The sequence below is a fragment of the Equus asinus genome, chromosome 17, assembly GCF_041296235.1.
Source record: "Equus asinus isolate D_3611 breed Donkey chromosome 17, EquAss-T2T_v2, whole genome shotgun sequence".
NCBI classification, from domain to species: Eukaryota; Metazoa; Chordata; class Mammalia; order Perissodactyla; family Equidae; genus Equus; species Equus asinus.
Genome location: NC_091806.1, coordinates 21,571,747 through 21,643,835, shown reverse-complemented (window position 1 = coordinate 21,643,835; position 72,089 = coordinate 21,571,747). Strand labels below are relative to the sequence as shown.

The 72,089-nt window shown below is 34.6% G+C and overlaps 2 protein-coding genes and 2 pseudogenes across 2 annotated transcripts; 2 read left to right on the top strand and 2 right to left on the bottom strand.

Annotated features, from left to right (window-relative positions):
• Nucleotides 1-14,706: 14,706 nt before the first annotated feature.
• LOC106835855 (olfactory receptor 5T1-like) lies at nt 14,707-15,474 on the bottom strand. The gene has a single exon (XM_014848456.3). It carries the CDS (start codon nt 15,472-15,474, stop codon nt 14,707-14,709), a length of 768 nt encoding a protein of 255 aa, XP_014703942.1.
• Nucleotides 15,475-43,518: 28,044 nt separating this feature from the next.
• Nucleotides 43,519-44,463, top strand: LOC106835863 (olfactory receptor-like protein OLF1). Its single transcript, XM_014848459.2, has one exon. The coding sequence runs from the start codon at nt 43,519-43,521 to the stop codon at nt 44,461-44,463; it is 945 nt and encodes a 314-aa protein (XP_014703945.2).
• A 9,401-nt stretch (nt 44,464-53,864) lies between these two features.
• LOC106835862 (olfactory receptor 5W2-like) lies at nt 53,865-54,797 on the top strand (annotated as a pseudogene).
• A 7,234-nt stretch (nt 54,798-62,031) lies between these two features.
• LOC106835854 (olfactory receptor 8U9-like) lies at nt 62,032-65,111 on the bottom strand (annotated as a pseudogene).
• Between the last annotated feature and the right edge of the window lie 6,978 nt (nt 65,112-72,089).

Genomic DNA, 72,089 nt, shown 5'->3' with positions numbered 1-72,089 from the left:
GGTGGCCCAGGGTTTGCCAGTTCGGATCCTGGGTGTGGACCTACACACTGCTTGTCAAGACACACTAAGGCAGCATCCCACACAGAAGAACTAGGACTTACAACTAGTATATGCAACTACATACTTGGGCTTTGGGGAGGAAACAAAAAAAAGAGGAGAATTGGCAACAGATATTAGCTCAAGGCCAATCTTTAAAAAAAAAAAAAAAGATTACTTATCCACAGAGATTGACAAGGCTTTCCTCCAAAATCGTAGGGACTGTGTTGTCATTCACCTATAGTAGCCTCCCAAAGGCTCCAAACAGCATCCCTATCCACCACTGACACTTCAAGCACCACTGCATCTACTGGAACAAATGGTCCAAGTTGCATAACAGCGTACATAGGAGCCTAGAGCTGCTGTAGAGCCTTCTCTTTTTCTGGTCCCTACTTAATATTAGCAGCTCTATGGATCACTTGGTAAATGGGCCTGAGTAACACACCTAAATGAGGAATGTATTGCCTCCAAAATCCAAAGAGGCTCACTGGGTGTTGTGCTGACTTCTTTGCTATAGGAGGTACTAGATGCAGCAGCTAAAAATAAGTTCACCTTTGAAAAGATATCTTCATGTGCTCCACATCACTGGATCTCTAGAAAATTTCACTGAGACAGAAGGTCCTTGAAATTTAGTCAGATTTATTCCCCACCCTATGATAGGAAACTATCTTAGAATAAAGTTGAGTAGTTTCTACTTCTTGCTCACTAGGTTCAATCAGCATAATGTCATCTATGTAATGGACCAGTGTTAATCTTTTTTGGAAAGGAAAGGTGATCAAGATTCCTGAAAACTTTTATTATGACATAAATTTGGAGAGTTTATTCACCTCTGAGGTGAGACAGTGAAAGTGAACTGCTGGCCTTGCCAGCTGAAATGAAACTGCTTCTGATGGGCCTTATGGACAAATACAGAATAAAATATCAATAGCTACTAACCAGGTACCAGGGAATGTGTTAGTTTGCTCAAGCAATGAAACCACATCTGGTACACCTGCTGCAATTGAAGTCACCACTTACTTACATTTATAATAATCCACTATCAATCTTCAGCTTAGATCTTCTGAACAAGTCAGACAGAGGAATTGAATGTTAATGTGATGGGAATCACCACCCATGCATCTTTTGAGTCCATGTAGGTGGCACTAATATCTGTAACCCCTCCAGGAATGCAGTACTGCTTTTGACTTACCATTTTCTTAGGTAAAGTAAGTTCTAATGTCTTCCAACTAGACTTTTCTATCATAATACTCCCATCTCCAAAGTCAGGGAACCAATGTGGGGATTATGCCAACTGCTAAGTATATATATTCCAATTATGTATTCTGGAAGTGTGGAAATAACTACAGGATGAGTTTGGGGATGCACTGGGCTCACTGTGAGATGAACCTCAGCTAAAACTCTATTGATCACTTGACCTCCACAAGGTTGGGGGGCCACAGTGACATTTTGGGTCTCCTGGAATCAATGTCAGTTCACAGTCAGTGTCCAGTAATATGAAAAAGTTATAATTATTTCCTTTTCCCCAGTGTGGTTCCCTGTTATAAGTCCATAGGTCCATTTACGGAAGGCTGGGAGAAAGGTTAACAGTATCAATTTTCAGTAGTGGACTGGGCCCTTCCTTAAGGGGAACCATCTTCCTTTATTTTTTTATTTTATATTTTTTATTGAGTTAATGATAGGTTACAATCTTGTGAAATTTCAGTTGTATGTTAATGTTTGTCATTTGTGTTGTAGGTGCACCATTTCACCCTTTGTGCCCACCCCCCACCCCACCTTTCCCCTGGTAGCCACTAATCTGTTCTCTTTGTCCACATTTTTAAATTCCTCATATGAGTGGAGTCATACAGAGATTATCCTTCTCTAACTGGCTTATTTCACTTAACATAATTCCCTCAAGGTCCATCCACGTTGTTGCAAATGGGATGATTTTGTTCTGTTTTGCAGCTGAGTAGTATTCCATAGTATATATATACCACAACTTCTTTATCCATTCATCTGTTGATGGGCACTTAGGTTGCTTCCATGTCTTGGCTATTGTAAATAATGCTGCAATGAACATTGGGGTACATAGGACTTTTGTTATTGCTGACTTCAAGCTCTTTGGATAGATACCCAGTAGTGGAATGGCTGGGTCGTATATTAGTTATATTTTCAATTTTTTGAGGAATCTCCATACTATTTTCCGTAGTGGCTGCACTAGTTTGCATTCCCACCAGCAGTGTATGAGGGTTCCATTCTCTCCAAAGCCTCTCCAACATTTGTTACTATTAGTTTTAGATATTTTTGTCATTCTAATGGGTGTAAGGTGATATCTTAGTGTAGTTTTGATTTGCCTTTCCCTGATGATCAGCGATGATGAGCATCTTTTCATGTGCCTATTGGCCATCAGTATATCTTCTTTGGAGAAATGTCTGTTCATGTCTCCAGCCCATTTTTTGATTGGGTTGTTTGATTTTTTGTTGTTGAGTTGTGAGAGTTCTTTATATATTATGGATATTAAGCCTTTGTCAGATATATGACTTGCAAATATTTTTTTCCCATTTAGTGGGTTGTTTTTTTGTTTCAATCCTGTTTTCATTTGCCTTGAAGAAGCTCTTTAGTCTGATGAGGTCCCATTTGTTTATTCTTTCTATTGTGTCCCTTCTCTGAGAAGACACGGTGTCCGAAAAGGTCCTTTTAATACTGATGTCAAAGAGTGTACTGCCTGCGTTTTCTTATAGAAGCCTTATGGTTTCAGGTCTCACCTTTAGGTCTTTGATCCATTTTGAGTTTATTTTGGTGAATGGTGAAAAAGAATGGTCAATTTTCATTCTTTTACATGTGGCTCTCCAGTTTTCCCAGCACCATTTGTTGAAAAGACTTCTTTTCTCCAGTGTATTCACTCAGCTCCTTTGTCGAAGATAAGCTGTCCATAGATGTGTGGTTTTATTTCTGGGGTTTCAATTCTGTTCCATTGATCTGTGCACCTCTTTTTGTACCAGTACCATGCTGTTTTGATTACTGTAGCTTTGTAGTAAGTTTTGAAGTCAGGGATTGTGATGCCTCCCGTTTTGTTCTTTTTTCTCAGGATTGCTTTAGCAATTCGGGGTCTTTTGTTGCCCCATATAAAGTTTAGGATTCTTTGTTCTAATTCTGTAAAGAATGTCATTGGGATTCTGATTGAGATAGCGTTGAATGTGTAGATTGCTTTAGGTAGAATGGACATTTTAACTATGTTTATTCTTCCAATCCATGTACATGGAATGTCTTTCCATCTCCTTATGTCGTCATCCAATTCTTCAGAAAGGCCTTGTAATTTTCATTATATAGGTCCTTCGCTTCCTTAGTTAAATTTACCCCGATGTATTTTATTCTTTTTGTTGCTATTGTGAATGGTATTGTGTTCTTGAGTTCTTTTTCTGTTAGTTCGTTATTAGAATATAGAAATGCTACTGATTTATGCAAATTGATTTTATACCCTGCAACTTTGCTGTAGTTGTTGATTACTTCTAGGAGTTTTCCAATGGATTTTTTGGGGTTTTCTATATATAAGATCATGTCATCTGCAAACAGCGAGAGTTTCATTTCTTCCCTCCCTATTTGGATTCCTTTTATTCCTTTTTCTTGCCTGATTGCTCTGGCCAGGACCTCCAGTACTATGTTAAATAAGAGTGGTGATAGAGGGCATCCTTGTCTCATTCCTGTTTTCAGGGAGATGGCACTCAGTTTTTGCCCATTGAGTGTGATGTTGGCTGTGGGTTTGTCATATATGGCCTTTATTATGTTGAGGTAGTTCCCTTCTATGCCCATTTTGTTCAGAGTTTTTATCATAAATGGCTGTTGGATTTGTCAAATGCTTTCTCTGCATCTATTGAGATGATCATGTGGTTTTTATTCCTCAGTTTGTTGATGTGGTGTATCACGTTGATTGATTTGCGGATGTTGAACCATCTCTGTGTCCCTGGTATGAATCCAACTTGATCATGATGTATGATCCTTTTGATGCATTGCTGAATTCTGGTGGCCAAAATTTTGTTTAGAGTTTTGGCATCTATGTTCATCAGTGATATTGGCCTGCAGTTCTCTTTTTTCGTGGCATCCTTGTCTGGCTTTGGTATCAGCGTGATGTTGGCCTCATAGAATGTGTTAGGAAGTGTTCCATCCTCCCTAAGTTTTTGGAATAGCATGAAAAGGATAGGTATTAAATCCTCTCTAAAAGTTTGGTAGAATTCCCCAGGAAAGCCATCTGGTCCTGGGGTTTTATTCTTTGGGATGTTTTTGATTGCTGTTTCAATCTCTTTCCTTGTGATTGGTGTGTTCAAATTGTCTGCTTCTTCTTGAGTGAGCTTTGGCAGATTGTAGGAGTCCAAGAATTTATCCATTTCCTCTAGGTTATCCATTCTGTTAGCATAGAGTTTTTCATAGTATTCCCTTGTAATCTGTTACGTATCTGCAGAGTCTGCTGTTATTTCTCCTCTTTCATTTCTGATTTTGTTTATTTGAGCTTTCTCCCTTTTTTTCTCTGTAAGTCTGGCTAGGGGTTTGTCAATTTTATTTATCTTCTCAAAGAACCAGCTCTTTATTTCCTTGATCCTTTCTACTGCCTTTTTCGTTTCAATAGTATTTATTTCTGCTCTGATTTTTATTATTTCTCTCCTTCTGCTGACTTTGGGCTTTATTTGCTCTTCTTTCTCTAGTTCCGTTAGGTGTACTTTAAGATTGCTTATTTGGGATTTTTCTTGTTTGTTAAGGTGTGCCTGTATTGTGATTAATTTTCCTCTTAATAGAGCTTTTGCTGTATCCCATATGAGTTGGTATGGCATGTTATCATTTTCATTTGTTTGCAGGTATTTTTTGATTTCTTCTTTAATTTCTTCAATGATCCATTGCTTGTTCAGTAGTGTATTGTCTAGACTCCACATCGTTGTGCATTCCTCAGCTTTTTTCTTGTAATTAATTTCTAGCCTTATAGCATTATGATCAGAGAAGATACTTGTAATTATTTCAATTTTTTTAAATTTGTAGAGGGTTGCCTTGTTTCCAACATATGGCCTAATCCTTGAGAATGTTCCATGTGCACTTGAGAAGAATGTGTATTCTGCTTTTTTAGGATGAAGTGATCTATATATGTCTATTAAATCCAATTGTTTTAGTTTTTCATTTAGCTCCACTATTTCTTTGTTGATTTTCTGTCTCGATGATCTGTCCATTGATGTGAGTGGGGTGCTGAGGTCCCCTACTATTATGGTGTTGTTTTTAACATCTTCCTTTAGGTCTGTTAATAGTTGCTTTATGAACCTTGGTGCTCCTATGTTGGGTGCATAGATATTTATAAGCCTTATTTCTTCTTGATGAAGTGTCCCTTTGATCATTATATATTGTCCCTGTGTGTCTTTTTACCTGTCTTATTTTGAAATCCACTTTGTCTGATATAAGAATTGCAACACCTGCTTTATTTTCCTTGCTATTAGCTTGAAGTATTTTCCTCCACTCCTTCACCCTGAGCCTGTGTTTGTCATTGAGGCTGAGGTGTGTTTTCTGGAGGAAACAAATTGTTGGATCTTGTTCTTTAATCCATTTTGCCACTCTGTGTCTTTTTATTGGAGAGTTCATTCCGTTTACATTGAGAGTGATTATTGATGCATGTGGACTTAAAGCTGTCAATCTGTTGCTCATTATTTGGCTTTCCTGCTTTTCTCTTCCTGTGTGCTTTATCCTACCCATTTGATGCTGCAATTTCTTACGCTGGGTTTCTTAGACTTTTGCTTATTTATGTTTTGTGTCTCTGTTCTGTTGTTTAGTTTAGTGTCTACCCTGATGTTTGTATTTAGAATCTCGTGTATAATATAGTCTATTCTCTAGTGGTCTCTTACTTACTTGGACTAGACTAATTTAGTCCCTTTGCTCTTCCCCTCCTAAATTATTATTTTCACTTCTTGTTACAACTTGTGCTATGAGTTTGTAGTTAGAGTGATAAGATCATCTTTGCTTTGGTAGTTTCCTTAACTTTATCCTAATGCTATAGTTGAATATTTTCTATCCTATTCTGGTTCTATTTATCTGTCCCCCTACTTTGTGGTTTGTGACCCCTTTCTCCCTTTTTTCTTTTTTCAGGTATGAGAGACTTCTTGAGGATTTCTTGTAGTGGAGGACTTTTGGTTACAAATTCCCTTAACTTTTGTTTGTCTAGAAAAGATGAATTTCTCCCTTATATCTGAAGGATATTTTTGCTGGATAGAGTATTCTTTGCTGAAGATTTTTATCTTTTAAAGCTTTGAATATGTCACTTCATTCTCTCCTAGCTTGTAAGGTTTCTGCAGAGAAATCTGCTGAAAGTCTGATAGGGGCTCCTTTGTAGGTAATTCTCTTTTGTCTTGCAGCCCTGAGTATTGTTTCTTTGTCATTCCTATTTGCCATTTGTACTACTATATGCCTTGCAGTAGGTCTATTTACATTGACAAATCTAGGAGATCTGAAAGCTTCCTCTATGCACATTTCTCCCTCAATCCCTAGATTTGGGAAGTTCTCTTCTATAATTTCATTGAGCACACTTTCTGCTCCATTTTCCTTTTCTACGTTCTCGGGAATTCCTATCGTCCTTAAATTCTTTCTCCTCATTCAATCTGCTGTCTCTCTAATACTTCCCTCATTCCTTTTAATCCTTAGTTCTCTTTCTTCCTCTGTCTGGAGCCATTCAGTCTGTCTATCTTCGATTATGCTAATTTGCTCTTCTTTGGAGTCTACCTAGGCATTCAGGGAATCCGTATTCTGTTTTATCTGGTCCATTGCGTTTCTTATCTCTAGTACTTCTGTTTGATTCTTCTTTGTAATTTCAATCTCTTTTGTGAAGTAACTCCAGAATTCAGCTTGTTTCTCTATCTTTCTACCACATTGAGTTTTTTGATTATAGCTGTTCTGAACTCATTTTCATTTAGTTTACCTAATTCCAAGTCCTCAGGACTTGATTCTATATTTTTATGGTTTTCCTTCTGGTCTGGGGCTTTTATAAATTGCTGGATGGTAGAGGAGCAGTTCTTTTGCATGGTGGTAGAATTCGGTTGCAGTTACAGCGTGTCACCACTAGATGGGGGTCGAGTGCTGCATGTTCTGAGCTCTCCACCTTCGGGCAAGATGGCAGCACCCAGTGCGCTTTGCCGGGGCAGGGACGGGGGCTGTTTCTCTCGCATACCGATCTGAATCTGACAAGTTCTGTTCTCTGGTCTCCCGGGGCCCTGCTTTTATGGGGTCCCTGCACATGGAAGCTTTCCCCCATCAGCGGCTTTCCACTGTACTGGCGGCGGGAGTCCTAGATGATCCCCTGGTCACATGGCCCCTCCCCCGCTCCTTCCCAGACCCGCACGGCGATCCCGGTTTCTAGGGGATGGAGCAATGTTCTCACTTACCCAGTTCCAGCTCCTCCAAAGTGGGCAGCAGGGGCTCCATCTTCTGTCTTTTGATACTGTAGGTCTCTGAGTCCTGGCATTAGGTTCATTAGCTGAAATTCTGGGTTTTTTTTCAGTCCCTTGTTGTACTTTGGAGGGGAGAGAGTCCCGGGTCAGCTCACCCCACCATTTTGCTCCCAGAATTTCCAGAACCATCTTCCTTTTCATTCAAGGAGTTCTGGGTCTGTAAACTGTCTCAAGCTTGTGAATTGAATGAGGGGCTCTGACTACCTATTTTAATTAGACTTTGATTCACTTGATATAAATCTTTGCTGCTTATACAGATCAAGTAATAATGTTAAAGACTACCTATTTCACTTCTAGGAAAACCACGATTAACCAGACAACACCAGAGGTCTCTGTGAGATAGATTCTTTTGATTTCTGCTTTGATTCCACTGGAAATTACCCTAACGATGTCCACCTTGCCTTTCGTGATTGAATGCTGCCTGTTGGCCTCTGACACCCTAGGATCCAATTATTCCCATTGAATTTAGATTTCCTGATTCAATGGCTACAATTCCCATTGTAAAGGTTTAGCCTATTAGGAAGCATAATCGGGGAGTTCTTCAAGAATGCTGGATCTCCTCTGTCAAATTTATTTCTCACAGTGCTGGTGAAAGGTATGTCTACTGAATCCTCCCAGTGAGGGTGAGTATGTAAAAAATGACAGATCTATTCTAACATTCAAATCCCCTAAACATTGAATCCTTTCCCTACATTAAACCAAGTCAGACTGGACATTACCAATTGCTCACTATGGGCCACCTTTTGCTCAATGTTTCAGCCTACTATTCGAACACACTGTTAGAGTCCTTTCTAACTCCCTGATCTGCAAGATGAAATGCAAAATCTCTGCTCAGTAGACCCATATCAATAAGTTTGGCCTAGTCCTGTTACGTTTCTTCCAACATTACCCCACATCCTTTATCCATGCATGTTGCCTGATTTACTATCTGTATAAATTGGAAAACTCAAGTAGGTCTTTTGGAGGGTAGTGTACTCCCTCATGGGTTACACTTCATACTTCACCTTTAGGGACCTCTTGGGACTTTTGTATACTTATAGGCCTAGAAGCAAAGAGGGATGGTGGAGGTGGGTACATATGAGAATCAGCATTGTATTGCATGACAACTGCCTCAGGAGAGGCCATAGCATTTTCTTCAGACAATGCAAGATTAACCTCCTCAGATGAGAATGGTAAGCCTATTTCTATTGGCCAAGTAGACATCAAAATTTAGGGGATAAATCTCCTCAGCTTCATCAGGGTTCTCACATTTCCATTCCAATTTTCAGAATCCCATTTGTTTTCTCAATTAATGCCCTCACTTTAACAGTAGACACTCTGCAAGGCTGGGTGATTCTGGATTGTGTTTCCAGCAATCTCAGCTCTGTACTTACAGGAGACAGGGGTAGACACAGAAACTTTGAAGTCATTTATGTGGCTCTCAAGTTGAAAATTTGAATTCATGAACCTATCCCTTTCTTTCCTCTCTTTGTCCAATTATATTAGAAGCAACAAGCCAATCTTATTATGCTTGTTAGTTTTATTAAAATGTTTGGAAGCATCATATACATGGTCATTCATACACTTACTTCTTATGAGCATTTCATTAGGAATATCCAATGGCAATATTTTGCATATCTCTACTATCAGACTGTCAGTGTTCATTTTACTACTGGAAATAGAGTCATTAATGTCTTTAAATGACACTAATGCTAAATCATCTTAGATATCCAATTTCAGAAACTCCAGAACAAATTCAGAAAATTCATCTTTAAAATTCTGATTCTCTAGAACCATTCTCAGTAACAACATTTACATTAGTCAGTGTTCTCCAGAGAAACAAAACCAATAGGATATATATTTACAGAGAGAAAGATAATTAGAGGGAGTGAGAATTATTATAAAAGATTTCCTTATAGAATTGTGAAGGCTGGTAAATCCAAAATTTTGGGGATTAGCCAGAAGTCTAGAGACCCAGGAGAACCAATATTTCAGTTGGAGTCTAAGCACTCTTCTGTAGAACTAGGAAGAGTTAATGTTGCAGATGATGTCTGAAGGCAATGCCCCAGAAAATACTCTCTTGCACAGGGAAGGGTGGTCCTTTTGTTCTATTCAGGCCTTGAACTTATTGGATAAGGCTCATTCACAGTGTGGAGGGCAATTTGTTTCACACAATGTTTACCAATTTAAATTTTAATCTTAACAAAAACATCATTACGGAAATGTCCAGAATAATGATTGGCCAAATATCTGGGTACTCCATAGCCCAACCAATTTAAATGAAAAATTAACCATTACAGATAAACACAAAAACCAAACCAATCAACAAAGAAAATAGACTACACTCAAAGAATCATTGATTAAAAAAAGATAACTATAGACACATTAAGGAATTCAGGAAGAAATATATATATATATAAAATATACTGAAGAAAAAAACATAAATATTATAGCACTCTACAGAAGAAATGAGACGCACCTGGAAATCATGAAGAGATATATTTAACGTAGTGAAAGATAATTATCAATTCAGAATTTTGTACACAGTGAGTGAAATATTTGAAATATCTTTCCAATATATAGGCAAATGAAAACTTTGTCAGGAAAATATAAATGCATGAATTCACACATGAACACAGGCATGCAAGTGAACACTCACATGCGCACAAACTGAAATAACTTGCAGCAAGCAAGCTTGTGCTTCACCAACTTCCCAGGCAGGAGTATAACAGAAGGAAACATGGGTTGAGACAAAGAAATTTAAAAAGGACATTAAAAATGTGAAAATAAAGGTAAATAAAAAAGTATAGAGTTTTTAATTTTAATTGCTTCAAAAATAAATGAGCAAAGCAAAACTTTTTGCTGGTGGATTGTAATTTTAAATAAGACATAAAAGTAAATTTTATGAGAAAATATCACAATTCATGGCCAAATTTGATTTGCCAGTGTTTTGCTGAAAAATCTTTACATCTGTATTCATAATAATTAAAGCACATTTACCATTTGTTTTCTCTACTTGTGATGTCTTTGTCTGCTTTTGGCATCAGGGTGAGTTGATAAGTGTTGATGTCACAGAATGAGTTGATAAGTGCTTCCTCTTCTTCTATTTCCTGTAAGAAGTTATGAAAGATCAATAGTTATTCTAATTTAAATGGTGGAATTCATCTGTAAAACCATATGGGCCTGGGCCTACTCCTTGGTGCATACCCAAGATAAGTGAAAGCATACGTTCAGTTGTACAAAAAAGTTTATAAGCATTATTAATAATAGTCAAAGTGTGGAAATGACCCAAATGCCCATTAACTGATGAATGGTTGAATAAAAAATGGCATACCCACACAAAGGAATATTGTTGGGCAAAAAAATGAATAAATTACTGATAGATACTCCAACGTGGATGAACTTCAAAAACATATTTCTAAGTTTAATAAGTTAGATGGAAAAGACCGCGTATTGTATGATATTATTTATATTAAACGTGCAGAATAGCCAAATCTATAAAAACATAAAAGTACCTTAGTGGTTCCTAGGTTTGGGGGTCAGAGAATGGGAAATGACTGCTAGCCAGTACAAGCTCTCATTTAGGAGTGATAAAAATACACAACTCTTTAAATATACTAAAAATTATGTCTTAAGTCTTAAATATCTCTAAAATCATTTGCATTTGACAAGAAAAAATCATGTGAAACAAACAAAAAGTGAATTAATCCTGTAAAAATATAGCAGTAAGAGAAATAGAAGAAAGGAAGAATATATAGACAAAGAAAGTAGAACATGCATATGAATTGATCCGTCAAAGAAGAAAACTAAGCCAGAGCAACAGCATAAATATCACAAGCTGTGATCAATAATTCTTTTCTGAATTGAAAGAAGATTGAAACTTCCTATTGAAAGAGTACATTATATTCTATGTCAGTAAAGAATGATCAGTATTAAGTTATATGTATTAGTCAGTATTTTCTATACAGAAGCCAGATCCAGAAACTTTGTTACTTTTAAGGATTAGGAAAATAAACTGACAACACATTTTTCAAAAGCAGTACTTCATGCCAAGAAAAATGGAATCAAGGAAACCGAAAACAAGACAAATGTGAATATAGGATTAAAGGTAACAAAACTGAAATGTAACTGTTAATTACTAAATGAATATTGTCATAGTACAAAACCAAGAAGTTGCATCTAAAAAAAGGACAATGGGGATAATGTTAAGGTGATTTTAAAATGTGTTTGTATGACTGTATATACATGCTTGTATATGCCTCTGTTTGTGTATGACATATTTGTAATACGGACATTATGAGAAACCAAAGACTAAATATACGTTTAACAATAATTAAAATTACACCTAACATACCTTAAAAAAATACATTCAGTATAGTTTCGTAAGTCTAAATATATTATCAAGTGTTTCAGAAGGGTAAAAATAAATGCTTAGGAAAAGATATATTTAGGCAATATGCATGGAAAAAGTATTGGTTCTAATATTAATATCAAGAAATATAGAATGCAGGAAATAACATCAAAATAAATTAAAACTACTTTGCAATGATTACGTAATGCACAATGAAGACTTAGCAGTGAGTGTTATCTATGCAAAAAGTATCGTAGCAACAAATATCTTAAATCAGGAAATTTCTCATATGGGAGATGCAAAGACAGACATAGCATCATTTTAACATTAGGAAAACCTAATACATCTCTGTTATATATTTTTAGTCAACAAACATTAATGAGGACATAACAGAATTACTAAACAAGCAATAAGATTGTTTTTAAAGATAAGTATGTATCAAACATTGACCAGAATAAGAGAAGATTCTTTTTCTTTTCAAGACTATGTGCAGCATTCGTGCAAAATGTCAATATTAGAAAAAAAAGGGGTCTGAATACAGAAAATGATACAAACTGCAATCTGTTTTGAAATAAAATACAATTAAATAAAAAGACTGTCAAACTATTCCATTTAGCCATTGAAAAATAATTAAAGTACTCCTAATTCAAAGAGAAATAAGGAAAAAGTGAGAAATATTGATAATGAAAGGGTGAGAGAGTAAGATATGTGGAATGCTACTGACATGGTGACAGTGGAAAATCCACATCCAAAGTAGAAGGTTCGAAAAGAATAACAAAATAGATCAGTGGAAGGATGATGAAAATTATAAAAGTGAAAAACTAACCAGAAATTCTACAAAGAATAACAAATATTTAAATGAAAAATTTTATCTCTGTTTCATGTATATCTCTAAAGTGAATTAAATAAGCTGTTTTGACAGAATGCTGGCTAAAATATTTTCTCTTTAAGAGAATATATTTCGAGCAACAATATGTGTCAGACATGGTTCCAGACTCTGGAAAATAGATTACACAATAAATTAAATATAAATGAAAATGCATATTATGTAAAATACTGATAAGCACCATGGGAAAATTTAAGGAAGGTAGACTATGAGGAGATACTACGGGGATAAATTGCAATTATAATGTAGTCAATAAGAGTCTCACTAAGAAGAGATCTTTGAAGGAAAGAATCATGTGAATACCAGTGTGCAGAGCCTTCCAAACATGAGAAAGGAAATGCAGAAAAACCATGGGAAAAATTTATTGTGGTAAGAGGAGCTCTACATGAGTAATGCTGAGGTGTTATTTAAACTTAATAATCCCACTTTAGGGAAATATCCTAAAGTTGCACTCTATTTTCTAGGAGATTGTTCTGTTGTTACTACATAGATTTTTATGAAATAATAATAACAGTGATAATGATTAGAGTAAGTAAGGAAGAATAAAACACTACTACTTATAATCAACTTTGAAGAAGACACGTCTAGTAATGCAAATAAAGTGGTTGGAAACAGAGCTGAACATGTGCATAGGAAAGACTCTATTCTATATCTTAACTCTTGGTCCCAGACACTGAGGAGATGTGATTCTTCAAGGGCATCACAAGAGGGTAAAGAGTCAAGGAAAAAAATAGAGTCCAAACTGAGTCAGGATCACCCCTGCAGGGAGACTCATAAAGATGGCTAGGGCTTACTTGTGGGAAGAGCCCAATATGCCTGCCAGTTGTACCTTATTCTCTGATGTGCTTAATCTCCTGTCATTCTTGAGTTTAAGTATAATCTTGATAAATGCTAATGACTAATCTCTGTATTTTGAGAGGAAATAAAGAATGGGTTTAGTGCTCATGTTCTGGATGAAATAATAAAATAATAAAAGAGGAGAAGTGCTCCCTCACAAACAGCATGATGATGGACAGCAGGAATTTTAACACATTTTCTGTGGTCCTTGAACCATAGGCTGGGATTAGATTGCTGCAAATGCATAGATCTAAGCATGTAGCAGAGTACTTTGAACTGGATTCTGATACCAATGACTCCGTACAGAGTGGATTGGGATTATATGAACTGTGAGTTTATTTTCATTGAGGTGGTATTTGCTCAAGCTAGGCAGTTATAATTATAAAGTTACTTGTGATTGCCACTATGGGAGCCTATCCAATTTGAGTGATATGGAGATGAAAGATAATACTTACAATTTAATGTAAAGGTTACATACATATATGCCTGTGTGTATGTGTAAATAAACTAATATTTGTATTTTTAAATCTTAATCCCCAGTACCTCAGAATGTAACTGTACTTGGAGATAGAGTCTTTGAGGAGGTAACTACCTTAAAATTAGGCATTTAGAGTGGGCCTTAATCCAATATGACTGCTGGCCTTGTGAGAGGAGGATATCAGGAACAAACATTCAGAGAGAAAATATCATGTGACGACATAAGGAGAAGTTGGTCATCTGCAAGCTAGGGAGAGAGAAGTTTCAGAAGAAATCAAATTAGTCAACACCTTGATCTAAAAGTCTAGCATCCAGAAGAGTGAGAAAATAAATTTCTGTTGTTTTATCAATCCAGTCTTTGGTACTCTGTTTTGGCAGCCCCAGCAAAATAGTACAACCAGTATCAGCATACATATGTGTATATGTTTGTGTGTATTTGGGGGACATATCTATATCTATATCTCTCTACATATAAACTTAGAAGCAGTTGGATAACAGTTTTCTGCATGTGTAAACACTGCATAGATAGCTGGTTGACTATGACCTTTATTTAACAATTTCTGAGAACAGAAAGGGACTATGAAACTAAAAACAATACTTTAACCATAACTTTTTGATATAGAGACAATGAACACGGATTTTAATTGGCTTCAATTTAATATTTACTGTGAAGAGTATATATTATTGATAAATCAATTTTTCCCAAACACTCTTTTTACTGCCTCTTTTGCGTCTTTGTTCCTTAAACTGTAGATGATGGGATTCAGCATGGGAATGACCAGGACAATCAGGATAGTGACAATTTCAATAATGCCTGTAAAGTAGAAGACTAGAAGATGGTTTTTGCTCGTGTCAGAACAAGAAATGGCGAGGACAGGAGGGATGTCACAAAAGAAATGTCTAATTTCATTGGATGCACAGAAAGATAGGGTAAATGTTGCCCCTGTGTGCACTGAAGCATTAAAAATGCCACAAAGATAGGAAATGATGATGAGTGGCACGTAGACCCTGGGTGACATGTTAACTGAATACAGCAGAGGGTTGTAGATTGCTACATAGCGATCATATGCCATTGCAGCCAGGAGAAAGCATTCTGTGGTTGCAAAAGTAACATAGAAAAACATCTGTGCTGCACATCCAAGGAATGAAATAGTTTTATTCTCTGACAGGAAATTGATTAACATTTTTGGGGTGACAACCGAAGAAAGGCAGGCATCCAAGAATGATAACACACTCAGAAAATAGTACATAGGGTTGTGGAGCCGGGAATCCCCAATAACCAACACAATCAGTCCCAAATTTCCTACCAGCGTGAAAAGATAGATTGTTAGAAATAGCAAAAATAGGAAGAGTTGCACCTCAAAATCACCCAAGAAGCCCACCAATATAAACATGGTAACTTCACTCGTATTCTTCACCTGGATTGTGTATAAATCTACATCTGATGGCAACTCTGGCATTTCAGTTTTTATTTTTATGTTCTAAATGCAATATTTTTGGAAATAGAATGCACTCAGTTACATCCTCACGTTTGCTTCTGAGAAGAGCATATTGGAATCCTTGGCAGTGAAGGAATAGGCAGTGATGAAGAAGTTGAGTTCAAGTGGATGTATTGCCCTGTATCGATAAAGTAATTATTTCATTTGGTTGCTTGATAAATTTATCATGTGAAGAACAGCCAATCTACTTGGTTTAATTGTTAGTGTATTTTATCTTACACTTACTCCCTCCTCTCTTCATATTACATCACCTTAAAACTCACAAAGACAAATAAATATACAAATTTTTAAACGCAAAAGTATTATAATAGATAGTACTACACATCTGAGTTTTAATCCCAGGTTTTCCACAGTGTACATGACAAGCCTTTCCTTAAAGTTCATAATTAGTAAAATTGAAGCAAATACACTTAAATCACAAGATTGGGTTGAAATAAACTATAAAATCAATGTGAAAATTATTTAAATTTTAAAATATTCCCAGGTGGCTAGAAAATGCAGTGTTAGACTTACTTTTCAGCTTGTTGTACGAAGCACCCTTTTCCAATCAAACAATTTGATATCTTTTCTGGCTATTTTCCCATTTCATTAGGACTTCTATAACAGTAGTGAATAGAACAATAGATGTTATCCTGGAGGTAGATTCAATTTGTTAGGAAACAAAGATAGAGCATTGTGTTTTGTTTTGTCTTTCCATTTTCTTTCTTTGAAACACATAATACTAAAGTATCCATTTTGTTCTCCACAATTTATAATACTGCTAATGTTTTTCGAATTTTAACCAAATACCAATGTAAAATTTTTCTCTATTCATATACTTATTATCCCTGCAAAGACCTTGGGTGTATTTTTGAGACATATTTCTGTCAAAATAAATCATGGCCATTTTTTATACCTCCTTAGAAAGTTTCTAAAATTTCTATAAAATAAATATCTTCTAACAAGAGATAATACACTGTTTATAGAAGCTATTGCCAACAGAATTAATTCCTTATTTAAACCACAATATCCTATTTTATATCTGGTATATTTTTATATGCCATCAGATTGTTTCTCTTCTGGGGGAGTATAATGAAAGGAAAGTGTATATTAAACAAAAAGTTAAAGAGTCACCTGTATCTGGATTGTAAGTCTCCATCATTGAAGCATTATTAAACACTGCATCTATTATATTTAGGAGTAAAATTTCAGCAGGGAGACTGGTGTGTATCCTTTGGCTTTTCACAGAACAAAATGTATTTAAAGGGGTGAAAAATCTATCATGTTCAGGGTTTGGCTGAATTCAATGACCTACAGATGATTTATGTTCCTAACATGAAACACACCACATTTTTTGTCATATTGAGATGACCATGCAGCAAGAAGAGACTGAGCAAAGTGTCATTAGAAGGTAAAGAAAGTCACGTCTTTATTTTTGCAGGAGGTCCTCCTAGTTTTATGTCACAGATTTTCCTAATATATGGAATAAATAGCTTTTTAAGGGTGGGATTATGAACAAAAATGCTCATTTAATCCTTACAGAATTCTACAGTAAAAAAATACTAAGGTACATACTGACCTTTGTGTTAATTAAAAAAACTCACATATTATTCACAATAACTCACAAACCCAACTGAATTATAATAAATTTTAGTTTTGTTTGAATGGTTATACTAATAAAATAACATAAACCTCAATTGATAACAACATATTAATGTATATTTTAGGCATCACAAAAATACATTTATGTTTATAAATTTCCTCATTTTCTATCTTTCTTCATAGCTCTCTCTCTCTCTCTGTCCCTCTTTCTCTCTTTCAAGAATACATGGATTCTTGTTATCTATTGAGTCAGGGATCAAACAGGAATTGAGCAAACAGGAAGAAGCACAGTGAAAAAACTAACATGATGCAAGCAAATTTTGAAAATTTGCCAATAGGTGGTCTACTAAAGGAATCCATTACAAAATGCATGTTAACTGACATACACAGAGGAAATCTCAGCTACATTACAATTCTAACCTTTACTTAACTGATGTGTTCAAGACCAGATAATTGTGAAAGAATAAGAATATTTTATTTGGACCCTAAAACCCTGTATTAAAATCTCAGATTTAATACCTATTCACAGAGTGAACTTGGGAAAGTAACTATTCTTCCAAATCTAATAATAGCTAAAATTGTCCAAATATTCAGGCATATCTTTGATACTACATGAACATTATGTGACTTCAAAGTGCTTGTTAATGAGATTCATTAAAAGGTCTTACTAAAGTGTCAATTTTATGTGAAGGCTACACATAAATGAAATGGCTTTCAAATTTTATTTAACTACAACAAAATACATAGGGAGCTGTAAAATCAATTTTTCATCTAAGCATTGAGCAATGAACCAGCTCCAAACCAGAAGCTAAGTATTTCTTTTTTTCTCTGCTTTTTCTCCCCAAATTCCCCCAGTACATAGCTGTACATTTTAGTTGTGAGTCCTGCTAGTTGTGGTATGCGGGACGCCACCTCATCATGACCTAATGAGCAGTGCCATGTCCACATCCAGGATCCGAACTGGCAAAACCCTGGGCCACCAAAGCAGAGTGTACAAAATTAACCACTCAGCCACGGGGCCAGCCCCTAAGTACATAGCTGTACATATGTTTGTTATTTGACATTTAATATATATTAAAATATCAGTCTCATGAGATTAAGCCCAGTGAATCCCAATATTAATTATCAGGCATCTTAAAAATGCATCTCTGTCCTTACATTCTGACTTTGGACATGTCAGTAAAATACGAATCAGTTTTTGTAACCCCTCTGATAATTTGGCCCATAATAAATTTTTCATAACTCTTAATATCTCTGATCTTATCTGTAGGGCAAGCATGTGGTTTATGAATGGGGACATGTTTTATTCCCAGTCATGTCCCATTAGAGCAATTATCCACTTCACTGTAGGAAACTGAGGGGAGAATAGACAAAAGCCTGAGGTTTATTTACTTTCTCCAAGGTGTTCTTCAAACAGACATCTCTGTCAACTAATATTTAGGAAGATTATAACTGATTGTGTTTACATTTAGCTAATCTCACGTTAAGAGAGAGGCTAGAAAGACAAAAATATACATCCCAAATTTTTAACAGAACGTTATGATTCTGGAAAATTACAATCAGTTCCTCAACCCTCATGAGAAGAGCTACAAGAACTAAGCTTGAGAAGTAAAACTAAAGTAGCTACCACGCATTGTTAAGTCATTACTAGAATGTAAATTTTTTGTGTACATTATCTTATGTAATCTACACAGCAACTTGCAAACTAAGCCATTCAGTGTCCATTTGTAGATAAGAAAACTGAAGACTAGCTAGACCTGTAAGTTGACCAGGCTCACATAATAAATTCGTAGTAGAGTCAATCCAGTTTTCCCTGTTGCCACACATTAAGCTATTTTCATTTGACCATACTGAAGACTCATGGTGACATGCCATAATTCTAGAACTGTGATCCCCTAGAAATAATGCAAAATAATATCCTCAAGTATTTGAATTTTTTTATAAAGCTGTCAAGCTTAAGTACCATGATATTAAAACAAAACAAAATAAAAACTTGAAGTACTTCCTAGATGAATTACCTAAATAATAAAATATATTTAAAATTCATTTGTATCCTTCCATGAAAAAAAATTATGATTCCTCAATGGCATAAATGTAATGGGAGTCTTTCCTATTTGCCTTCTCTCGTTTTTTTTTTTTTTAGGAAAATCAGCCTTAAGCTAACATCTGCCATCAATCCTCCTCTTTTTGCCAAAGAAGATTGGCCCAGAGCTAACATTCATGCCCATCTTCCTCTACTTTATATGTGGGTGCCTGCCACAGCATGGCTTGCCAAGTGGTGCCATGTCTGCACCCGAGATCCAAACCAGCTAACCCTGGGCCGCCAAAGCAGAATGTGCGAACTTAACCGCTGTGCCCCCAGGCCAGCTCCAACCTATTTGCCTTCTTATGTTCCCTGGAGTTATTTCATTTTTAATTTGATTCTGAGCTAACTAGAAATTTCTATGTCAGATTCAAATATTAAAACCTAGAACATAGTTTTACATTCAAGGTTATAGCTTTTAAAATATTTTGTAACTAAAATATTTTGTAAAATCTTTCTTCTTACCTGTGGAAATGAACTGCTCACTCCAGGTGTGCTGTGAACCTTCAGCATTTAGACCCCTTTACCAGGTTCCTGAGCTCTTCTTCAAGTCCACCGGGATGTTCAAAATAGAAAACACAGTTCTTGTCTTCTGAGACAGACAAGTAATGAGATGATTTTGTTTTTTCTGTAGTAAACAAATGAATGGTTCTGGAGCAATGAACTAGATGATAAGAAATGATTACATGAATGCAGTTTGGCCTCTGGAATATAATGATTGCTCAGTGGAAAAGAGAATTTGCATAGGACTGGAAAAGAAATCTAATGATACAGGACATAGTCCCAGGTCTGATACTAAACATACAAACTAAATATGTGGCATTGTGTTGATGACAAATTTTCTGAAGTGCAGTGTCCTCTTCCTGGGAAAATAACCTGTTTACTTCTTTCAAAATCCTGTAAACATGTACATAATGAAATAGTATGAAAGCACAAACTATGATAGAATTCCTAATCATTTAATAAAGATTACTATAACTTTTAAAGTGCTACACTTCTGCATATTATAAAGGTACATTTAAGCTCTTTGAGAGTATAATAAAATAGATAAGATGAATATATGAGCAGAAAGCATTGACAAGGGGAATGGGACAATATATGGTTAAGGGGTTAATATCTAAAATATACAAAGAACTCATACAATTCAACAACAACAAAACTAACAACCCAATTGAAAAACAGTCAAAAGATCTGAAAAAATTCTCCAAAGGAGATATACAGATGGCCAACAGGCACAGGAAAAGATGCTCAACACCATTAACTATCAGGGAACTGAAAATCAAAACCACAATGAGATATCACCCTACTCCCATCACAAAGGCTATAATTAACAAGACAAGAAACAATAAGTGATGGAGAGGATCTGGAGAGAAGGGAACCCCTCATAAACTGCTGGTGGGAGTGCAAACTGGTGCAGTCACTATGGAAAACAGTGTGGAGATTCCTCAAAAAGTCAAGAATAGATCTACCATATATCCAGCTATTCCACTGCTGGGTGTTTTTCCAAAGAACATGACAACACGAATGCATAAAGATACATGAACACTGATGTTCATGGCAGCATTATTCACAATAGCCAAGACTTGGAAGCAACCTAGGTGCCCATCAAGGGATGAATAGATAAAGAAGATGTGATATCTATACACAATAAAATACTACTCAGCCCATAAGAAATGATGAAATCTGGCCATTTGTGACAACATGGATGCACCTTGAGGGTATTATGCTAAGTGAAATAAGTCAGAGAGAGAAAATCAAATACTATATGATCTCACTTATAAGTAGTAGATAAAAACAGCAATGAACAAATGTACAGAAACACAGATTGGACTGGTGGTTACTATAGCAGAACCAGGGAGGGAGGAGGGTGAAAGGGGTGATTAGGTACATATGTGTGGTGTACAATGGTAATTTGTCTTTGATGGGTGAGCATGATGTAATCTACACAGAAATTGAAATATATAACGATGTATGTCTGAATTTATATAATGTTATAAACCAAAATGTTATGGTAATAAAAAAGGAAAAAATGAAAACATTGCTTTATAATAAAAAATATATATATATAGTTTTCCTAGAGATTTCAGAAGGGATGGGAAAATTAGTTATTTAATAGCTCTAAAATCTATAAATAAATAATGCATTGTGTAATTTTAAATTAATAGATGTAACTATATATTATATGAATGTACACATTATTTGTATTTATTTATTTATATGTCTAATAGTTATTTGAAAACAATATTTTTAAAAATAGATATCTGGTATGAAAATAGGAGATTTCACACACAAATCTGTACTCCACTTACCTGCATACATACATAGAAAACGAATAGAAATATGATCACCTATGTTATTTTGGATAACTCACAGTAAATTCTTCCATTATCTTTTCTTTGTTTGACTGAAAGTTTGCTACTGATTACTAGGAATGTGTGTTTTCATGTAATCAATAAAAGAGCAAATCATAAATTGATTGATTATAAATAAGGAAAATGATGATAGTTGCTTTTGCTGTTTTCCTGTTCATAGTGAATAAATAACTCATTCATTTTCAGTATCTCATGATTACCTAGTGAATTTTTCCTATATGCAAGGAACCTATCTCTTAGAAACTATGATCTGTCACCAGGACTTATGGTTAAAAGAGAATGTGGTGAAGCACACACCTGTTCTTAAAGCATTTTCCCAGAAATAAGGAGAGATAGTTCTACTCATATTTATATGCTCTTACCTGGTTCTAAGAGAGCAAGGAAGTGCATGGCAACTATTTACCTGGAAAAAGGCAGCAAGATTGTGTATTAACATCCCTGATGACAAAACTATGTAGAGAGTGCACGAGCAAAGCAAAGAATGATTGAATCAGCAATAGTTTCAGAAAATATGCCCATTATACACTTTAACAATCTAATGGAAATGATTGGAGACAGGGGAAGAATAGAAGAAAGAGAAACATACCAACAACAATAGTTGCAGGAAAATTTTCTAAAAATGTATTGAACACAGAACAGCCAACTGTGTGGAATGCAGAGGAAATTGCTGAGGGACAGTCATGAACAAATAAATTGTGATTAGTTTAATCTGTTTATTTTGAGGATGGTTCTTAAATGCAGCCATAGACAAATGATAGAGATGTTCGTTCCTAAAAATGGGAGGCTTCCAAAATCAAAACTAAAAACTGCGGCCTTGTGATTCAGCTGTGGGCAGAGACTGGAAAGGTTGCAAGTAAATGGTTACAGAAGGCTGAATAAATCATGATCGAGCTGTTAGTTGATGGTGGAAAAGTGGTGACAAACTTTTAACGGAAGCTGTATAAAGTGCAATTCATTGTTATATAGCAACCAAAAACAAAGAAAGAAAAACTGGCAAACTAGTGCCTGCAGTAACTTGGAAGACATTAAATGTACCTAATGAACTTGTGAATCTGGCTAAGAAAATTACCAGGAGAAATTTTCAAGTGTCATGTTAATTATTTTATATGCCTATGATCAGAAATGAAAAAGTATACAAGCTCAATACAGAACTATTCAGTTTGCCAACAGATTGAGACAAAGTATAGAAGAACCAGGACCCACTGAATTATAAACAAAACTTCTTTGTATCTCCATCTTCTGGGATAGAGATTAAACCAAGTGTGTGGTTGTATGACTCTGTGATAACACCTCTGAAATCCTTAAGGCAGTGCTATCTCAAACAGACAAAAAATGGTATCTAACAATTTTAAATGTTTTGTCCTATAGTAGCCTGACATGTGCAAAGTAGGGGAGATTATATTTTGAAATGATGTATGGAAGTGGCTATTAGAAGTTGTACTAAACCCAGATAAGAATCAGAGGGACCCATAGATTCTAAGGAAGTGTTACTTGTGGAAGTACCACCAGCATGAACTAAAAGGGACTGAGACCACTCAAAACAAAAAGATATCTTGGGGTCCAAAGATATCTATGGACAGAAAGGAGACTGGGAAAATAGCTCTTGTTCAAACAGGAGACTTTTGTTACAGGAAAAAAAAAAAGTAAAACTTCAGAGGGCAGAATGAAAAGGCCAGGCATTGAGGCCAAAAAAAGGGATTGAGGAGCCAATCACAGAGAGCAGACTTGGCACTACTCTAGACCATTGTCTGCCCCTGGATTTAGGAGCCTTGTAAAATGTGCCTAATTTAAGAATTATTATGGAATTGTAACTCTTTTATGTCCCTGTTCCTCCCATTTTTGAATGCAAGAATCTATTGTAGTTGTCCTGCCTCATCTCATCATCGTATGTTGAATGTGCATGTATGTGGAATAGGAGAGAGTGTGTGATACTTTTTAATTCAACTCACAGATCTATGAATCAAATAGAACTTGAAAAACTACACATAAGGAGCCTAACCCACATTTGGACCTGATGCAGATCATGAGATCATGGACCTCAGCCTATTGTCATGGTTAGGTGGGTCTTGGAACATGGAAATATACTTGCATGTTGGAGGGCAGTGAATACCAGGGAGCAGACTCTGATAGATTGATATAGTAATGACATCTAATAAATCATGACAGCTTTTATCCACAGCTTTGTATAGTCCCCTTATGTGTTGACTCTGGGAAGAGCTATGTGACTTACTTTGGCCAATGGAACATTAGCTAATTCATCACAGGCAAAGGCTTGCAAAGCCTGTGTACTCTGTGACTGCTACTCTCTTATTGCTGGGAATTCTTCAACCACTTGTGTGAAAAAGCCCATACCAGTTTTCTGGAGGATGAAAGAACAATGGAGAGTGTCCCCAGCCATACAAGTTGAGGTCAAAACACTTGTGAAAGCCTAGATAATATCACATAGAGAACAAAAGAGCCTTCCAAGCTTAACTCAGCCAAATTGCGGAATTACAGAATTGTGAACAATTAAATGATTATTATTTTAAACCAGGGCTTAACCAATGTTTTTCTATGAAGGACTGGATAATTAAGAATTTTGGCTTTGTGGGCCAAATATTATTGTCTCTGTTACCTATTTTTGTTTTCCCCAACATTAAAATTATGTCTCACCACCCAGTAATTTAGAGACCAAGCAAACCATGCTCATGTGATGAAACATGTGATACATTTTTCTAAATGTGTGGATGATCTATATCTGGAAAATTACGGACATAAAAGTAAAAGTGAGGAAGGCAAAAATCCACAGCAATTGTTAAAGGTCTGAAATATAATAGAAAGATTTTTAACTGTTTTCTGAAAGTAATATTAAATAATGAAATGGTATTTCTCCACTTAGAAACTCCTGCTGTAGTAGGAGAACTTTATACCACAAAGGAACTGAAGAGAAGGACAGGTCATCTACAGAGAAAGTAGTTTTAAAAATTAAACTTGAATGATTGCCAAAAAAAGCAGTCTTCTCGAAATTAAATTGATACACGAGAGAACATGTCCACAAGGGTGAGCATGACTGCTTCCTACTTAAGAGCAGAGCAGTAATGTTTGAAGCTAGCAAGAATATTGTAAAATTACAGTCACTTCCTGATGAAAGAACTTATGTTTATAGGTTAAAAAGCTCTACACTCACATAGTTTCATGCAAACCTGTAAAGGTAAGCTATATTTGTGTTGGTAGACTGTTTTGTTTAAGGACAGTTCTAAATTTGAGGATCAAGTTGCAATGAATGAAACAGAAAAGCATGGAATCCTGAGATCTTTATCTGAAAATGAGTTAACTACTTAAGATAACTCATGCAGTTCTTAACTTTCTTAATTATAAACTAAAATAAAATTAGACATGTCAGATAATGATATTTACAATAAAACATATTCACTTAAGGTAATTTTGAAATGAGTACTAATGGAAATAGGGACATATGACACATTATTTGTCTGCTCAGCTTTATTTATCAAAGTATTAAGGCAAAACTATTTCAGCTGATGGCGCTAGAAGGTGGAGATGGGTGTAGTAGATGTGATGAAATAGGAAAACATAATATTTGCTTGGAAAGTTAGAGAACAAATATTAATAAGGTATAATGGGCACTGTCAAGCAGTGTTGACTGCCTGATATTGTATGGCATTAATATGAAATGAAGCAAGATGGTGTGTATATGTGTGTGTATATTTGTTTACTTTTTTTCAGTCCCATTCATATGTTCTGGCCATTTGCACTCCCAAAGTAAATAATAATTGAGTTTAATCAAAGTTACACTTTATTAGGCAAAATTATGAAGGAGACGTAGAAGAAGGAGATTGTAGTCCATTGCAAGGGAATAGAAGACAATGGATCATAAAATGTTACATAGGCATGAGGGGAAATATGAAAACAATATTTTGATGAATGGGTCACATCTCTTGATTGAGTTAAATATTAATTGATATTTATGATAAACTGTATAGTGGATAATATGGAAGTTTATTGAATAGCATGATGGGATTAGTGCTTTCCATATTTAGCATAAGTGATGAGAGAGGTATACAAAGTGGAATGATAATATTACATATTTATTCCCTCAGTATCAAAGCATCAGTTTAAGAAAATCGATTCTCATTGAAACATAAGTGAGAGGACCTAACACTCATTTTGAATAAGAATTAAAATCTTTAAGGGAAAAAGTTTGAACTGAAAGAGGATGGAATGAGTCAACCAATATAGAAAAAAATTGATGAACTCAGACAAAAACAATAGAAAAATTCTGTTTCATAATTCCCCTCAATAATAGAGTGAGTAGATATTATTAGATATAATAAATTGATATTATTCCTCCATAATAAGCTCTAAACAACAATGCACACTTCTCACTATCTCTCGTATCTTTACATCTGAGTATAAAAATATGTACTAAGATTTTATTTCTTGGATTGATTTTAACTGCACACATCACTTCATTTCTGAAGTCTCAAATCTCTTTTCATATAAACAGAGCAAAGCAGTGGTGGAAATAATCTAAGAGATTATATAAATACATTCATGCATCTATCCAGTTAATAGAAGAGGAAGATGTGGTTCTGAAATATTAATGAATCAATCATCTTTAATTTACTATATCTAAAGATGGAGAACAAATTAAAAACAAAAAATCAAATAACACTACAATGATGGAATTTGTTGTCTTGGGGTTTTCTGATATTCCTAATCTTCAATGGATTATTTTTGGGGTATTTATAGTAATCTATCTGACTGTCCCATTGTGCAATAGCATGATAATACTGATAACAAGAAATGACTCAGCTCCTAGAAGCCAAGGGCATTCTCTGTCTCCTGCCTTCTTCCATTTCCCTCACCTTGAATCTCTGATATTCTTTCTGTCTCTGACTGCTATACCTAGATTTATAGGACTTATGTCATTAGGTCAGGCCTACCTGGATAACCTCTCTAATTTAAGATCAACTGATATTGGATCTTAATTACATCTGTAAAATTCCCTTATAATAATGCCTACATTAGAATGTGATTGAAGAGCAAGGAGGAGATATATGTATAGCAGGGAGCAGAAATCTTTGGCCATCTTAGAATTGTACCTACCACAGTTATAAAATAAACAAATGCAAAAATCAGAAGAAATTATAAACATATAAAAGCAAAAACTAAACAAAATATTAAAAAATGGAATTAGCAGCTGGCTTCATGGGTGAGTGGTTAAGTTTACTTGCTCCACTGCGGCGGCCCAGTGTTCAGATCCAGGGCGCGGACATGGCACCGCTCGTCAGGCCACATTGAGGCAGCGTCCCACATCCCACAACTAGCAGGACCTGCAACTAAGATATACAACTATGTACAGGGGGTGTTTGGGGAGATAAAGCAGAAGAAAAAAAAGATTGGCAACAGTTGTTAGCCCAGGTGCCAATCTTTAAAAAAAAAAAATGGAATTAGCTAAATTTGATGGAGCAGTTCTTTGAAAAACAGAGCTAAGTAACCCAGGACAAGTTTTATTGAGGGAAGACAAAGTAAACACGGGCATTACCAGGAATACAAGAGAAAATAATGATCCCGGGAACTGATGTCATTTGTTTAAAGTGTAAGCGAGTATATAGCATTTGTTTAAAGTATATTTTGTATATAGCATTGCCGAAACTACAAATAACAGAAAGAAATGCATGGTATTCTGAGAAAATATGAATTCTGTAAGTATGTAAATATATCATACATACATATAGACATTCATAATTCCAGTAAAAACTACAATTGCAACCATGACCAAAGTTTTGCATTGCTTAATCTCTAAAATCATTTAATTCAGTTGATTTCAGGAATATTGCACTCAATGCTCCTCAGAAGCTACATGTCATTTTAGGGGCTTGATACAATTTATCACAATAATAATTAAAAGAAAAAGGTAAAAGATTTTCTTGAAAACTCTGAAAGTAACTTGGAAATTTATCTTACTTTCATTTAAAAATTCAGAAATTGAGGCAAGCTTGGGGAATTTGGTCTTAGAATGAAGTAGAGAGAAAGAAAAAAGAACACAGATCAAACCTTTCATTGTAAATGAAAATGTGATATGGGAGTAAGTATACACATCTGAGTTACAGTGAACAAACAATCTCATTGGATTAAGGAAGTGTATTGGAAATAACAGCAGGCCCTGTAGTTTTTTTTCTCTGATATATTTCAGACAAACTATTTATATTTAACACAAACTGGCGATATACCTTGAAATAGAACCCATGTTGTTGATGACAAAAAATAATAATAATTTTCCAGCCAGGATTGTGTTAGTTAAAAAAAGAAAGAAATAGATCACAGTAAATAAAGCATGCACATGTAATGGTGGGAGAAGTCTAGTGTTACTATATTCCAAGCCTCAGGTAGAAGAATCAAGGGAGAAACATCAAAAAAAAAAGTGGAGTTAAGGGGCCATCCTGGTGGTGTAGTGGCTAAATTCATGCAATCTTCTTCTGTGGCCCATTCTTTGCGATTCCATCCCAGACAAAGATCTATACACTGCTAATCAACCCATAGTGTAGTTGCATCCCACATAAGAAAAACAATAGATGAATATTAGCACAGATGTTAGCTCAGGGCCAATCTTCCTCACAAAAAAAAAAAAAATGAAGGGAGAGGTAAAAAAGAGTTTGACATGCAAAATTATAAGTTTGAATATTCTCCAGTGAATATTAGTAGACATTTAAATGGTGCTGTTTTTTCAAGGGCATGCTTGTTCTCTGCCAAGCTCTGGTATGGGACGTAGGGTGGATGGCCAGGGGACCTGGCTTCCATAGAGAGTCTTTTCCGAAGGACCACATTTTCCATAATGTCTGGGAAAACTAATTAGAATGAGTGGTAAACAGAAGTATAAAGTTAAATGTTAAGGTGATACATGTGAAATAAATAGAACCAGTAGAATAAGAGGAATGTTATTATTTAAAGAGAAGTTGGTATTTTTAAAGCACATATAGTCTAAAATACATTTTCAGATGTGAGTAAAGAATATCAATTTCTTATGAAAACAAAAGTTTCTTTTTTTTTTTTTTTGAGGAAGATTGGCCCTGAGTTAACTGCTGCCAATCCTCTTCTTTTTGCTGAGGAAGAGCAGCCCTGAACTAACATCCAAGCCCATCTTCCTCTACTTTACATGTGGGACGCCTACCACAGCATGGAGTGCCAAGCAGTGCCATGTCTGTACCCAGGATCCAAACTGGCAAACCCCGAGCCGCCGAAGCAGAACGTGGCCACTTAACCTCTGCATCACTGGGCCTGCCCCATAAAACAAAAGAGGGATAGATAGATACAAGCATATGTACTTAAACTATTCTCCTGAGAGGATAAACCAGCTATAAGTAAATCTAGAAGAAGAAGTATAACATTTTATGCTAATAACATTTTTGTATTGATATTCTACATTTATTTTAGAAAACTGTAAGACTCTGAGAATCAAGATTCAATTGATAATCAACATGTAAAACTTTTTGTTCAAAATTTGCACTGAAATCAAAGCTGAAAATTTGGATTTCTCACTTTAGTTATAACAGGGGAAATAGAAAGTAAAATTGATACTAAAACACTTTGGTGACTATAGAACCCTATATAAGTACAGCATGTTTGTGTTAATCAGTCAGGTAAACGACTTGTGGGGAACTGACATTTGCTACCCCAAGATATGCCTCTTTGGCATGAGATTTATTGGGCTGGTTACTTTTAATAAACTAGGACAGGGAAGGAGGCTCTGAGGAGTGGAACTTGCTTGCCCTTTGTTAGGAGACATTTACATTGTAAAGGAAATCTCCATCTGTAAAGGTGTCTTCCTCTCTGCACAGGAAGAAGGGGGGATGACTTTATCTCTAGAAACTCTTAATCAATGGGGAAGGAAAGGACTTAAATCTGCATTTGTTATTGTGCTTGTCTGGTAACCTCTTGTAATTGACTCCCCCCACCCCCAACATCCTCCTTTGCCTTTAGCTGAATATGATATTTAAGGTGGGGGCGTCAGCCATTTTGGCGAGTTGCTCAGCTTGCCTGAGCCTCTCCCATGTATACATGTTATAAAGCTTTGTTTAATTTTCTCCTGCTATTCTGTCTCATGTGAATTTAATTCATTCTCTGGCCAGATAAACCCAGAGAGGGTAGAGGAAATGTCTTCCTCCCCTACAGACTGAAACTTATTTGGTCAAAATACTGTTTTATCTTTATTTATATATGATCACTACAGAAAAAGATGTATATATACTATGTTAAGGGAGATTAAATCTATAATTTTGTTCCTAAAACATATAACTTTCTAGAAGTGATTTTCTCATTAAGAAGAGTAGAATTAAAATAACAATTAACAAATATGGGACTTCTTATTTCTCACTCATCTTTTGATTTTTTTCCCTCATAGGGTGCTTTCTTGTATCCTAAGAGGAGAACTAACAAGTTTAAGTTGACACATCCCTATTTTATCTTTTGGGCAACTGTCTAATAATTATATTTTTAATAGTTAATGCTGTTCAAGTTGGATTTCCATATGCTTCATCTCAGATATATTATTAAAATAAATTTTTAATGAGAACAACTAAGTAATGGCAGATAGTGAGACACTGCAGGTTACATGGACTAGGCAGAGTTCCTGAAATCATATCATCTATGCAGTTTATTCCATTATTAATTAACCTACCAATAGGTCAAAAAAGTTTTATCAAATGCTGCATGATGGGATATGGTAAATGAAAGATCTTAAAATATAACTCTTTACCATGTTAAAGCCATGCTTCTATTTTTTTCCTGAAACTAATTCAGAAAAATAAATTATCTTTTACTTGAAAAGATAATAATCAACAACAAAAATGTGATTCAACATGGTAATATTACTGAATTATATCAACAAATGAATCCAAACATGTATAAATGGACATACTTAAAAACAGCCACATAAAATCCATGACATTTAAAACAAATAAAGAAATAACTTCCATTTCTGGTTAAGATGCACTGGGTCACAGCAAGCCAGTCTTGTTGCAAGCACTAGAAATATTTCTATAAAGTATAAAATTCATATTTTGGAGTCATCATATGGCTGTGGGAGAAAAAAGAATAGATTACAATATCAAAATTAAGGCTCATTAAGTCAGAGAAATACAATCCACATTATTATTCACAATCAGTTGACTTGCAATCTTTTGCAAATACAAACTTGTTGCAATATCACATTACTGCGTAATTTCAAATGTGTGCCAGTTTACTAATCAAGTCAAAGAGTAAACATGATTGTGATATTGGTCAGTGGTGCCTGCTTCCTCTCTCTCCCTACATATATATAATGCATAGGAAAGTGTCTCACATTTTTTTTTAAGCTAGGTCATTGCTCAGATTAAAATTTATTTATTTATTTTTATGAATGAAGTTGAGTATCTGTCCCTATGTTAAAGAGATTATTTTCGTCTCTTTTCTGTGAACTGTTACTTCATCTGTTTAGTTCATTTATATTTTGGATTTTTCCTCGATAATTAAGAACAAGCAAAGAGCACTTTATCTGAGATATTGTTTGTAACTTTTGTATCCTGCATTCTAAATTTGGAGTCAGAGCTAAACTTTCTGTATTCCAAAATTATAAAACCTTTTTCTTAGAATGCATCATCAGGGGGTGGCCCGGAGGCACAGAAGTTAAGCGCACACGTTCCACTTCTTAGCAGCCCGGGGTTCGCCAGTTTGGATCCCAGGTGCAGATATGGCACCACTTGGCAAAGGCCATGCTGTGGCAGGCATCCCATGTATAAAGTAGAGGAGATGGGCATGGATGTTAGCTCAGGGCCAGTCTTCCTCAGCAAACAGATGAAGATTGGCAGTAGTTAGCTCAGGGCTAAAAGAATGCATCATCATTTCACTCTGTAATATATTTAAACTTGTGTATCATTTGGAATGTTTCCTTCTATTGTATAATGTATTAAGAAATTTTATCATATTTTTCTCTAATATTGCCCAGTTGTCCCAAGATAATTTATTTTAAATGTTCATATTTCACCAGTTTGATAGTGTATCTTTATTAAATGACAAATCTTCAATTGTTTTTAGCTATTTCCTGAAATTTCTATTCTAAAGCCTCAGAAGATCTCTCTGTTCATGCATAATACTACACTGTGCTAAATATGTGGTTTTAGAACTCCTTTACAACATAACCACTTGGTTGTGCATCCACAATAGCTAAGATCAGGTTGGCCTCTCATTCCCTTGCTGTGTGCTGTCACATCTTGTCCCCTGTGAAGCCTCTGTCACCACTGCTCCTCACTGGCGTTCCATGATCTCCGGCACATGGCTCCTAATTACTTTGTAATTAACTTTCCTAATCCTCTCTGTTATCTAATTACTATAGGACATCCCTCTCTTGTAAATATTTTCTCTTCATGATCATAAACCCTTATAAATCACTACTAAATAATAGGAAGCAAATCCTATGCTTGTCTTGAGAAATTGGCTCCAAACCAAGATTCTTAAACAATTTAAGTCTTGGAAAAAATTTCTTTCCCAGAATAGAAACCTAGAATGCATGGGTTATTTGCTTGGGAGTTTCCCATTATCTCACCTGGACTTATTCCAGATTCTCATTTTATTATAAGTAAAATTTGAAATTATTCACACCTTAAAGATGTAAAATAAAATTGAGACAAGATGGTGACATGCTATAAAATAAAGGAAAATTTTCCACTTATAATCTTGGGTTAAAATTTTAATTTTTTGAACTGTTTAACACATTTAACAGGTTCAACAGCTAAGTTTCAGGTTGCTCAGGTGGTCATTAAGAGACCAATAACACGTTAGTTCTGTAGATAAAAAAAAATTATCATCAGGATATGTATTATAACTATTACAGAAACCAGCCCTCTAACTAGGGATTGAGGAAATATTATAGAGGAGAATATAAGAAAAACTCGACTGAGGGAAACTTTAGGTTGGTGTAAATGATTTTGACATAAGAGTCAACTATCAATATAAAAGGAATCATGGCAAATAATACAGCCACTACATAGACACATATTTTGTTAAATGAGATGTTCCCACAGGCCAACTTGATCAGTGAGGGGACATCACAGAAAAAGTGATTGGCTCAGTGAGAATTATAGAAAGGCACTGAAAACACCTGACATGTTTGCCCTATCTGGACAGGGATTCCAATAAGCCAGGCAACAAAAGCCAACTGGATACAAACCTTGTAGTTCTTGACAAGAGGATTGCTCAGAGGGTTACAAATGGACACATAGCGGTCATGTGCCATCATTGCCAGAAGAAATGCCTCCATGGCTCCCAGAACAAGGAAGAAGTACATTTGAGTGGCACAGCCCAGCATAGAAATGCTTCTATCCTGAGTCCAAAGGTTTACCAGAATCCTGGGGAAAGTGAGATACATGTAACAGATTTCCAGTGAGGAAAAACTGGCAAGAAAAAAATACATGAGTGTCTGGACAACAGGGTACTCTTGTAATTATTATAAGACAACTTTCTGTTAAGACGAACATATAGATGAGAAAGAAATTTCCAAATAGGAACCCCTGGAGGTTTGGAAGACCAGAAAGTCCCAGGAGAACAAATGCCATGACTACAGTTAAATTGCCTTCTGGTATTTGGTCTCTGGGTAACATCTGTGAAAATAATATGATATGTAAGGTCACTTTATTTGCCTGAGTTGAAATTTGCTCAAATATAATTATGTATGTTGCACTTTCAGAAGTCATAGTCACTAAGAATCAGGCCTACACAACCATCTGAGTTTGATGATGACCTGTGTAAAAAAAAAAGTTCATTCTTCCATTCAAAATTACCCACCAGAAAAAATTCCTATCAGGAATTAGTTATGCTGAGAGACGGCTATATTTTCTTGTTACTGATAACGAGATATGTCATACTGTTTGTTGTTTGGCTTCAATGGTAAGAATATCAGAGTCTAATTGGAATTATGTTAATTAAAATAAAAAATAAACATAGCAAAAATATTAATTGTAGCAAGAAATTTGACAATTTTCTTTGCAATGGCCTTTTCCCTCAATTCTTTCTCATCTCATTTCTTTTAAAAATAAATTGTATTTATTCACATTTTCATTTAAGCTGTCTCAGATGTTTTTTGAGACATTAGTATTTATATGAAAAAATAAGCTGGAGAAAGTGATTTTCTTGGGTGATCTGTGGCTTTTTTATTCTAACTTTTGTTATATTCAGTTTATTTTAACTGAAAAAAGTCATAAAGATCTGACTATTAAGAGGGAGAAAGATATTTACCAAATCTCAAATACTAGTTTTGTATTTGAGTGTTAATTCCTGAGATTAATAGTCATGCTTTTCATTGAAGACGTGAGTCAAAGGAAGAGAAATCTAAGAGAGTTTTCTGGTCCAAGCAGAAGGCTGTCCTCCCAATTCTGATCATATGTTCCTTTTTCCTATTTCCATCATTTTTTACTAAAATGTTCTATAAATTGCCCATTATTCCTAGTTTCTTTCTCAGGTTCTCCTAGACCATCCAAGTGTCTCCTGAGCTCTATTGTATCCCCAAGACAGTTTTCCTCTCTCTAATAAATCCCTAAAGTACTTCTTACAAATCTTTCTTTGATACCAACAAGACAGAGTTGAACTCTACAAGTGTTTGGTTCACCAAGTGCTTGAAGAATGGTAAGTTATCCATCTTGGTGGTCTCAGTGGTATCATTCCTATGGCCCTGAATGAAGAATGTGCACTTATTCCAGTCTCTGAGCATTGTATTTAAGCAAGTACCTTCTTGAAGCTAGGCTTACGTGCAGGAAGACAGGAAGATGCTATTTGGAATCAGCTTGCAAACTGTCAGTGAAGGTGGTGAAAGTGGGAAGCTAAAGAGCACCTGCTGTGATTCAACAGGTATTAGGTGCATGTGCGGACACCGTCTTATTTAGTCCTCACAATGTGGCTGTGAGGCATGTGTGTCACCATTTTACTTACAAGTAAAATTCAACTTAAAAATGTTATATAAATCAACCAAGATTACAGCAAACATATGTTATTATTGAGATTTGAATTCAGGCTTGTATAACTCAAAATCCAAGTTACTTTTACAGTAGGTCATACCAGGGGTCTCTAGAATATAGTGTTTGTATATTATATTCTCCTGGGTATCTAATGCATGGGAATCACTCTATAAACGTTTGATTTGTGAATGGATAACAATTTCCATCATTAACCAGCATATACCATACACTCTACCAATGATTGATGTGGCCTATGCTATTCTCATTACTGTGTCTTTTGTTCACCTCTCTCTCTCCCCTCACACTGAGGTCCTAATTTAATTCTCCTCCAATATTCTAACATGTGAGCATTTTGGAAAAAGAAAACAGAACAAAGTAAAATTAACAAATAATTGGAAAACAAATTAGAAACTAAGACTTTACCACTGGCTGAGTCACAAGTTTGTTCAAATGAGATTTGAGTCAAGTTCTGAAAAAATAGTAATAATAAATGTTTATAAAATTTTCCTTGTACATTGTGAATATCAAATAAGTTATTACATGATATGCATTTGGGAGTGTAGGAAGTAGAATTATTAAGCGATTTCTATCCAATTTCTAAATCCCTCCCCAAATATTAGAGTATCATAAAATCTTTCCCTAATATAACAATATTCCTCATTTTCTCTAAGAATTTGAAAACTTTTCATTTTATTCCAGTAATGCCATTCATAAATAGGTTTATTATTATATTGAAAGATGTTATGTATGATTAGAACTGGTGCTGGGTTAATAAATTAATCTTAAACTTTTTGATGACCCAGAAAATTTGAGAGACCTAAGTTACAAAGCATCAATCCACAGACCCAATAGTTTCTGGTTTTAAACCCTATTCCAATTCCACTATATATTTCAAACTCTGATTGACTGTTTCTACTTGTATTAAGTGATTTTATATAAAATTTTCAAAAATGTTCCTATGAAATTAGGATGCTATGCAGTACAGAGATGGTGGTATTAGCCACATCTACCATAAGGCTGTGCACATTTTCTTTTTTTAAAGATTGGCACCTGGACTAACATCTGTTGCCAATCCTTTTTTTTCTTTTCTTTTCTTCTCTTCTCACCAAAGCCTGCTGGTACATAGTTGTATATTCTAGTTGTGAGTGCCTTTGGTTGTGCTATGTGGGACACCACCTCAGCATGGCCTGAGGAGTGGTGCCATGTCTATGCCCAGGATCCAAACCACTGAAACCCTGGGCAGCTGAAGCAGGGTGTGCGAACTTAACCACTTGGCAATGGGCTGGCCCCGCTCTGCACATTTTGATTTCTCAAATGACACTTACTTAATAAAACAATAGAAACAGACAAAATTCAAGCAACAAAAAGAGAGAAAGAAAAAGAGGAGGAATGAGAGAAAGAAAGAAGGAAAGAAAGAAAGAAGTGAGGGAAGGAGGGAGGGAAGTGGAGAAGGGAGGTGGGAGCCAAAATGGAAGAATTCTAAGTATTATCATAACAAAATATTCACCTTAATGATTAGTAAAATATGGGTTCCAGTGTTTTAAATCCACTAAATCCATGCCTACCATTGGAGATGAGATTTGCATTATAAGTATAATTTGATTGCTTATATACATGTCTTCCTTATACCTACAAGAGGGCAAAGAAATGTATCACTTCTCTAAAATTAACACTACTCACAATCCTCTTTCTCAGAAGTCCTTCAAAGTGAGAAGTAAAGACTTGATTCTTCTGTCCTTATAATTGAGGCTTTTTTTTGCTGTAGCTGGATCTTTTTCTCAGGGACAAAAGAAAATTTATCCGTTTTATCTAGCTAATAACCTAACTGAGATTTCCCTGAGGAAGAAGAAATTCTGCCTCAGGATAGGTTCTTCTTGAGTTTGTGGATTGTATCAGATAAGGGCAAAATTTACCTTTGTTTATAGATAAGCTTTGTTCCTGCACCACTTGTTGAAAAATGCATCTTTTCCACCGTGAATTGCCTTGGCAATTTGTGGTTTGATGTGCTTTTGTTTTTAATGTTTTTTTGTCTTGTTATTTCGTCATAAGGTCTTATCTGTTCTTACATGTAGTAATTTGTTTGTTTATTATATGCCATACAGTGACTATAAAGAAGATGTTCCAGACGATTTCTCCCACCAGAGGGCTCCGTCATTTCTCTAATGAAGCTAAGGCTGATATGTGCCTAGGTTCTCAGAGACTTCTGGTTTATGACTGTCAGTGTCAAATGAAAAATCCCTCCAGAGTTTTATACATTTTCATTCTCGGAACCCAAATTCATATCAAGTCTTTCTATCCTAAGCACTAAGAAATTTGGGGAAACTCTACTTTGTTTTTCCAAAATTTTAGTGCTTTTCATCCAGCACATGCTGAAGGTTTGAATTTAGAAAGTGTCCAGAATAGAAAATCTGCCATTTGTTTGAGGTTCCTCACATCTCCAGTTTTGAAATCCTGGCACTATATAACTGCCAAAAACTCTGGAAAAGCACACATTCTCAGTCTCTCACCCATGTTCATAATTGGCAAATTTCAACAGGGACATCTACAGGTCTTTAGCTACCTCTAAATTGTTATAACGTTTTGAATTATAGTCATTCTAGTCTATATTGATGAGTTTATATATATGATACAAAAGGTAATTCCCCAAATATCAGTAACATAACTGGTTGATAAGACAAGTCTGAATTTATCGCTTACCTTAGTAAGGAAGAATACCATCTCACAGAGCTTTGGCAGTTTCTTGGGGAAAGGGGAAGCAAGAAAAGAATTTATTATGCATCAAAAGTTTGGTTTAAGGTGGGTCTTTCAACAGTTTGATTAGAGTAGGCTAGAGATCAAGAGACAACAGTCCAGGTTGCTGGAAACAAAGTGAGAATTTTGTGGCAGAAGATTCAGAGAATTTAGAGAATAAACTGTCTGTTGATGTTTTCCATTGAAGAGTCCATGGATTGTTCAGGAAATTTCCGCAATGAGCAATCAAAACATTTGCCTGAGCAACAAACTCCTGAAAAACTTATCAAGCTAATCAAAACAGAGGAATAGCAAACTCATGCTAATGTGGACATTAAGGTATGATGTTAGTTCTTAGTTCTTAGTGTCCAAGTTGAATACAGCTGTAGACAGTTTTCTTTCTAAATATTTGTAATTTATCTTTCTTTATTCTTAGAAGCTCTCAATGGGAGCAAAAAACTACTATGAATTACCACATCCTACCTCAAGTGAAAGGATTACAGATTTTTGAAGTTTTTAATGAAAGTAACAGATGTAATTGAATTATGTATATACTATATCTCTTTCTTCTTTGAGTAATTTATACGTGGGAGATGTCCGATCAGTTGCATACAAAGTCCTGTGTAATTTTCTGTTATGAAACAATATAAAATCAGATGTAGCAAAACGGTACCATCTCCAGTGCCTTCCTTTGTACACTCAACTCTAGAACTAACAGCGAATATAGTACTTGCAATATACCAGTTGATATGATGTTGATAAGTTAAATTCCAACTCTATCTATATGCCTAACTGTGATTTTCTAGAACACTCGTGTAATGAGTACAATTAGCTTAATGTGTTAAGAAATGATGCCTTCATCCCCCCTTCCTCTCTCTCTCTCCCAAATTCTATGTTGGGGACACTTAGAATCACAAAAGTGTGGTGCAGAGTCCCAGGAATTATGCAGAGATTCCAAGCATTGTTCTACAGAAGCAATGCTACTCTTACTGGAGACAATACTCCCTTTATACAACAATCCTAAAGGCTTGGACCTCTGCCCACAAGTTCTAACAGATCACTCAATTAGTGTTAGGTTATCACTTTCTTATCTGAGGAGGAAGACTAGGGAAAGAGTGATTAATTTTGTCCTTTAGGTAAAATTCTAAATAACTGCATTTTGTAAAATGTAAATTTGTAAAGAAAGTATATTTGGAAAATTAGTTTTATGCAGTAAATTTTAAAAACATCTCTCAAATTATTTCATATCCATCATTATCATAGTAAATAAATTTGTTACATTCCCTGTATGTCCATATTATGCTAAAATGATTAACTTTTACTGTTGCTTAGAAAGTTAACTTGCACTTCAGCAACCCTATCACTAAACTGTCCCAAGTCACAAAATAAGTTCAATATTGCGTGCATGTAGGTAGAAGCATCACACTGCAAGTGAAGAGGAAAAATAAATTCAGATTTGAGCCCACCATAATGAAGACTTTTTTCAACAGCTAGAATTTTCACAGTGAATTGAAATCGTGAAATTCTAGCCCTTAGAAATAATTAAACTGAAGTTGTCAGGTCATTTTTCAGTCTTGACTTAGAAGCGGATCTTTGCATTGCATGTATGTTTTAGCAAGATTCCCTCTAAGATTCTACTGATATAGGAGTCAACAAACCCATTTTATGCTGTGAAAAAATATTTAGAGCCTATAATGTAATTCATGGAAGTCCATGAGTTTAGCCCCTAAATATCATTGTTTTAGTGAAACTGTCATGCACAATCTATGTAAGACTAATTAAGCTGATGATGAGATCCTGTATTTACTAACTGGGATGGCTTTCACATCATTTTGAAGCTATCTGGCATCAGATGCTTATTTTTAAGTCCTTCCGTCTTCTCAGAGAGCACCTGCTAATACCAAATTCTGCACAAAACCTCCACTGGACTCACTCTTCAATGTCATTAATTAAAAAAAAGATCTATTTTTAGTACTGACAGTAGTAGGTAATTTCCTGAAATTCCCTGTGTTTTTTTAAATAATTAAAATTGCAATGGTTATATTTTTAAATATTTGAACTACTTGTAAAAGACCTCCATAGTAAAAGCAGTCCTTTGTAAGATCCAAGTGTCATTAAAAATAACCCCCATGTTACCGAGAGTGAAAATTGCCTATTCAAGTTAATACTGTTTCTATTGTAATTACTAATGTGTTTTTAGAAAAAAATTCACAATGGCAATAATCCTGCTAATTATTCCCTAGGTGTCCCTTGGAAATGATCATGTTTGGAATCCTTTAATTCTTGGGTCCCCGATGACATGAGAATGCAATAAGAGCCCCTGGTTCTTATTCACCTAGGTAATTGGAAAACAACTTCTTCCTTGGTAAGTAGCTTCTGTGGTTACTAGACTGGCTTTAACGTCACAAAATAGGCTTTTGTAAATCTGAGAGGAAGAACCACTGATTTGTGTCCAAAGAATTGGGAAACCACATATCAGATAGTATTTTACCCACAAAGTCATCTGTCTTGTGTAACTCTTATAGTTTCTACAGCAATCTGAAACACTTTTTGTTTAAATAAGCTTTTTTTTTACTGATAAGAGAACTGAAGCATGGCTGGCTGCCGGATAGTTTGAATTAATTTATTTTCTATTCTTAGATTTTTCTTTTTATGTATTTGGGTAGAATTTAGTAAATCATAGTATTTTGACTGGATCTTTTGTTCTTTCCACGTTAAAGCAAGGATCCAAGATTCTCTACCTTCTCTTATCTTTACCGTCATGGCTTCTTTTCTTCTCTCTCACATTTCTCTAAATGGAATTCTTAGACTGTCAGAAAGGATGATCAATGTGAAGTTCTCAAGAACATGTTCCCTGCTTTGTTTAGTAGATATATGAGCCATTTATTCCTCCCTTCAGCAACACTATGCTACTAAGCCTGTCTCACAGGGGCCAAACGATTAATATTCTAACCACCCTCATGTTTGATCTTGTGAGCTTTGACTGTGAGCACAACTGAATTTGAATTATACCTGTCAACTACTAGCTGAATGACTTGTGACATTACTCGAAGCCTCAAAGTTCCTATCCAAAATATGGAATTAATAATAAGAATCTAACTTATAGAGAGCCAATCTAGCATAAAGCATGAAATCAGGAGCTTGGGTTATAATCCCATTCCTATCACATCTTAGCTCTCAAACTCTCAGTGCCTTAGTTCTCTCATCTGTAAAAGAAAGATGGTAATGATAGTAACTGCATCATAATTTTGTTAATTTTTTTCTTTAGGAAGATTAGCCCTGAGCTAACATCCACTGCCAATCCTCCTCTTTTTTGCTTAGGAAGATTGGCCCTGAGCTACATCCATGCCCGTCTTCCTGCACTTTATATGTGGGACGCCTACCACAGTGTGGCTTGATAAGCGGTGCACAGGTCCATGCCCCGGACATGAAAATGGGAATCCCAGGCCGCCAAAGCAGAATGCAAACTTCAACACTGTGCCACTGGGCCAGCTCCATAATTTTGTTAGTTTTTGGGGGGACAATTAAATAAATTATATGTAAGGTATTTAGAATATTCCATTGCATGTAATCATTATATAAATGATACTCATTATTAATATAGCCTTGCTACATATCACTAGTCATAAGCTAAGAATAAGAGAGAGCAGTGGAGCAACTGAAACAAATCTTTGTTGTTTACTATGTGTCAGTCTCTCTAAAGTGTGACCATACGGAAGGATAAAAAGTAGACAGATAGATATATAGATAGATATACAGATGATAACTAGATAATTTTTCTAATCTAACCCATACAGCAACATTGTGAGATATTTGTTGTCATTCTTATGTTACAGATTAAGATATACATATATATGCATTAAATTGCACAAGGTCACACAACGATATGTGGCCAGGATGAGATTCTAACCAAATTCTTACTAACTCTAAAGTAATGTCTTATCTTTTCTAAATAGCTTGATTACTTTTAAAACAGGCAACATCAGGGTCTGCACAGCAGTTAAGTGTGCATGTTCCACTTCGGTGGCCTGGGGTTCACTGGTTCGGATCCCAGGTACGGACATGGCACTGCTTGGCAAGCCATGCTGTGGTAGGCATCTCACATATAAAGTAGAGGAAGATGGGCATGGATGTTACCTCATGGCCAGTCTTCCTCAGCAAAAAGAGGAGGATTGGCAGCAGATGTTAGCTCAAGGCTAATCTTCCTCAAAAAAAAAAGATAAAAATATTAAAAAATAAAACAGGCAACATCAGAATAAATTAACCACTTTCCTAACGTAGTGTTGCATCTCATTCACACATTCTGAGGCAATAACATAAGACAGCACATTAACCCTCCTGATTCTCTTAGGCTTCTGTGTGCCTCTGTCATTCAGTGGCTTTAATGATTAGCTGAAATACGCAAATGAAGTTCTTAACACTGCCACATTTGTAATTGTATGACCCAAAATCATTTTGTTCCCTTCCTGGCCCACAACGGCAACACTAATGTAGCTCATTGGATGGTTTGCTTGTTTGTTTTATATATTCCCAAGTCCATCCTTCAAAGTTAAGATGAAATTTTTCTTCTCAAGTTCCTCCTACTCCTGGAAAATTTCTGAATCACCAGAAGTAAGAATTGACAAAATTCTTAGACTCAACACCATGAATTATACTATCATAAACATCAATGACAGCTATCTATTTTTGTTTGCTCATAACATATAATCAGTATGAAGGCCATATAGAGTAATTATGTTTAATTATAAGTCAACTTATGGCTGAATTTTTTGCCCACTTTACTCAATCAGTCAACTAACAGTCACTGAGCACTTGCTAGAAGAATTAAAATAAAAGCCAAAGATAGAGAAACAATTTAATCAGCTTAGTTTAGTATCTTGATTAGAATTAAGGAAATTATCCTAAATTCTTTCCTACCAAAAATATACCACAGCATTATTCACACTATCCAAAAAGTGGAAATAACCCAAGTGTCCATCAATTGGTGAATGGATAAATAAAATCTGACATATTTATACAATGGAATATTATTAATACATTAAGGGGCCGGCCCCGTGGCTGAGTGGGTAAGTTCGAGTGCTCCACTGCTGTGGCCCAGTGTTTCGCTGGTTCGAATCCTGGGCACAGCCATGGCACCGCTCAGCAGACCATGCCGAGGTGGCGTCCCACATGCCACAACCAGAAGGACCCGCAACTAAGAATATACAATTATGTACCAGGGGGCTTTGGGAGAAAAAGGAAAAAGTAAAATCTTAAAAAAAAGTACATTAAAAGGAGAGAATTTCTCATTCACACTGCAACATGGATGAACCTTGAAAACGTACTAAATGAAAGAAGCCAGACACAAAAGACCACACAGTGTATGATTCCTTTTATATGAAATGTCGAGAATAGGGAAATCTGTAGAGACAGGAAGTAGATGAGTGGTTGCCAGAAGTTGAGGGGAGAGGGGAAAGGGGAGTGATTGTTCATGGACATGAGAGATCTTTTTAGAGTGTTAGAAATGTTCTAAAACTGGCTGATGGTCATGGTTGCACAACTATGTAAATTTACTGTCAATAATCAAATTGCCCAATTAGATGACCTTTATGGCATGTAGGTTGTACCTCAGTAAAACTTTTTAAACAAAAATATACTCACAGCTAATGTTTACTGACATTGATTTTTAATTCATTAATATCACTTTTACATTATATTCTTTTAAAAAACAATTAACTGCTATATATTTTAATTTACCACTTCATCTGCTCTGTCAGGAGAATAGCACACAACTATCTATTAAACCCTGGACGAAAGAGCAAAATGGTCTATAAATCATTCCAAGGCATATTCTACAGATCAATTTATTTTTAATGATATATATTTTTTTCTTTTCTTCTTATCATCATAGGTCTAGTAATTAATTTATTACTTCCTTTTACCTTATGAGCCAGCTATTGTGCTATATTTTGGGTAAAAAAAAAAGTAAGCAAAAGTAAGTAAAAATAAGTGCGTAAATTGTGCAATGGAAGAAATAGTCATTAATCAAGCAAATAAAATAAAACTGGCAACCATGAAATATGATAGCAACTAAATTCTGAAATATATTTCTCAGAGTTTGTATTTGAAAGTACGTTTGGGCTTGGATTTTTTATTTGATTGCTTGTTTGTTGAAACAATAAAATAACCTTATAATTATATCTAATTATGTTTCTCTTTCCATCAATATAACATTTTAGGATGTTAGAATTCTCATGAAACAAAAACAGCACAGAATATGGAATTTATGAGTGGAAACTACACCTTAGTGACTGAGTTTATTCTATTAGGGTTTCCAACTCGCCCTGAACTGCAGAGTGTCCTATTCCTTATGTTTCTGACATTATATGGTTTGATTCTAATGGGGAACATTGGATTGATGATGTTAATCAGGACCGATCTGCACCTTCAAACCCCCATGTATTTTTCTCTTAGCAACCTATCCTTTGTAGACTTTTGTTATTCCTCAGTCATTGTTCCCAAAATGCTGGTCAATTTCCTCTCAGAGAGCAAATCCATTTTCTATTATGGCTGTGCCCTGCAGTTTTATTTTGCCTCTACTTTTGCAGACACAGAATCCTTTATATTGGCTGCCATGGCATATGATCGCTATGTGGCCTTCTGTAACCCTTTACTCTACACAGTTGTGATGTGTTGGAGTATCTGTATATGGCTGGTTAGCTTGTCATATGTTGGAGGCAACATGAGCTCCCTAGTTCACACATCCTTTGCATTTATTCTGAAATACTGTGATAAAAATATCATCAACCATTTTTTCTGTGACCTCCTTCCCCTGCTTAAGCTATCCTGCACAGACACATCAATTAATGAATGGCTTCTTGCCACGTATGGCAGCTCAGTGGAAATTATCTGTTTCATGATCATCATCATCTCCTACTTTTTCATTCTTCTCTCAGTCTTAAAGATCAGATCTTCCAGTGGGAGGAAGAAAACCATCTCTACGTGTGCATCTCACCTGACTTCTGTGGCCATCTATCAGGGGACTCCTCTCTTCATTTACTCACGACCCAGCTACCTCTACTCTCCCAACACTGATAAAATTATCTCAGTGGTCTACACCATTTTCATCCCAGTGCTGAATCCACTGATTTATACTTTGAGAAATAAAGATGTAAAAGATGCAGCTAAGAAAGCCATAAGATCAAAGGTGGATTCCTCATGAAATATAACATTCCAAGATTCATCTAAATCCCCAATTACAAACTCTAATTGGAAACCTGCAACAACCTCACCAGCACACACACAACTTCTCACACCATTGAGAATTTATCAAACAGTTGTTTTTTACCCAGCCAAATGCCATTTAATAACCCCATGATATAAGAAAATATTTGAAAGTTTTGAAATTGCTACTAAATAGTAGATTACCCTTCAATGATTACCAGTTGGAGTTAATGCTAAAATGGCTTATATTGGGTTGTCTTAATGGATATAGTAAATAGCTCAGAAAAGTGTGTGTGGGTGTTCATGTGTAGAATATCTAATTTACAAGGGTAGATTACTGGATGAAGGAAAAAACCAGATTCCCTTGGTTCATACACCACCTCTGTATCCTGCTAGTCAGTGGCACTTTGAATGTTACTTAATTTTTCTATCCCTCAGTTAGCTTATCTGTAAAATGGGGAGAATATAGTATCTATGTCATTGATTGTTGAATGGTTAACTGAATAAATGCTGAGAATAGCGCTTGTACCATTTTGAGCACTTAATAGATGTTAATTATATGTATTTTTTGATATGTAATATTAATTAAAATGTATATTGTACAACAAGATAATGAAAGTCATGAATGTTAGGAGAGAAATAATACAAAATCAAATACATTTTCTTAAGTGCAGTTTAGTAATATGATAATAACCTTCTATACCATATCTACTCCAAAGTAATTTGGAATGTTATTCAACAGCTTGAATAATATAGGTTAATTGAAAGGCAAAATATTTGTTTTTTTCTCTGTCTTTTATTTTTTATACACAAATGCATTACTGAGAGTGTAGAACATTCTCTGGCATCTCAGAAACAGAATCAGCTACTTAATGTATCACCTGGTTCCTTGTGGGGAAATCATCCCACACGCCATGGTGGATTACCACACAGGAAACTTATATATGAAGACTGAAATTGGAGGATGTTTATCATTGAAAATTGTGCTTCAGTCACTGATATTTTTTGCTGTACATTATTTATTACTATTGTCAATTTTGACTCTGTGATAATAAATATTTATAAGATTTGACCTGGATACATCAAAGTTTAGAAATTTTTTTTTTCTAAGATTGTCATCTGAGCTAACATCTGTTCCCAATCTTCTTGATTTTTTTTCTTCTTCTTCTCCCCAAAGCACCCCAGTACATAATTGTATACTCTAGATGTAGGTCCTTCGGGTGTGCTATATGGGATGCCGCCTCAGCATGGGTTGATGAGTAGTGCCATGTCCGAACCCAGGATCCAAAACAGGCGAAGCCCTGGGCCTCAGAAGTGGAATGTGCAAAGTTAAGCACTCGGCCACAGAGCCGGCCCCTAAAACTGTGTTTGAACTCATGCACTGTTTGTTGTAAAAATCCACAAGATACAGCCTAAATCACTGTCGGTTTTTAATGCCTCCAAGAATCCTTTCTTGAATTTCTGACCAACAATTCTTCTCCCGAGTATTTTTGTTGTGTCATTTGGTAAGAGGAGAACACAGTCACTCGTGGCTACACCAGCACATCAAAATTCTCTAATATTAAATTGTTTCATATTTACTTAGTCAAGGTTTACTTTAAGATTATGAGGAATCACACAGAGCAATACCAGATGCAGGATATCACAACACAGATTTTCATGCCCCAGAAGTTCTCAAAATATGCCAACATCTATGAGTGATAATGTCTACATTGTACTATTACATATCCAGCTGCAAATGAAAACCTTATTTTTGCTACCCCACTGCCTTTTGACACTCAGTAATTATATCACAAAATATTATACCGCTTATGAGAAAATATAGCTATTTCCAAGTAAGGGAATAGCTGAAAATAGAGAGTATCAGCATTTTTTCAAGGTCTAATGGTGATTCCAAGGTTCAAATCAGAGAAGCATTTAGACAGGTGAAACCTTGGCTCAGCTGTGTCTGCTTAGTAAAGGCTCTGAGGGCTGCTATCATCTGCTGAGCTTTCTAGAAGGCCTACACCCCTCAATCTACAAGTTGCACCCTGTATTTCATCATCCTGAGGCTTCCAAAGCTTGCTAAATTCCCAAGACTGTATGGTAGCTAGCAAGGCATGAATTTGTATTTTAGATCTAGCATAGTCAAGATTTTCTGAGGATGCTCATTTACCTATAATTTGAGTGAAGTTTTCCCCATGATTTTTGCAGAAGCCTGTATTGTCCTATGCAATTATTGAGGCCTGCTTAATCCTCATGTCTGTAATAGAAGCAGAACCAGTATAAATATTGTGAGAATAGGAGATTTATGTTCTAATCTCAAGAAAACTCCTCTTTTTACTAATTCTACTCATTTCACTAATTTAATAATTCTGAAACCATACTGATTAGAAGGATTGGGCAATGTAACTTCCAGCAATAACAAGTTAACAGTAAGATCTGAAACAATCCAACCTTTTCAACTTGCCATTCATACACATCTCATTTTACCATATTTAACTGTCAAAAAAGAGTGCAGCAAAAGTATGCTTATTTTTAACAGACGCATACAACTTAAAGAAGAAAGGATACACAAAATTTCATAGGTCATTTTATCCATATGAGTGACTTAAGATTCTTCTAGTTAAGTCACATACCACCTTTGATATCTTCTAATTAGCTAAAACATTGAGATAGAAGTTGAACACTTCTTATCATATTTTATGTTAGGAAGTATGGGAATGAGAGAGGAGGAGAATATTGGTTAATATAACTCCCAATAAATTCACATCAAAGCAAAAGATAAAAACACTCATAAGTCCTGTAGACTTGGTTTCAGCTACTGGTCACATGCTCATAGCAGGCACATAGCACTTCCTTTTTTCTGTAACCCTACTCCATATTCCCTTTAACTTCAGCTAACATCTAGGTTGTTTTGTTTTCTTGTCTTATGAAGTGATCCAAATCTGAATTCCTCAAGTATGGATGCCATTAGTAGTTCCTTCTATTTGAGACTGTTATAGATTTCTATTAAATTTTAAATGATGTATATGAGAGTTCTAAAATGTGTCCCAGAGGCTCCTCTGCATTCCAGAAACACTCTCTACTAGACTTATTGCATAGAAACAATCAAATGTTACCTTTGTGTTCAAGAACAATCACCCCAACAAGTAGGGAAACTCCATTTTGCCTGTTGACTAAGTAGCATGAGTGTCTCAAGGTGACCAAGTAGCAGTCTTGCCATCTGGTTCAATGGAACCATTTATGTGTTCCCTGTTGTAAGAATTACTTTTTCTTTTCTTTCTTTTCATTCTTTCTCTCTTCTTTCCTTCCTTCCTCACTTCCTCCCTTCCTTCCTCCCTCCCTTTCTTTCTTTCTTTCTTTCTTTTTTGTGGAACAAAGACCAGCAAAATTTTTGTTAGTGAAACATTAAGAATAATAGTGAGAGATGCTACCTCCTTTTCCACCCTTTGATTCCCTGACTTGAAATCCTGGATATGGGGAAAAAATTCTTCACAGATATAATACTGGTTTAAAGCATGTACTGCACTCTGGAGAACATGATCCCAGCCCCAGAAATTGACAGCACCTAACTGGTGGCAGAATGGAGTCTTCAAAAAGTCTTTAAAATATTCAATCAAGTCACATCCTTTAGGATGATGGGCAATGATGTAAGACTAATGAATTTTTAAGCATAAGCACATTGTCACATTTCCTTTTCTGTGCAATGAGCTACCTGGTTTGAAGCAATGCTATGTGAAAGAATATGATGATGAATAAAGAATTCTATGACAGTAATTTTGACAAAAGAATTTTTGGCAAGAATGATAATGCATATCAAGAGAAAGCCATCTTCTAGTGAGAACAAAGTACTTATTCTTCCAGATAAATGAAGCCCAATGTAATCTATCTGTGAGAGGCTGGCTGGACCTGTAGGGAATATGCCATGTATGTGTGATGTTTGTATCCAGTATTGGCAGGTTTGGCACTGCAGATTGGCTGTGACCAGATCAGCCTTGGTGAGTGAAAGGCCATGTTACTGATTCCATGCACATTCTCCATTCCTCCTACTGTTGTCATTTTAGCCTCATTGCAAAAGCTGGAAGTGTGTCCCTCTTTTTCAATTCTCTGAAGGGTTTAGGCAAGATTGATGCTACTCATTTATCACTTTCATGAAGCAATTTTCTAGTAAAACTATGAAGCTATCTGAATCTGGGTTTTCTTAATGGTCAGATTTTTTTGTTTATTTTAAATAACAGCTTAATGATGTTAGGAATGGAATTAGAAACATGAGTGGAGGCAAAGGAGAAATTTCTTAAGATAAGAGCAAATTTAAGAAAATCATGAAAATATGTGAAACTACATAACAAAATTGGAGAACAGTGAATGGCCTTTCTTTGGACTCGTATATAGGGTACATCAATGAGATTAGTAAGAGAAAGTGCTGTCCTGATAATTTTCACGTGTTTATATAAATAATATATTTTTATATATTTCAAATATGCATACATATGTGCATTTCTAAAAAGGAAAAATAAATTTCCTATAACCAAAATTTTTAGCTCTTGTAAGCACAATTGATTTCAGATGCTTATTTCTGAATCTGTTAGCCCGTCATACATTGCTTTTGGGATTCCTTCCCAGCCTTTCAGTACTAGAAATATTCTTGTGAATTGCCCAGATCAACTATTTCTGGTAAGGAAACTAAGCAACAGAGATGTTGGGTGAATCAAAGACTTAGAGCTAGTTGGCTAAGAACTGAGTCTAAAAACAGGCTTATTTTCTTTCCACATTGTCCATTTAGAGAACGATATTGGATAATTTGATGAATATGTAACTATTAGTTAATAGAAGGTACTAGTTATTTTCTCTTTCTGCCAAATATTCTTGGTTACACCATCACCACATTAAAAACAATGAAATTATTCTTTACCTCCTGAAATTTCCTTGTGCTCCATTTTCATCCCTCTTTTTTACTCCACTTCAAGCAATCGCTGATGTGGATTTTGTCACTATAGATTTGTTTGCTTTTTATACAATTTTTTACAAGTGGAATCATACAATATATTCTCATATGTGTCTCCTTCCACTTAACATAATTATTTTGAGATTCATGGATATTGTTTCATGTTTCAATACATTATTCCTTACTAGTAATGAGTAGTGTTCCAGTGAATAGATATACCACAATTTGTGTAACCATTCATTTATTGATGGATATTTGAAGTGTTCCCAATTTTTCTGTTATTACAAATAAAACTGTTATAAGCATTCATGTACAAGTCATTATATGAACATACGATTCAAATTATCTTGCGTAAATACTCAAGAATGAAATAGTTGGATCATAGTGCAAGTATGAACATGTAATGTTACACATTAACATCCTTTAAGACTGTCAAATTGTTTTATAAAGTGTTTTTCAAAGCATTTTACACACCCAATAGTAGTGCATGTGAGTTTGGGTTCCACAAATTCTTCTTTAAGAAGCAGTTTTTTTTAATTATTTTTGGCCATCTAATATGTGTGTCATAATTTCTCACTGTTGGTTTAATTCACATTTACCTACTAATTAATGATGCTAAGCACATTCTTAAGCATAAATTGACATTTATATATCTTTTTTGGTGAGGTATTTTTTCAAATAATTTCCCCATTTTTATTGAGTTGTATGTTATCTTATTTTGATAAGATTCTTTTTATTTTCTAGTGATACATTTTTTGTTAGATATATGGTTTGCAAATATTTTCGTTGGTCTATCTATCTATTTAACAATCTACCTACCTACCTATCTATCATCTACCTATATTACATAATAGTACATAATAGTAATATTAAATTATTCCACAAAAGTATATAACAATAATAATAAATGATTCCTGAAAAGAATTATCTCATTATATTCTGTTATCTTTTGCTATATAAACACTGTCTTAAAACTACATGGTTTAAAATAATGACCACTGGGTTATATTCTCTTCTTCTTCATGTTGACTAAGGTCACATGGTACTCAGCTAGATGTTGGGCTAGGTTATATGGTCTCTCATAACTGGCACCAAGATGATAATGGCTAGAAAGATGGTCTCAACTGGACCCCTTCTCACTCCATGTAGTCTCAGAGCCTGTCACATAGTTTTTCCAGAAGGTTAGCTGGACTTTTTACATGGCAGCTCATGACTTTCAGGGACTATCTTCTTAAAGGCCAGACTCAGAAGTGATATACAATTTTTCTCCCAGTTTCTGTTGGTCTAAGCAGTTAAAGAACAACAAAAATTCAAAAGGATAATAAATAGGCACTCTGTCTCTAAGAAAAGTGCATATAGATGTGTACAGCCATCTTTAATCTGCCCAAACTATCGTCGACCATTGTAGGACTCCAAATTTCATATTCCAGATTCTTTTATGAATACATTTTAACATTTTAATTAAATTGATGAGTATGTGATCTCTTTTTATTTTTGCTGTGGACATACTTAGTAAAGCCTTTGAATGAAGCAAGACTTGAACAGCATACTTATAGAAACAAGAGTGACAGATATTTCAATCTCAGGTCACTGTGAAAACATTAGCACTGGGACCTTTGGAAGTAGTCAAATCACACTATATATCAAGATGGTAGACCAAGGTTCAAGAAGTATGGACAATAATATTGCTGTCTCTTGGAAAGTATTTAGAGAGGACATGAAAGTGAAATTTCCAGTATTTCTCAATTTGCAAATTACTAGTAAGGATAATTACACACTAAAGTTATTTGTAGAAAAACAGTGTAACTTAGCAATTTTAGAAAAAGTGTTATCCATGAAAACATATTTTAGTGAATCATACTTGTGCATATGAGCTATATTTGTAGAAAGAAATCCCCAAATCCAGTCTATTTCTACTCTTTGTTCATCACCCTTCACTTATAATAGTCTGAAGTACTTAACAATAAATATTTAGAAAGCAATTACCCTTACAAAACCCTGTTTTAGGGACTTGAGCGAATACAAAAAATAAACATTGATCTTATTCCTAAAGCCTTAAGTGTGGTAAAGAAATTCTTATATGAATAAAGTAAATATAATTTGAAATAGAGAGTACTAAATGTGGAGAATGTGATGGAGTCATAAAATCAATGAAATGTATGTGAATGACATGTGGTCAGGGGATGAGAGTAAGAAAATGCTTGGTAATTAAGGTGGCCTTGAAAGTTAGCATTAATAGAACGTTTATAGTAGTATTATTCATAATAGCCAAAAAGGATAAACAGTCCAAATATTCAATTGATAAATGGGTTACCAAAATGTGTTATATCTATACATGAAATATTATTCAGCCATAATGATAAAAAAATTCTAACACTAGCAAACACACGATAAAGCTTGAAAAAATACTGAGGGACAGAAGTTTGACACACAAAAGAATACATATTGTATGATTCTGTTTACATGAGAAGTACAGAATAGGCAAGCACATAGAATTAGAAAGTAGAATAGTGGCTGCCAGAAGCTGGGCAGAGGGGATAAAGAGAAGTAACCTCTAATAGACACGGGTTCCTTATAGGACTGATGAAAAATGTTCTGGAATTAGATAGTGGTGATGGCAATAGAACCTTGGAATATAATGAAACCCAATGAAGTATACACATTTAAGGGGTGAATTTATAGTATATGAATTATATTTCAAAAGATACCCCTGAAGTTTAATAATATTCATAAACATGGTCATAAAGAAGAAAGTTTCAAAAATGGAACAAACAAAATCAACAATAGAAAGGAGTTGGAAATGATTAAGTAAGGCTCTATTTGAGTTTCATTGGATGTCTGCTTTGACTAGAGAAGGAAGTAGCTGTGAAGCAATCATAAAAATGATTTGAGGTTTTCTTCCTAACATAGACCAGTTAGGTGACAATAGTGAGGCAGTAAAGCTCACTCTTTACTAAAGTTGTCACTATATTCAGGGGGGAATATACAGAACCAGAAATATAATCAATGACATATTTACATAACACCAAAGCCTAAGGGCAATATCTTCAGAGATTTAAGTCCCAAATGCACCTGGTAAAATGAAATGCCATCTGCTTACTGTTTAGCTACTGAAGACCTGTTCATCTCAGGTAGGTTCACAAGTGTCCAAATTTAAAGCATATAAGGGGAAAAAATTACCTTTTTGGAAAATAAATGAGAGATTTGTAAATGAATCATTTTATGCCTGCTTACTCAATTTAATAAAAGTGCAATTTAATGGCCACAAATGATATTTTCTTCTCAGAACTGAAATAATTTGACTGAAACTATTAATATTCACAGAATAACATTTTAATCATTTTGTTTTTTTCTGGGTTTACTGGAAAGCCTTTATGCCTTTTAGCACTGGGAAGTGTATACATGTATTTAAGGATTTTTCTTGTTTTATTTCAAAAGTAATTGAGGCAACACACTACAAAAAACAACATGTGCAAATAACACCATGTGGACCATATGCCATATTTACTTAAGTCTAAAACAGTATATCCATCACCCATGTTCCAATTCTCACATGTCAACAAAGACATAGATTCATGCAAACACATGACACAACATACACACAGAAACACACACATGCACAAGGAAGAGAAGCCTATATATCTCAAAAGTGTTTATTGTCTCTCATACTCTTTCCATTTTGTAATATAAAATACTATTTGGAATCCAAAGAGATGCAAATTAATGTGTTAAATTCTGTTGCTTCAACTTCTTTTTAGCATACTTCTTTGACTGGTCAAGAGACTCATCCTTTGGCGCCAGACCACTCCACACATACGTAGTGAGTTGTGGCAAAGTAATAGTACATTTCTAGAGATAAAGTCAATAATGTTTATTTCATGTCTCACAAAATACTAAACACAACATAGATCAAGACCAGAAAAATAATTCTTTTCATGATTATTAGATAGTTATGTTCATTGTTTCTAGAATTAACACAAAACCTTTTAAATCAATCCTGCTTCTGAAGAACATAACAATGGTAATCATTTTTTTGTGTCCATGTGAATATTTTCAAGCATAGAAAATGCTTAGCCCTATATCCTAAAACATGTTCTAACATTTGCATTTCTTCCATATCACTTTGAAGCCATAATGAGATATAAAATCATCCAAATCTCTTTTTTGAGATAAAGAAGGTAATGCTCAGAGAAATTAAAGAGCTTGTGGAAGTCACATACTTCATGAAAGACATCTAGATTTAGAGCAAATTTTCGCAACTCCTTATTCCAGATACTTTTTATTATTGTCTTATAGACTGTAATGCCTCTTTAAAGTGACACATGACTGACTAATTTTCAAGTATAAAAAGACAATTGAAGAAAGAACTTATGTTCTGCCTCATAGACATTTGTGGATGTCCGGAAGAGTTAAACATGCACCTATACTTTTCTTGATCATTTTCTCAAAACTTTAGACAAGAACAAAGAAGAATGAATAAAGGAAATTGCTCTTCCTTGGCTGACTTCATTTTCTTGGGAATTACCGATAACCCTGGGGTGAAAGTGACCCTATTTACCATATTTCTTGATTTTTATCTTATTAATCTTCTGGCAAATCTTGGAATGATCATTTTAGTTAGAATAAATTCCCAGCTGCACACACCAATGTACTTTTTCCTCAGCCACCTTTCTTTCTGTGACCTCTGCTATTCCAAAGCAATTGGGCTCAAGATGCTAGTGGACCTCTTTGCCAAGAACAAATCAATCCCCTTCTATCACTGTGCTCTGCAATTCTTGATCTTCTGTGTCTTTGCAGATTCTGAGTGTCTACTGCTGGCAGTGATGTCCTTTGATTGGTACAAGGCCATTAGCAACCCCTTACTCTATACAGTCAACATGTCCAGCAGGGTGTGCTACCTGTTCATGGCCAGGGTTTATCTGGTGGGAACGGCAGATTCTTTGATACACACAACATTAACATTCTGCTTATGATTCTGTGGGTCAGATGAGACTAATCATTTCTTCTGTGATTTACCACCGCTTTTCATCCTTTCCTGCTCTGATATAAAGGTTAATGAGTTGGTACTATTCACCATTTTTGGCTTCATAAAACTGAGTACCATTTCAGGAGTTCTTATCTCTTATTGCTATATTATCCTGTCGGTCTTAAAGATCTGCTTTGCTGAGGGTAGGTTCAAAGCTTTCTCCACCTGCATCTCCCACATAACTGCTGTGCCAATTTTCCAGGGAACTATGCTCTTCATGTATTTCAGGCTGAGCTCTTCCTACGCCCTAGATGAAGACAAAATGTCATCATTGTTTTACACCCTTGTGATTCCTATGTTAAATCCTCTGATTTATAGCCTACAGAACAAAGACTTGAAAAAGGCCTTGCAAAGACTGGAAACTAAAAGATACTTTTAAATATTTATATTACACACAGACATAAACATATATTGTGGTTGTTGTTTTTATAAAATTATATGGCATGATACAAGGGAAACAAAGTTGTCTCGAATATTTTGGTTTAACAAAATGAGTATTTCTGTTAAAGCTCAAACATAATAATATCCAGTTTCCCAAACGTGTCATATTTTGTGATATGTCTAGAATTTATGTGTGGTGCTTCCTCCTTTTCAAAATTTTCCCTGACTTCTAATTTTGCCAAATAATTATTTATTTACTTTATTGTTCAAACATTAATTTTATTACACTAAAATTAATTGTTTATTTACTAAGCGAACTTTGAATTTTTATGTGCTTTGTATTCTGCGGTAAATCATATAGTTTCTATACCAATGAATCCTATAATCAAGTGGAAACAATTGACATTAATTGATAAGCACTCAAATAATTCATAATAAGCCTTCAAATAATATGGATTAAAAACTGGGGGCTTTATATCCCAAGAAAAATGTCTAAACCTAATTTAAAAAAGGCTTTGTTGGATGGAGATATTGAGTCTCAGATCTAAAAAGATACAAGTTGTGAGAGGAAAAGACAGTAAGCAGGGGATCTGACAATTAGGCCTCAAGGTAAATGAGTCCATGACTCTTTAGATGTAAAGAAGTCACGATTGCTATAACATGAATGAATCTTGAAGGCATAATGCTAAGTTAAACAAGTCAGACAAAGAAGACAAAGATTCATGATCTCATTTATATGAGGAATATAAAAAAGTTGAATTCATAGAAACAGAAAGTAGATTCATCGTTGACAGGGGCTGGAGTTTGGGGGAAATGGGGAGATATTGTTCACATGGTACAAATTTTCTGTTATAAAATGAATACGTTCCAGGGATCTAATGTACAGATTGGCAACTATAGTTAAAAATAATTATTGTATAGCTGAAATTTGCTAAGAGGGTAGGTCTTAAATGTTCTCAACACAACAGAAAACTGGTAAATATGTGAAGTAATAGATTTCTTTATTAATCTATAGTGGTAATCACTTCATAAGTTATACGTATATTGAAACACCGTTTGTACACCTTAAACATACCCGATGTTATTTGTCAATTTTATCTCAATAAAGCTAGGAATAAAGAAGAGGAAAATAATTCCAATTGGTTTGGTTACAAAGAGCCATGAATGGGCCTAGGTAAAGTACATCATTGTGCTGTAATTATCAACAATCTACTGCTTCAACAACCTTCCAGGAAAATTTCCTTCCCTTCTTTCCCCTTTTCAGCTCTGATTAAACATCTTGTTTTGTATTTCACATACAACAATCTCCTTTAAGCATTGTTTTAATATCACCAGGTTTGTTAACTCACTGCCTCCAATATGAAGTTTAGAGTATTCTTTTCTAAGGACAGAGTTTTCTATCCATCATCCAAAGCACTGCATAGAGTCTAGGACACAAAATGGGAAAACAAACAAATAAATAAAAAATTAAAAACACCAAAGAACATTTTTGTGTGCCTATTAGAGGTTGGTAACACAATAAAATCAGAGTATGGCATGTGGCTTATATATTTACACAAACACACACACACATATATATATAATAACTTTTAAGAAAGTGCATAAATGTTATGGATACTAAGGTGTATAATGACTGCATATTAATCACACTAAAATTAAAGAGCATTTGTCTTCGTGCATTCCTATTTGTCTATTTCATCTGTCTCTGCTGTAGTTTCTGATGGTTAAAGCACTGAATCAACTTGTTGAGACAACATGGATATGGCCACATATTTGAAGGACCATATAAAACTCAAGGACACTCTTAATTATCCATTACAATTGTTGAAATCAAAAGCCACCGAAAGTCTTAGATTTTCTAGCTGAAATTTTAAAATGCCTTTGTGAGAAAATATTTCAGAATGGAAGTAAAACTCAAGAAGATCCTCTGACTTTCAAGACAGCATTTGTGGGACACTGTTGACATACATAAATCAAATGAAAACATTATTGTTTCCCCTATAGGAATCAGTCCTCCTTTGCAGATAAAACCTTTGTTCTTGAAAGAACCCAGATTAACATGAGGGTAAAACAGAATGCAGATATCTAGAGAAGAGGGAAAAAACCTAGGAACAATATTTTTTTTGATAAAAGGCTTTAAGTGTTTCCACCTGTACCATATTTTCCCGAATAATACATATTATTTGGGAAATGTTACTTATGAGCACCGACATGGTAGAAAACATTTTTGAAATATGTTGCCCAAGAAAAAAATAGTGTCAGTGGATTGCTTCAAGAGAAGAGAGTGGCAGGGCAAGGAATAACAGCTGCAAAGAAAGACTCTATGGAGGGAACATGGCTGCTGTTTTGAGCACCATGGAGGCTGGAGCTGACAAAGGGGTAGAGGAGTGGGCCATGAAGTCCTAGAGTTAACCTCAGCCACATCATTCAGAGCTTAGTGGATCATTGTTAAGCTCTTGGGCTTTTACTTTGAATAAAATGGCATGCACTAGAAGGTTTCTAGAATAAAAGTTCATTTTTCTCCACTTTTGATTCAATTGTCTTGTTTTAATTTTTAAGATTTTAGTACCCTTCTGAAATCAAAACTGCACCGCAAAGTCTATTCAAAAAATGATTGACTTCTGTACCTATCAGCACCCACTTCATTTTCTTGCTTTCCTATAGGTAACCCTTTTTATTCATTTTGACTTTTTTTCAATTTTTTAATCAAATATAACAAGATACACATATATATCTATAATTGTTTCATTTTCTTTCCCTATGTAAAGCATGCATTTATCTTTTCAATTTTATGTTGATTTTTTCTTTTTAATATCATATTATGATGATCTCTGTATAGCATAGAAATCTTCCTCATTTCTAGAACAACTGTCACTATTACAAATATTTGGTGCCAATCTGTGTCTAATCTACATAATATTCCAATGAATAAACTTGCACATGTATTTGGTATTTGTGTCAATATATATTTGGGACACTTTCTTAGAAGTGGGATTACTAGTTGCTGCAGTTTTGCTAGATATTGACAAATATCTCTCCATAGAAGTTCTATAACATTTCATGACCATCGATATTATATTATAGTCCCTATTTCTCTTCACTTAGTCAAATTTTAGCATTTTGAAATCTTCATAAGTGATAAAAGGTATTTCTCATGAGTTTAAATTGAAAAAGACTCAGCTAGCTGGTATTCTGACTCTCCATTTACATAAAAATTTGATTACTTTTCAAATTTGACAGTTTTTACATCTAAACCTCTACAATAAAATGATTACCAATTTTTGGTAGAATGATGATTTTAACAATTTTGGGTTGAATCAAACCATCAATAAGGTGAAGGCTCATGGAAATCATTGGAAAACTCTCATTTAGAAATAAGAAAACTGACTCTCTAAAGAGGCCCAGAGAATTTAGATCACATAAGCAGGACTTGAGGTCCAAAATGGATATTCTGAATGTTTTCACCATTCCACAGAACTTCTGAAAATAATTTTATGCTATCAAAATGTTTGCAAAATAAGAATTAAACAAATTAAAGGAGGTTTTGTCAGTTTATATTTTACACTAATTGGAATTATGTCTTCAAGCAAAGGCTATACTGTAAAACATTTTGGAAATTTATTTTGGCATTGAATCTTTTTGTAGATTATCACCATGGGCTTATAATACCGTGGGATACATTTCAGAAAATCTGTTCTAGGAGTATGTAACATCGGTGATGCTGGCACAGTAGAATTTGGCTGCATTTGAAACAAAAGTGGCCAGAAATAAGACTGGTGGTGGTTGTGATTTAAGCATCTTCTGATATGGCCAGAGTTTACTTCAGGCACCATAAAAATTACTACAACAAACATATAGTCTCATTTTTCTCTCTCATTCCTTTAAAGTATCTAATTCCAAATGGGAAACAATTAAATTGAACCTGTAAGAGCCAGGTTCATTCTCCTCTCTCAGTAGTATTAAATCCTTAAGAAGAGACTTTGATACGTTTCGATACCTTGGCTGTAATATTGTGGCCGATCATAAAGTTATTCACAAAGATGCCATCATTTTAAGAATGATTATATAAAATTGAGATTTAAAGTTTCCTAAAAAGGTATGGTATATTATTTTAGTTTTTAACAGGTGAAAAATATAATCTTAGTAATAAGTCCTTTATCAAGCAAAGGCCAATTTCGTTAAAATAAGCTTTATTCAAGATGGATGTATGGTTTTATTTATTTTCTTAAAGAAAGATATGTTGCTTATAAGTATTTGTGAGAAGTTATAGCTTTTTAAAGTTACAAAAAATTTAGAACTTCAACAACGAAACAAGAATTGTGTTAAAAGATACTGTTGAAACAAATATTAAATTAAAATTAAACAAAAAATGCTAAAGGGCTTATTTTTAATTTTTTTTTTTTTTTTTTGGTTTGTTCCTGAGCTAACATCTGTTGCCAATCTTCCTCTATTTTGTAAATGGGATGCTGCCACAGCATGGCTCAATGAGCCATATGTAGGTCCACACACAGGATCCAAACCTGTGAACCCCAGACAGACAAAGTGGAGCGAGCAAACTTCAAAACTATACCTCCTGGCCAGTCCCTATTTTAACTTTTTATTTTGATATTATTTCAGGATTACAGAAAAAATGCTTACACTTTACAAAGAATTTCTGCACGTCCCTCACCTTGATTTCCCAAATGTTAAGATTCTACCACATTTTTTCTTGAAGCATTTGATAATCAGTTGAAGAGATGATGCCACTTTACTTGTATAGACTTATGAGTATATTTACTAAAAGTAACGACATTCTCTTAAATGACCATGGCACTGTTATAAAGATCAGTAAAATAACAGTGATATTGCATTATTATCTAATCTACAGACCTTATTCTGCTCTGAAGGTTGTGTCTCACTTGTTAAAATTTGAGTTGCTCTTTTAGTCTTTTTTTTTTTTCAAAGATTGGCACCTGGGCTAACAACTGTTGCCAATCTTTTTTTTTTCTGCTTTATCTCCCCCAACCTCCCCTGTACACAGTTGTATATCTTAGTTGCATGTCCCTCTAGTTGTGGGATGTGGGACGCCGCCTCAACGTGGCCTGACGTGTGGTGCCATATCCGCACCCAGGATCCGAACCCTGGGCCGTTGCAGCGGAGCGCTCGAACTTAACCACTCGGCCACGGAGCCGGCCCGTCTTTTAGTTTTTTTAAGTGGTGTTTTCCACCAGTGTTGATGCCAATGTCGCTGTCAGGTCATCAGAACCAATAATTCTTTTCAGATTCATCTTAGTGGTAGTGTGTGTATGTGTGTGTGTGTGTGTGTGTATGTGTGTATTTTATAGACAATGTTAGTTACTTGAAGCTGCTTTATAGATCTAAAATAGATATGGTTGTTACCAGTAAAGGTTCATGAATTGGAACATTCGAGTTAAAGCTCTATGAAAAAAAGGATTGATTTTAAATGATCTATGAAAAAAAAATTTAACCTACTATTTGTGATTGAATTTACTTCATTCTCAAGACTTTCAATATTAGTGGGAGTTATAGTTTTAATAATAGAAAATAAAATTAGAAAATTAATGTGTTCTCTGCATCAATATTAACATTTTAATGTTATAACATTAGAAAGCATGTTACTAATGGAATCTTAATCAAGAAAATTTAAATCCTGTGTTTTAGTGTTGTTTCTTCCCTTTTTTTTTTTTTTGCATCCCAACTGTAAGGGCTTCCAGTTAGACCACAGGTCACTTGTTTTGTAGTAGAATACACCTTTTCCATAATTCTCTTCAAAGCATTTTTGACTTACTCATTCCTCAGGCTGTATATTAAAGGATTTAGCATGAGAATTACCACAATATAGAAAACAGAAGCAATTTTTTCAGTATCCAGAGAATGCCTTGTTTTGGAGTGCATATACATGAAAATGATTGTACCATAGAATATAGTAATGGAAGTCACATAGGAAGCACAAGTAGAAAATGCCTTTTGTCTGCTTTCAGCTGAATTAATCCTCAAACCATTCTCTGTGTAGTTGAAAATTGTAAAATTATTCCATTTATTTGAAACACATACATACATATCTATACCTTTATCAAAGTTATCAGCTGTGTATAGTAATTGTCATTTATAAATTGTGCTCTCAAGTTCATCATAGAGTTGAGAATAAAACTGAGGTCTTTAGGCTTACAAAAGAAACGGAGGGGATATGCAAATACCTACCACTGTCTGTTATCCTTTTACATGTTTAATCCTAAAAAACATCCCAAATTGAGTAACATTGTCCTCATTTAACTGATAAACTAATGAGAGCTCACGCATAGTTCAATGCCATATTTAGGAACTGAGCACATTTTTTGACTAAAAGGCATATGTACTTTTCACTAGGCCACATTACCTCCTAAGTTCACTATGTCTTAAGCTGTGCCTTAATCAATAATGACCAACTTACCCAAGGTTTGCCTAGTGTAACTGCATATAATCCTTGTTACTGGCAAAAAGATCTTTCATGGTTGAATTATTTTGAGTACATTTGTTTCCATTGTATGAAGTCCCATGGGATTCGATCTCTGAATTAATTTTAATTAGATAACCTGAAAAAATATAATGAGGTCTCATAGGCATAAAGAAAAGCAGTTAACTTAAAGAGTTAGTCTTTCCAGAGCAAACCAGACATCCAGGCCAGTAGAAGGCCAGGTTAAATCCATGACATAGGTAAAGTGGAGATGTAGTACAATTCTCATAAATAAAGACAATTTGTTAAATGTGAATACGGAACAGTTTTATACTGTAATGATTTTTTTCAAGAAATTAACAAATCCAGAAGCAAGTATTTAAACTATGCATCTTTATTTTTCACATGAGATATTGTTAATGATGCCAGAGAATCTAGAACTGGGGATTTTGGAGGAGTGGAGAGTCTGAACTTTTGTCCATTTTCTCCTTGTAACTAGTTATAAATCGAGATACTGGCTTTTGATTCAATTCTCCATTTGAGAAATGGAAAAATTGATATAAATTCTTAGGGACCGGAGAATTAATTATTTTTAATACATTTCCATTTGAAAAATGAAAGAATGGATATAAATTTTTACAGTTACTTTTACACCTGAAATCTCATGCTAACTGAAAATCAGTAGAAAATTTCATTATACAGTGAACAGATATATAGAAATCACATATTAAGAATTCTGATAGTTTTTTGAGGAAAGAAAGTCCGACCATGGAGAAAATTCCGTTTTCATTTATTCAAGTCACTTACTTAATTTCATGAACACAACAGCCTGGTTTCTATAGATGAGTTTTTCCAGGGCCTCTTTCACCTCCTTGTTCCTCAGGCTGTAGATTGAGAGGTTCAACACGGGAATGATCACCGTGTAGAAGACTGAGGCTGTTTTGTCTGTGTCAATGGAAAGGTAAGAGCTTGGCTGTAAATACATAAAGATCAGGGTCCTATAGAATATGGTGACTGCTAGCATGTGGGAGACACACATGGAGAAAGCCTTGCACCCGCCTTCAGCTGAGTGCTTCTTCAGGATGGCAGAAATAATGTACACGTAGAAGACAAAGACAACCAGAAGGGAAGAAATGAACATTATATCATCACAAGCAAAGATGCACAACTGTTTGCATCAAGTGTCTGAGCAAGTTAGCCTCAAAAGAGGCATGTCATCACAATTGAAATGATTAATGATATTGAAGTGACAATAAGAGAGGTGAAAGGTGGGGATGGCATGAAATAGTGTAACCAGGAAGCTATAGCTGTAGGGAACAGCCACAAGATGAAGCAGATTCCTGGGGACATTACAATTACATAGAGCAGAAGGCTGCAGATGGCCACATATCAGTCATAGGCCACGGAAGCCAGGAGCAAGCACTTTGCCATCAAGAAGGCCAGGAGACAGCCCAATTGAGCAGCACATGCATTAAAGATTTCATTTTGTTTGTAGCAGAAATTCCCAAGCATTTTGGGTGTAATGACAGATGAGTAACAAATTGACAAAAGCCAAGTTGCTTAGAAAGAAGTACGTTGGTGTGTTGAGTCGTTCATCTGTTCTAACGACTAGGATCAAACCTAGACTGCCTACTATTATGAAGATGTAGATGAATAAGACTATCACAAAGAGAGGTATCTTCAATTCCTTTTTATCTGTGAGGTCAACAAGAATATATTATGGGGGTGCAATTTACCTGACCATGTCTCTTCAAGGCATCTGCATGAGGAAGAAGAGAAAAGTGTTAAGTTCAAGTTTCTATTCCTATAAGTAGTGTTTTTATACTTTCATATCTTGTAAAGAGGTTTTATTCCTAATATAGAGATAATTAGCGTAATTCTAGTAATAAGAGGGAGAGCAGAAAGAGGTATATGTGGGAAAGGCATATTTCTCTACTCTCAAACCCATTGAACACACAAAGATGGGAGCTATGGAACACTCCACATTGCCTTGGTGTCTGTACAAAGGCCGTGTGCAATAAGCTACTTAAAACTATAACCTGACAAGTTAAAGTGTTTAAGCTATTGTTTTTATTGAAAAGACATTAACATTAATAACAAAAGAAAATAGATCTTCTGCAATGGCATCACTTTGACAGATTTGTCGTTGGACCTGTGCAGACACAGCTCCACATTGTCCTAATGGTGGCAGAAATATAGTTTTGTATTTTCTATTTTACTTTAATAATTTCTCACTTAATGGTCACTATAGGTTGCAAAATAATCTTCATAGTTATGTTCATAATGCAAAAACTGAAAATAGGTAAGTAAGGAAGGTATAACAATATGTTTATTTACCTCGTTTAATCTCACTAAACCTTTATGTAAAAAATATATTATTTGCCTACTTTACAGGTGAAGAATAAGACACTAAAAAAGGAACATCCAAAACAAAATCAAATGAGTGGTTTGAGTAGAGTGAGTCGAGTTTCAGATCCATGTTTCTGACTCAGGAGTCCACACCTCATCCTTATGCTCTCAATATAGCATATCTTATTTATTCTGTTGTTAGAAACAAATTATTTCCAGATTTTGCTGGCTGTAATGTTGCACATGTTTATCTCTAAAATATGAACTTACACGATCAAAGAGAATGAATCCCCATATAATTTTACAATATGTTGTCATTTATAATAAAACTGACATTTTCTTTCCAAAAGATTTGGAAATTTGTCTCATTAAAAGACAATTTATGTCTCTTTCACCATTTTTTACCTTTTATTAAAGAAACATAGATTTGAATTAGATTTTATGTATTAATTTTTGTATTCCTACTTTAGTTTAAGTTGGATATGTTTCTAATTATTTTTTGTATTCATTTTCATAGCTCTTCATAATTGAATTATTGAATATTTAAATTATATTTATTTTAGGAAACTGTAAAAATTATGGAACTGTGTTATTACTATTAATGTCAAATGTCATATTTTTTGTCTACTCCTGTTCCTTTTTTCTCTCTTTCTTTCTCTCTCTCTCACACACATCTTTATACTTGAACAATGAAAAAATTTTCTCGGAAAACTTATACAAATTGCTGTATACAGTCTGGAAATTACACTGAGAATAAAATACAAATAAAATAAGAATCTGTTTTTATTCAAATTTTCTTCAGAACTTACTAGTGGCTCTTTTGCACTTATGACTATTGTTTAATTTATCAAAAACACATTTAGTTATTTTCCGTTTGTTTCAATCAGTATGTTTATTGAGAAACACTATGTGGTAAGTAATAACTTTCAAGGAATACTTATTCACTTTAATTTTATTCTAAATAAATTATATATTCCTTTTTGAAATTCTAATACAGATGGAGTTTTAATGTCTAATTACAGCAACATGGACGTTAAGATAAATAAGACCTAGTTATCCATCCTTTCCAAAACACAAAACTCTGATATTTGTACATACAAACCATTTTAACTTTTATTAAAAATAGTGTGAATTTTATTTGAAAGCATATGTAACTTTTCACAATCTCATCCATGAATATTTTTCTAATCCCAATTCCATTAAACTTTCCCCACCATCAGTGGACATCCACGGGTCCAATTACTACAATTAGTCCAGGTTTGTCAATAACAAGATGCCCTTCTTTGCACTTATACTTTTGGCTTTGCCGTTCTTAGTAACCTTCTCTACAAGAAAAAATGGAAAGTTGAAGGGGAAACTTTATCCTTTAAGGTCTATTGAAATATTTCCTCTCCTGTGAAGAGCTACTTCCCATGTTGAGTTACTATATTTCATATTTGAATTCTAGAATCACTTTAGAATACTTCACTTATATTTCTTCTCACATTTATGACAACCATCTGCTCCCATACCCCTTTCTCTGGTAGACATTAGGCTTTTTATGGTTGAAAGCCATTCTGAAGTAATTTCTTATAAATGTTTGGTAATGGGGAATTAAACATTAATTTTGGATTAGTTAATTTAAGATTAATATCATAATAATGTTATTTGAATATTGCTTCCCCTTATTCTTAAGCTATATCATTTGCTTTGGTGTGCCAAGCAGTGCCATGTTGGCACCCGGGATACAAACTAGCTAGCAAATCTGGGGCCGCCAAAGTGGAATGTGCGCAATTCACCACCATGCCACTGGGCTGGCCCAGGGATTTCCCTCTTGTAACATTAGACTACAATAAAAAAAATCAATGATTTAACATCAGTTAACAAAAGCCTGTATACTAAAAAATGCTGCATAATTTCATTCTGTCCTATTTCTTAGTGGATACATGAGTTCCCATAGCTAATTTCAGGGAAATAAGAATATTCCAAAGGGCTATGGTGGCTTCCTTCTTATTGAAGCATCTGCTTTAGCTGTCCATTCTAAAACTAGGGCCCTTCATCAATAATTCCGTAATAGAGGAACCTACAGACAATGGAAAATATCAACTAAAGGCTTTATCACAATGTTAGCGTAACTGATTTAAAAAAAAGAACATTCTCTGAGATGCCTCGTATTCTTTCTTCACAATTTAGAAGAAAACCTTTTGGATAAATTAATTAGTAAGAGAATTAGTAGGAAACAGTTTGAAACTTTTTTTGGTTAATCTGAGGATAACTTAATTATAATTTTTCCATGTTTATGAGTCTAATTTTATCTTGTAGTTTTGCCTTGTAGGTTTCATTTCTTCTCTAATATCATAATTACTATGAATAAGATTTAGTCCCTCTACTTGAAGAAGTTCTTCAATGCTGGAATACATTAATAAATAAAGTGAGCACAGCCATAGAATATTAATATGTTTTTTCATATATCTCTTCTAATTGAGTTCTTTGATTATTTGTCAAGACTCATTCCTAAGGCTAAATGTCAGAAGCACTCATGGAGTTTGTTAAAATATGGATTTATTGGCCTGTATCTAGTGATTCTGATTTGATAAGTCTGAGATATAGTCTAGTTACCTCTATCTGTTAAAAAATGTACAATAGATTTTGGAGTATGCTCAATGACCAAAAACTATCAGAAAACAGAATGATAGTCTTTATGAAAACAATTAAATGTTTTCTTTAATAATATAATGAACTATGTAAGCATGGTCTATTGAATGTCTAATAATGTCACAATACAGTATATTTATTACATACAATAAAGAAGACATACTAGAGTAGGATGATATAAAAATCATTAGATAATCCACTATGTATATGAACCAAAATGAAAGCATATTCTATGCTGATATTCTGAGTCTTTTATTAAAAGTTATATAAATTATATTAATTGGAATAAAAATAATTTCAATCATATTTGGTTATGATTCAGAATACAAATTCATGAGTAGTATATAGTTTTTCAATTAAATATATTAAGAAAGAGTTAGGAAGTTCTATTTTAAATATACTTAATTTTACTAGCTTAGCTATAAAAAAGATTTCAGGCATCTGTAATTACAGTTCAAGATGCAGTGATCTGCTACACCAAAACATACCCAGGAAGAAAGAAAAAAGTAAGCTAAAGAATAAGAAAGATCAACTTACTTCTCTCCTCTATATTTTTTGGCTGTGTTCAAACTTATTAAAATTTTCTAGCTTACATCTCTCTTGACTCCTGGAAATACTTCCTTCAAACAAGACAACTGCATATCCTTTTGCAAAGTTAGTGAATAATACTTTGTTTCTGTATTAAGATCATAATTCCAAGACCTTCAGTTTATTTTATAATTCACTGCTTCCCAAATCCTAGCCACTTTTAATAAGCAGGTTCACATACCTGTACACCTATAGGTCAGCCACCCACCCTTTGCTTTCTCTGACCTAATGGCAACCTATCTTAACCTTCTCTTTATTTACTATAGAATTCTAAAATCACATTGATTTAAAGGAATAGCATAAATTTGTCTGAAACATGTTCCTCAACATCTCTTTGCAGTAAATTGCCCCACACTGTATAGCAAGCCACAATTACTATGATTTCTATCATCATAGATTCATTTTACCTGTTTCAGAACTTCATACAAATGAATGATAAAGTATATTTATGTCTGGTTTATTTTTTTCTATTTAATACTATTGAAATTCACCTGTGCTGTTGCATGTATGGGTAGTTCATTCCATTTTACTGTTTGTAGTATTTCATTTTATTTATATACTATAATTCCCCTTTTTATCTGTTGATAAAAGGTTGAAATATTTCCATTTTGTACTATTATGAATAAAGCTATCAGTGTTTTAACATTAATTAACAAGTGGATGTATACTAAAAGACTGCACAATTTCATTGTTCCTGTTTTTAGTGGATTTATGAGTTCCTATATGTGCTTTCAGGAAATAAGATTCCAAAGCACTATGAGGTTCCCGTGTTTACCAGAGCCTCTGCTCTAACTGTCCATTCTTAAACTAGGGGTATTCATCAATAACTTTGTAATAAAATAAAAGAAAGAAGAGACCATGCAAAGTATCAACCAAATGCTTTGTCACAGTGTTAGTGCAACTGATAAAACAAAACTTTTCTCTGGAATGCCTCACATTTCTTCGCCATAAGTTCCGCGGAGTTTAGTAGAAAATCCTTTAGATAATTTAACTAGTAAGGAACAGTGTATTAGACAAAAGTGTCTTTTACTAGTGTGTCTGTACTCACTGATAGATAGACATGAGTTAATACATTCCAGTGAAAGAAAGAGGTTTTATTGATTTTGTGCTCCTCTTCCATGGCAGAGGATTCAACATTACTGACTAGTGTCTTGGTGTGCAGTACAATTCTTTCAACAGAAAGATGACACTCAGTGGCCATAGGGAACTGACAAAGAGTTTTGATGACTTGCCTAAACTCACTCATTTGGTTGTAATGGAACAAGACTCTAGAATGATGGTTCTGTCATTTCAAAGGGCCCCGTTTTCCAATGCAGACTCATCTTCACATCTCTGGATCACTTTACTCTAGCCACTATGGCATTCTAGAAGTTTTTAAAACATGGAAATGATTTTCTAGTCTCAAGGTTTGTGCTCATACCTTAGGTCCTCTCATTACATAGGATTCCCCTTTTTTTTTCGTTTTTTCTATTTTGTGTTCTGCATTACTCTGTTCTAGGCTATTTAATCAAGGCCAAGATTCACTAAATTGTGAAATATGCTAACAGTGCATAAGCACATTTTTAGAAACACCTCTCTAGACTTCTGTCCTCTTCATAAATGCACACATAAATATCTTTCCTGTAGCCATCTCATAGAAAATTCTCCCACCCTCCAAGTCATTTCCTTTACTGATTTTTCTGACATAAAATGTAGTAATCTCCATACCCTTAGGATCAGTACCAAATCATTTTATTCTATATTACTGTTAAGAGAAAACATGAATTTCTCTTTATCCCCCTTCTCCATACAATAGCTAGATAAGAAAATTTCTCTTAGAAATTTGTTAAATTCATGTATATCCACAAGGAACATATCTACTGGGTAAATCTACCACATAGTTATCTATTACAGAAACTTCCAACTATTATAACACTGGGCTTCAACATAGTGGGGAGAAGGTCAGAATATTGCATTTCATTTTACATAATGCATAGACACTAAAATTTCACTGGGCATACAATGCGCCAAATACATAAAAATGACAGCCTGATAGCATTCTATGAGTTATGATTAAAATAGAAATTATATAGGCAGCAATTACATTTTTATAGCTATTTACTTATTTATTTATTTTGAGGATACTAGCCCCAAGCTAACATCTGCCACCAATCTTCCTCCTTTCAACGAGGAAGGTTGGCCCTGAGCTAACATCTGTGCCCATCTTCCTATATTTTATATGTGGGACGCCTGCCACAGCCTGGCTTGATAAGTGGTGCACATGTTCGCACCTGTGGATCTGAACCACTGAAACCCGGGCCACCAAAGTGTAGCACGTGACCTTAACCGTTGTGCCACTTGGCTGGCCCCTATGTTTTTAGATATTCAATAATTATTCTATGATTTACAATGCCTTTTTTCTTTCCTTAATTAAATTTACAAACAAATCTACCACAAATCATGAAATGTCCCATTTCTGCTTGTGTCTTATTATAAAATGCCATGACTTATGGTCTGATATTAGATGGTGAATTAATAACTGTGGTGCTTAACACAGGAGCATGATTAGTGTTCCTAGACAAAGACATTCATCTCTATAATTAAGTAGTATATATATTTTTTTCCAAAAATTAAATGTGATTGCTTAATAGTTTATGGCCTAAAATATAACATTAATGTAAAAAGTTACATAAACCATGTGTCCATATGCAACTCACAGTTTGTGTTACAATTCTACACCACTTTGCTCCCTTGTAAGAAACAAGATTAGTAGTGCACAGCATCATGAATAAACAGAAGACCTCCCAGAAGATCTTTAAGTCAGTTACACATTTCTCATCATTTATGCTGAAAGATTGCCATTGGGGCATTGCAATTTATCTTAAAATCCCTACCGAGTTATCACGTTGAATTAATTTGTGAGAATAAAGTAAGTGCATTATAGTATTTAGAGATTTTTTTCATACTTAACTGATTATGGTAACAATAGAAAAATGAAACCCTTGGTATCCCAAATCTGTCAGTGAAATCTACTTCAATATATATGAAATCAAATTTTAGATCAGAAACAAGTAACTTTCTGATTCCAATTTTCCAATAGAAGTATTACTGAAGATAAAGTAAACCTAGAAATTTGAAAAAGAACAACCTTTTCTCCAAGCAGTGCAAATCATGAGCTTTCAAAGTTTCCCAGCAGTCAGAATTCTCTTTTTTATTTTAGGATTTCTTAATGCCTGGCAGTGTTTTGAGCAGGAATGTGATTCTATGGGAGAGACTCAGGGAGCATTGCAGAGTGTCCTGAGAGAAAGATATCAGGAAAAATGTGTAAGACAGACAATTCAGCAATGCCTGCCACCTCAGTCAACCAGAGGAGTATGCTGATTAGGATTACATTTATGATTAATTTGAGAACAAAAAAACTCTGTGAAAGGTAAATATATATATATGTGTGTTTGTATATATATATATATATATATACATATATATAAATAATTTTAAAAAACCATATTTCCACCACAATATCATAATTATACCCATGAAAAGATGCAAGCCTAGAGAGAAAAAATAATAAATTTCCAAAATTTCATTCATGTCATGTGGTTCTATCAGGGGTCAAATTCATGCTTCCTGATGGCTGAATCTGTTCATTTGTCATTCTTCTCCCAAATAAAGAGACTCAGGTGTTTGCACTAAATAAAATACTAGAATAGGCTATATATATTGGTGCACTTTTCAGATGTTTAGTTTTGAATTAAAAGTCCATTTAGTGATAATGAAGAAAAGCTGGGCATGCCATAGTAAGACTCAGACACCAGAATGATTTGATGAATATCAGATTTATTTTCTTGTTGTTTTTAATAAACTAAATTACCTCCTTTGTTCAGACTTTCTTATTTTTTACCCAATGACCTTTTTCTAACCCAGGACCACATCCAGGAGAGAACATGACATTTGGTCCTCATGTTTCCTTAGTCTCCTCTTGGCTGTCACAGTTTCTCAGATTTTTCTTGCTTTTTAATGACGCTGACATTTTTCAGGAGTACTAATTAAGTGTTTTCTAAAATATCCCTCAATTGGGCTTTTTCTGATGTTTTTCTCATGATTAGACTGGGGTATTGAGGGTTGGGGAGGAAAACCATGGATAATAATTCACTTATAAAATTCTACTTTGTTACTCAAATTGTCTGGCTTAGGCCATTGGAAACATGTTCATTCGGCTCATGTGTTATTTTGACATACACTATCACTGTTTCTCTTTCTTTCTTTTTATTCCTTCTTTCTTTGCTTCCTTGCTTCCTTGCTTCTTTCCTTCCTTTCTTTCTCTCTCTTTTGTCCTTCCTTCCTTCCTCTTCTTTTCCTTTCTTCCTCTCTTTCTTTCTAAGTACTTTCTTAATTTCAGACGCTGTAATATGCTCTTTTCTCATCATATAAATTTCTCACACAGTCCTAGTATCAGTCAAATTTCACAGGAGCCCTGGTTCCTTATACTGAAAAATGTTATAGGATTCTAATATCTGGGCAGCACATGTGCTTGTTACTAGCGAAATGCTCACAAGATTCTAGACCTTCTCAGCTTACAGAGAAATGAAATACACTGCCTATCCTAACTTCTGTGGCTATACATATCTATAACTATTTTTGTTTACAATCCACAGTATCTATAGTATGCTGAGCATGAGTTCATGCTTCTGTATGTGACACTTATCCATTATCATATGGATCATCCTGGTTTCTTTTCTTTGTCTTTTGTAACCTCCTACCCCAACAATGAGAAACCTGCCCCCACTATTTTTCACCCATTTACTTAGTTGCTTAATTCCAGTATACATGTTCCAGAATTGTTAAATCATGTCCACATGGGAACTAACTTTATAACTAGAGTATAGTACCACATGTAGTTACTTTGCCTTTAGTTTTACATACTCCATTCATTTCCATTATTACTAGGTCAGCACCTTTTGTCCCACCCCTTCATGGAAATTGTTTCATGTATTTTTAATACAGTAGATAGTTTTGTCACTTTCTGTGTTCGATTTTAGGGTCCTCTGATCTCTTAAATGATTTATTTTAACATTTTCATTCACTAAGATTTATACTTTCACCTATAAATCTTATGTGTTTTTTGACATATATCACTCCAGATACCTGGAAATATCATTTTCAATCTATCCACCAGTGTACTACTTGGCGAAATTAGTGAATAATACTTTCTTTCTATATTAACCTCATAACACCAAGGCCTTCAGTTTATTTTTTAAATCACTGCTTCCTAAATTTTCACCCCTTTTATTCCCAAGATTATGACAT

Bases quoted from the DNA above. Each gene is read 5' to 3' on its own strand.
- LOC106835855 (XM_014848456.3), bottom strand. From the start codon at position 15,474: ATGCCAGAGTTGCCATCAGATGTAGATTTATACACAATCCAGGTGAAG.
- LOC106835863 (XM_014848459.2), top strand. From the start codon at position 43,519: ATGGAATTTATGAGTGGAAACTACACCTTAGTGACTGAGTTTATTCTA.